Source organism: Anopheles moucheti, chromosome 3 (genome assembly GCF_943734755.1).
Source record: "Anopheles moucheti chromosome 3, idAnoMoucSN_F20_07, whole genome shotgun sequence".
Taxonomy (NCBI): Eukaryota; Metazoa; Arthropoda; class Insecta; order Diptera; family Culicidae; genus Anopheles; species Anopheles moucheti.
Window position 1 is genome coordinate 29490334 of NC_069141.1, and position 52167 is coordinate 29542500.

Sequence of the window (52167 nt, forward strand, 5' to 3'; positions counted from 1 at the left end):
ATTCCATCGACTCCATTTGTGAAGTTCACTTGTTAGCTCTAGTGTGCAGGAAATTCCAACCAAAAAGCGTTCTACTCAATCGTGTGGGTTTCGGTGCGTGCTCAATACCGCGATTATAATCGACATTCCTGATTGCATCCAATTTCTTACACCTCCCATATCGGTCTTCTCTGCAGGCAAGTGGGTGCAGCAACAATTTCACAACAAAAGGCGGCGGTCAAGTTTTTCCAGAGTTTTCAGACACACGTACACATACGAGCGCGCGGACGCAATCGTTTGGCAGTGCAATTCCGGACGGGAAAATAAAACGCAAAAATGGTTGTCATCGCCAAATCGTCGGCTAAAAAGGGCGAAAAGTCTATTCTACCCCTGGTGCACCCACAACCGGATGCCACTCCGACCGCCCCGGCCGTAAGTAGAGAAACCCCCTTTTTGTCACACCACATTAGCAACTGGGAGACGCAATTTTATTTTTTGCAATTATTATTTATCTCCTTTCGGAAAAATAACAAAGTTCTGGCACACGCGCCTGCAAAGTGTGTAGACATTGGCATTGAGCATTGCTCGCTCTTTTTGTTTTCGATTGTCGTCTAGCGGAAAAAATGGTTCGCAATAGTGAAGAAGTTGTGGCGAACGTGCCGCCGTTCCGTTCCGTGTTATGCGCACGAGCATAGTTCTTCTTCCTTGTTGCCTAATCATACCACCGAATGGGGCAGACGGGTGAATCGATGAGAAATCGAGCGTGTAAACATTCCGAAACATCGGCACAGTAGTATCGCATTGCAAGCATTGACCCTGGGAAGGTAAAAGGTGCATACGCGATTACCCATTCCCAGCCATTGCGCGCGGGGAGCTGTGCGTGGTGCACATTACATTTTGGTTTGGTGTGCTATCAAACGAAATTGCCATTGGCTACTTTGCTCTCAGTCGTCACCACAAAGGAAAGTGCGATGATGAATGTTCGCTTCGGGAAAGGGTCTGTGTAACCACGGGAACGATGATTGCATGAAAATGGCTGAGCCCAGTTGAAGTATTTTGAGTATTTCTTTATTTGGATAGCAACGTGTCATCTTGGTAGATAACATCGCATTTAACTTGGGAAGCAAAAGTTTCTATTTGTGAAGGAAAACCGTTCAAGTAATACCTTGTTTTAATTAATAATTATCATCTAGGTGTTCTAAGAATAAAATCAATTGAGGAGAAAGCCAAACGGCACGCAGCAAAAAAGAGCGCATTGAAAACATTTTCCATTTCCACGACGCAATTGCGACGTGATATTATTGCTTTCAACTTATTAGAGAGAGACTCAGTACCGAAGCACCAAGTGGCCGGCGTGTACACCGGCATGTGAAGGTTGCGTGTCCCTCGCGAAGGTGTTTGTGATATCGTTTTTTGTTGGTATTGTTTTTGGGGTTCACTTTCCACACTATGCATGTTTTTTTATGCTCTTAACTCGACACCCGGCCACCTACGATTATCATTATATCGCGTGTACACGCTTCTGGCGAGCTTGATGTGTTGCACTTGAAGCAGCCCTGTGTCTGCTCATCATAATGGTGATGCGTGCACATGTTTAGAAACAAAAGCACAAACACACACCCCCGGAAGCAGGTGGGAAATAAAATATCATTAATTATTATCCATCTTCAAGCTATAACTACCCCGGCACTAGCGATTATTGTAGTGCAGTACCGGAAGCGTACGGTGTCCATTTTACGGTAATCGAGTCTGCAAGGTGAATATTTTGCTTTTTGTGCACGTCGGGTATTGCTATCGTTCGAACGTTATCCACATGGACAAGAAACTATTCATCAAACAATCATAAGTTTATTACGTTAATAAATGCATTGTAACTCCCAATCGGCTTAGGAAAAGAGAACGTGAGGAAACTGTTGCGATTTGGACGGTCGCAGAACGTTAACAGAGTTATCTTTGTTTTAACTCCGGGCATATCTATTTATCCAGCAATTGTATGTTTCATTCCCCCCTAGGATGATAACAGTATTATCACCATTATTTATATTTTCTTTCCATTGGGGGTGAATGCATCATCGCACTTTGGTGGCAGCAAATAATAGTGTTTCTGTTCACACAACTCGCAGAGAACCGGCTACGTTGTCTTGTAAATCTTTGTTTGGAATAGGGTGGCACACATTTCACTTTAGTGGTGGTGAGCATTACGTCTTATCATTTGATTATTATCATTATCATTATTTCATCAAATATTTGTAAAATATTTGGAATCTAAGGTACTATGCCTTTTTGTGAATCAACTGTGAAGAATGATTTCATTTTGATATTCATTGATAAAAGATCAAATCAAAATCAATGATTTGATGATTCAATGTGTTCCAGGGCTGTCTTTATTCGTTGGTTCGTTCAAATCAAATATCTTGAACGTCTTATACTATACATTGGCCGAATAATACCATGACTTAATCTGAATACTTATCGTTGCACTTTAATAGACCTTTAACATTTCCCAAGCTGTATTTATTTTCTAGATATAATCTAATGAAGATGATGCACCATATTTTTTTTAGAAACGTACATTTATACGCCCCTCAGAAACACATCATGACTTCCAAACGCCAGTAGCGAATGCGCGCGGATTGCTCCATTCATGGGCATGTGCTGAACATTTACATTGTGCATACTGCGTACATGACAGACAAATTAATATGTTATATACATATTAAGTACGTTGGAGAAAATATAAATAAATAGTAATCTTATTATAATGAGGGAGCGATTATGATAACATTTTCGGAATTATCTGACGATGATCTTTCGCCGGATCTTCGCATCAGTTATGCTAAATTGAAGACTAACCAGATACAAAGACGCTGTTCCAAATTCAATAATTAGTTTTTATTTTCGTATATCATTTCGTACTTCTTGACTCCGAGTTAGGGCATCTCAATTAGTGGACCGAGCTGAATCATTGCTGAAGATTTCAGGGTTAGTATGTCCCATTACTAACGTCCTTCGTGTCCGGCACATTAGTGGCGTCAGGATGGACAAAGTTTGGGTCGTAGTAGATTCAGTAAGTCGAGTTGCTGCAAAGTTTGCTGCTTGAACCTCGCTGCACCCACGGATCGGAGTCACTAATGGCCGCTTGCACCTACTGGAATCTTGGCACCTATCGAACCTACTGAACCTACTTGGACCCGACTCCGATCCAAACTCGCTGCACCCACTAGTCAGAGTCACTTATGGCCGCTTGCAGCTATCGAACCTACTTGTACCTACGGGTCGAGCCGTACCTACTCGGGTCGCTTACGAATGGCTTCGACCCGGTAGGTTCGAGTCGAGCTGCGCTTCACTAGTTTCAATGCAATTTTGCGACAATTGCTACGCATCCGGGAGTAGTCTATGCGGCCTAAAAATATTAACCCTTTTCCAGTATTGATCTCTCCTCTACTCTATGTTCTGCTTCTGATTTGTATTTTGGAAAGCACATTTTATAAATACTTATGACTGCATGCTGTTAAAAATAAAAGCAATGTAATTGAAAACAAATTTGACGATAATTTTATAAAAAGCGTATAACGTTCATTTTAAATGTAGCGCACGGATAATCGAAGCACCCGATTCTGACAGCATTTTGACAAACGGGACTGTATTTGACAACAGTACCGTCACCAGAAAGTTTTTTATTCATTCGCCTTCTTCCGCACGAAGCGAAAAATTGTACAGTGGATGAAAACATTCCATCGACTCCATTTGTGAAGTTCACTTGTTAGCTCTAGTGTGCAGGAAATTCCAACCAAAAAGCGTTCTACTCAATCGTGTGGGTTTCGGTGCGTGCTCAATACCGCGATTATAATCGACATTCCTGATTGCATCCAATTTCTTACACCTCCCATATCGGTCTTCTCTGCAGGCAAGTGGGTGCAGCAACAATTTCACAACAAAAGGCGGCGGTCAAGTTTTTCCAGAGTTTTCAGACACACGTACACATACGAGCGCGCGGACGCAATCGTTTGGCAGTGCAATTCCGGACGGGAAAATAAAACGCAAAAATGGTTGTCATCGCCAAATCGTCGGCTAAAAAGGGCGAAAAGTCTATTCTACCCCTGGTGCACCCACAACCGGATGCCACTCCGACCGCCCCGGCCGTAAGTAGAGAAACCCCCTTTTTGTCACACCACATTAGCAACTGGGAGACGCAATTTTATTTTTTGCAATTATTATTTATCTCCTTTCGGAAAAATAACAAAGTTCTGGCACACGCGCCTGCAAAGTGTGTAGACATTGGCATTGAGCATTGCTCGCTCTTTTTGTTTTCGATTGTCGTCTAGCGGAAAAAATGGTTCGCAATAGTGAAGAAGTTGTGGCGAACGTGCCGCCGTTCCGTTCCGTGTTATGCGCACGAGCATAGTTCTTCTTCCTTGTTGCCTAATCATACCACCGAATGGGGCAGACGGGTGAATCGATGAGAAATCGAGCGTGTAAACATTCCGAAACATCGGCACAGTAGTATCGCATTGCAAGCATTGACCCTGGGAAGGTAAAAGGTGCATACGCGATTACCCATTCCCAGCCATTGCGCGCGGGGAGCTGTGCGTGGTGCACATTACATTTTGGTTTGGTGTGCTATCAAACGAAATTGCCATTGGCTACTTTGCTCTCAGTCGTCACCACAAAGGAAAGTGCGATGATGAATGTTCGCTTCGGGAAAGGGTCTGTGTAACCACGGGAACGATGATTGCATGAAAATGGCTGAGCCCAGTTGAAGTATTTTGAGTATTTCTTTATTTGGATAGCAACGTGTCATCTTGGTAGATAACATCGCATTTAACTTGGGAAGCAAAAGTTTCTATTTGTGAAGGAAAACCGTTCAAGTAATACCTTGTTTTAATTAATAATTATCATCTAGGTGTTCTAAGAATAAAATCAATTGAGGAGAAAGCCAAACGGCACGCAGCAAAAAAGAGCGCATTGAAAACATTTTCCATTTCCACGACGCAATTGCGACGTGATATTATTGCTTTCAACTTATTAGAGAGAGACTCAGTACCGAAGCACCAAGTGGCCGGCGTGTACACCGGCATGTGAAGGTTGCGTGTCCCTCGCGAAGGTGTTTGTGATATCGTTTTTTGTTGGTATTGTTTTTGGGGTTCACTTTCCACACTATGCATGTTTTTTTATGCTCTTAACTCGACACCCGGCCACCTACGATTATCATTATATCGCGTGTACACGCTTCTGGCGAGCTTGATGTGTTGCACTTGAAGCAGCCCTGTGTCTGCTCATCATAATGGTGATGCGTGCACATGTTTAGAAACAAAAGCACAAACACACACCCCCGGAAGCAGGTGGGAAATAAAATATCATTAATTATTATCCATCTTCAAGCTATAACTACCCCGGCACTAGCGATTATTGTAGTGCAGTACCGGAAGCGTACGGTGTCCATTTTACGGTAATCGAGTCTGCAAGGTGAATATTTTGCTTTTTGTGCACGTCGGGTATTGCTATCGTTCGAACGTTATCCACATGGACAAGAAACTATTCATCAAACAATCATAAGTTTATTACGTTAATAAATGCATTGTAACTCCCAATCGGCTTAGGAAAAGAGAACGTGAGGAAACTGTTGCGATTTGGACGGTCGCAGAACGTTAACAGAGTTATCTTTGTTTTAACTCCGGGCATATCTATTTATCCAGCAATTGTATGTTTCATTCCCCCCTAGGATGATAACAGTATTATCACCATTATTTATATTTTCTTTCCATTGGGGGTGAATGCATCATCGCACTTTGGTGGCAGCAAATAATAGTGTTTCTGTTCACACAACTCGCAGAGAACCGGCTACGTTGTCTTGTAAATCTTTGTTTGGAATAGGGTGGCACACATTTCACTTTAGTGGTGGTGAGCATTACGTCTTATCATTTGATTATTATCATTATCATTATTTCATCAAATATTTGTAAAATATTTGGAATCTAAGGTACTATGCCTTTTTGTGAATCAACTGTGAAGAATGATTTCATTTTGATATTCATTGATAAAAGATCAAATCAAAATCAATGATTTGATGATTCAATGTGTTCCAGGGCTGTCTTTATTCGTTGGTTCGTTCAAATCAAATATCTTGAACGTCTTATACTATACATTGGCCGAATAATACCATGACTTAATCTGAATACTTATCGTTGCACTTTAATAGACCTTTAACATTTCCCAAGCTGTATTTATTTTCTAGATATAATCTAATGAAGATGATGCACCATATTTTTTTTAGAAACGTACATTTATACGCCCCTCAGAAACACATCATGACTTCCAAACGCCAGTAGCGAATGCGCGCGGATTGCTCCATTCATGGGCATGTGCTGAACATTTACATTGTGCATACTGCGTACATGACAGACAAATTAATATGTTATATACATATTAAGTACGTTGGAGAAAATATAAATAAATAGTAATCTTATTATAATGAGGGAGCGATTATGATAACATTTTCGGAATTATCTGACGATGATCTTTCGCCGGATCTTCGCATCAGTTATGCTAAATTGAAGACTAACCAGATACAAAGACGCTGTTCCAAATTCAATAATTAGTTTTTATTTTCGTATATCATTTCGTACTTCTTGACTCCGAGTTAGGGCATCTCAATTAGTGGACCGAGCTGAATCATTGCTGAAGATTTCAGGGTTAGTATGTCCCATTACTAACGTCCTTCGTGTCCGGCACATTAGTGGCGTCAGGATGGACAAAGCAGGGGTTGATGTCTTTGCTTTCCCGCCATTGACCCCCTTTGGCGTATGGCGCAATATGATGCAACCCACCGGCCACATTTGAATTCTACCGTAGCGGAATGTTTGGGTTATATTTTCTCTTCTGATTTGAACTGATCAGCATCTTCTGCTTAACCTGCTTTTAGCGCAGCAGCAGGTTTCGTCGCAGTAACGGTGACGCTATCCATGTAGATGTAGCTCGTCAACGTGGGCGTTATGGTGACGAGCTTTGTAACGCGCTGATCGAAGGCTATCACTGATTTGGTACGGACGGCTGCTGACGTGGCACCATTGGCAATACCAGCAGTAGTGACCTTGGTAACCGTATGCTCTTTCGTTAGCGTAACCGGATCCAAGGTTTTGGTCACTGTGACGGAAACCGTATCCTGCACCGGTGGTCTTTTCGGTGGTAGAAGATCCTCCGGCAGGACGAAATTACTTCGTACGCGTTGTTCGGCCGGTTGCTGCCGACCGGAAACTGGTGGCAAATAATCGTTGCTCGGAGCTGGCACTGGAAGGTATTCGTTGTTTAACGGCGGTGGTGCACAGGACGCTGTGACGGTGGTCGTTTCGGTGAGTGTACGGGTCGCACGGATCGTTTCCGTGTGGGTAAGATAAGTGGCAGACGTTTCCGTTTGCGTGCGGAATTGTGTGTTCACCTGCGTTGATGTGAGCGTACGGTAGGCAGTTTCCGTAAGATAGGAAACATCCGTCACCGGTGGCGCGTAGCTCGTAGAGATGTACGTACTGTAGTAGGTGGTTGGGAACAGCTCCGTCACCGTACAGGTGGATGTCTTTGTGACTGTATCCGTGCGATACTCGACCACAGGATAACGCTCGGTAACGTACTCTATCCTCACGACGGGACTGGTGATCGTTTCGATTCTAGTGATCGTGCTAGTAACGGAAGAAGTTTTCGTTACGGCAGGCAACGAAATTCTCTCGGTGTGTGTGGTCGTGTGGTAGTTGGTTTGGGTTTCTACTGCCCGATGTATCTCGGTGGAGGTAGTCGGTACAATTAACGTCGTGGTGACGGTTGTTGGTTGCTTGATATACGTAACGATCGTTTCCGTCACGTTTATCCGGACGGGTACGGTAAGAATCGTGGCCGAAGCGGTACACGCGGGCACTGGTTGCTCGAGCAGCGGACAGCTTGGTGTGGTGTAATCATATCCATCGAAGGAAGGTGTTGGAGTCGGCGTTGGGTATGTGTATCCATCGAAAGATGCACCAGAAACAAACGGCAGAAAGTTGGGAGGAATCGAGAAAAACACAAACGCGCACAGAAGCACTCGTAGCGACACTTGATGATGGTCCCTTCTCGAATCGATTATCACGCCGTCTAACATGATTAGTTATTGCCGATCCTATTTTTAACGACACTAGAGTTGGCGTCAAATTGGATTTCCTTCTCCTATCGTGGGGGTCACCACATTTATGCAGGAAGCATTAATCGATTTTCCTTTCAAATCACACATGCACAGCTTCACTTGTTTCACTGTTTAACTGTTTATTTCATGATGTAAAAGAATGAAATATTCGCTTCAGGATGGCATCCAATCATTCACACGCTCCGATACAAACTCGTTCACAACCTTTGACCAACTAATCGGACACCCGTTTGATTGCGGTCGTTTTATTGAATTGGTTGGCACGTTCAAGAAAGTGGTGCCACGCTTCTCCCCCATCGCTGGTCCCCCGGTTGGGGACCCTCACAAATCTAGCGAAGAAGATTCGCAACGATGGCAAACATCCAGTGAAGTGTTTGGAATCCGCCTTCATCCCACGCCAACCGGTCGGTATTGGCCTTACCATATAAAGCGGACGCGGACCCCGTCAGTGGCGTCGTCTTCGTCGTCCGTGGTTTGAATTAGGAACATCGGTGCGACATGGCATGGCAGACGGACCATCTGTCCGTCGGTTTGCCCCACCAACACTGTCAACTGAAACTATATCGAAACATCTAAACCACTGCGTCGGCCACGGAATGTGTCGTGCTTTTCTGGTGTTTACAAGCACACCAAACAGCTCCGCAGCTTGTGCGGATTTTAGCTTAAAGCAACATCCAAATGAGTAAACATTTCGTGGGTGTGCGGCGCGCTGTACACATAATTCTGAAGAAGCAGCTTTTACGAAGCATCGTCCAGCTCGGATATGCGTGTGTCTTACTTCCTATACGATTGCGTATTATTAAGCGCTAACCGATCGTGCGCACGAGAGAAGAAAAGGTATGATAGCGCTTATTTGGGAACGCGTCAAGATCAAGTTCATTCGGAGCAAGTTCGCTCGATTAGGGGAGCTACCTGGGGCTCTCTTTCCGATACAGCATATATCTCACGTATGTCAACGTCCCCCCGCCTGTATCTAACCGCCAGTGGTGACATAAGAGCTTTTTCCAGTTGCTAGCGGTGGCGTGGGTGACGGAGCTTAATCTTGCGAATCTGGATGCGTTCTTTTGGTTAGATTGAATTTTTATTTGTAGCAAATACTTCGTTCTGTTTACTTATGCCGTATAAAATGAATGTAAATTTTTCGTCGTTAGGCGCAATTCTGAGCATTCTACAGACTTTTGACCGTGAGAGTTGATATTTCCTCAAATGCATCGCTTTCATATATAAGCTCTATGTAACTGGCATTAGATCATCACAAGAAACAGTTTGCGAAGGTGTAGTGGAAAGAGACTGACCATGCATATGTAATTTAAATTTCGAACTAAAACCTCATCTACGTAACACGATGTATGATAAAAGGCGACAGCGCAAGCATTTGTAATAAGTATTTGTTGTGTGAGGTGGGGGGCCTGGGCACACACCACAGCAATTAGCATATAAAGCATAAAGAGCGTTAATAGTTCGCGTTAAACAAAACGCCAAACGCCATGATCTTTTCGGTAACTTAATAACCTTACAGGAGGATGGCAACAACTCGACCGCTTCGAACATCATTCTGCTGCGCCGTGGTCGTCAGCTGAAACCGGCTACCGCGGCGATCCTGCTGCTGGTGGCACTGTTGGGTTTTTCCATCGGTACAATCGGCGGTCTGTTCTATTACCGCCAGTACGCGCAGGCCCGTAACCATATGCGCTACCATGGCTTCTGCAAGATCCCGTACGATGCGAGCAACTTCGAATCACTGTACCGCTCGATGAATGCTGACCGTGACATGGAGATTCTGCGCCAGTTCAACATGTTCCAGATGCCGAAAGCACTGAACCAGGATGCCGCCACAGATGATTCGCAGTCGACCGAGAATGGACCGAACGGAAGTGACAGCAACGATGAGTTCTTCCGCGAAGAGTTCGAGCTGGGACTGTCGGACGACGAGAACTACTCGAAGATCGATGTGCCGGTGTTCCGTGGCCAGCGTCCGGCCCGGTTCCTGCACGATTTCACCTTTAACCAGTCGGGTATCATCGATAGTGCGGCTCGCCGTTGCTTCATCATGCCGCTCGATCGTGAAACGGTACTGCCACCGCAGTCGTTGCGCGATTTGGTCATGAAGATGCAGCTCGGCTACTACAACATCGATACGAGCGTGCTGAAGAAAACAATGCGTGTCGTCATGCCGGAGCTGACCGATTTTACCGATGTTTCGCCCCGCGTCACCAAAGAGTGCGTTGACATGAAGATCTACCAGCTGGAGAAGATCGTCAGCGGAGGTAAGCATTTTGTCGGCAATTTGGTTAGTAAAGGTGTGACATTCCTTCTGTTTTCTGGTTTTAGTTTACAAGCGTTCGACCGACATCCAGGAGCGCGCTAAGTTTGCCGAGTTCGGTGGAAACCACATTTCGCTCATCGACATCGCAAATCTCGATGAGCTGAACTAGAATAGCAGCAGCAGTAGCAGCAGCAACGGGTACACATGGTAGTGCCGAACACAGAATGATAGGAACTAACGGGTGATTTGATGTTGTGGGTGGAGAGTTCCGGCACGGTTTGCTAAAAACTGGCCTCTGTTCCTGGAGGGTTTTTGTTTTTCTTCAAGGTTTTATTATTAAGTAAATGGCTGATTAAGTCAAGTATTAGGGCAACCGGTTTCGGCTGCAATGGTGGGTAATGCTACGTTTTCGAATGTACGGTGTGTTTTAGGGCAGACAGGCAGGAGGAGGAGGGAAAGAAAAGAGGATGAGAACAGGAATATGTTAAAAAAAAACAATATAGTTAATAACTCTATGATGAAACAACCATTTTCTCTCACTGTCCCATTTGTATCCACCAGAGCGATTGCGTGAATGGTCTTGTTCCAAACGTTTAATTAACCACCTTTGATAGGAATAATATAAATTGTTCAGAATTTGCACACGCTTTGGTGCACACATTATTCCCCTTTTTGGATTTATCCCCAATAAACTCCCAAAAAAATTGTTTGGGATGTTTGTTGGGGAGTTTGTTTCCCTCCTGTAGACTATTGTTTTTTTTTTTGATTTTGCGGGATTTATTTTGTTGTTGCTTCAACATAGAATTATTTTTCATTCCTTTCTTACTCTGGTTATTGTCACATACACGTTTAAATCGTTTTGCATTTCTGTTTCTTACCATTCTTTTGCAAACATTCTTCTTCGTTAGACTAAGTTGTTTTGGTAGTAATTTAACGTTTTCACTTTCTTTTCAACGTATGTTCGTAAACAAAAATTCAAACCTGTTAACTAACCCTCCTTCTAATACTACAATAACGTTATAAATCCGCCTCCCTACCCGGCTCCATTCCCGTCCGTGTTGTAGTTCGTTACCACGCAGACCGGTAGACAATTTTATACATTTTATATAACCCCCCCATTGCACAAAATGTGATTAACTCGTTTTGATGTCCGCTCTTTCCCGGTTCCCTTAATCGCAAGAGTAGTTCGCTTTCGGATCAACCAGTATCAAACGACAGACACATTCCTTGCCATCTGTACCATCTGAAATAATCGCATAAACAACCTGTGCTGTAGTGTGTGCATGTGTCTGTGTAGTGTGGTAAATTCCGGTAATAGAGAGAATATGTTGAGCATTTTTGTTTTGTAACTGCAGACAAATATTACAAGTTTTTCTTACCATTCTAAACACCACACAAACCCTTTCTACAAGAGCGTGAATAAGTAAGACAAAGACATATAGAAGAGAGTATTTTATTTTGCAACAGTAAACAAAACAAAAAGACAGACGGATAAGAGAAGGCAGAATACAACAATGAGCAAGAAATCATTATGTTTATTGGAATTGTAAAGAATAAAACACTATTAGTAAATAGAAGTGTGTAGTGTATACGGGTTGCGCCTTGCTAAAAATGAGAAAGTGGTAGTATATGTCTATAACTTGATTTTCTCCACATCCAGAGTGCTCTTCCAGCGCATCCGCTGAGATATCGCAATGAACTTGTTGAGCTAGTCGTGAGAGGCGCCCATTATCTGATTTCATGTTGATCCCACCGTGTTAATAGAACATCCAAAGCGTAGAATTTGATCTTCTGTGGGGTTGCATCCCCATCTGATTGAACTTAATAATCTAGGCGACTTCTCAGACCTATATAGGAGGACTTCCACACCTAGCCTTTGAGGGGGAATCTCTGTTGCTTTTATCTGCAATATGTGCGATGCTGAAGACCAAGCGCAGGATCTTCTGCTGGATCAAGGCATAAGCTGCAATTCAGAGAGTTCTTATCGCTCTTATTGCTTTCCTGGAATAACTGGACACGCTTCTTCTTCTGTTCTGTGGGTGGTGAACAAATGCGCGGCATTCTGATGAGCAAAGGAGTCAGATGACATACCTGACAAAATCGGATTTTGGAGAAATAGAAGCTCAACAATCATTGATCATTGTAGTAGAAATCCGTTGTTTGCTTTATTCATATTTGTATGTATATACCGTACGTAGGTGTACGTATGGGGTTGTTGTGTATAATGATCTAGCAGCATTAAATGTGACCCCATTCGATAGGATCTGACCATTGCTGGAGGTGTTGGTAAAAGTGGTTCAATTTGCGCTAGCTAAAAACAACGATCTTTAACGATCCCTTCTTCTCTTTCTTTGCAGTCGATCGAGAATCGTATTGGGAGATTGGATCTCGGAGGGTTCCACTAGTACCAAGAAAGTTTCTCGATTCGGCTTGCTTTGTTTTTACACACGACAACCGGTCTTTGCTTACAATCTACGTTCAGTCTTATGGGGGTTTCTTTTTGCCGGTTAGCACCTTCGAAACGTTTCCAGTATCGTGTCACCGTTTTAATCGTCCTTCCCATCCCATTGCTCGATGCGATTCTATTTTGAGTGATTTAAGATCCCTTTGTTGTGTTTTGTATTGTTTCTCGACAAAAACAAAATGCGAAAATGCGTAACCTAAATGTGTGAAACCATGTTTTGGCTGGCAGCAGCTATTGAAGACAGTGTGTTTGTTGGCAGTTTTGAGGTTTTTTTTCTTGTTGTAGTAGAACTCTGCTGCATTACACTTAAAATGTATGCGGTGGAGGCGGCTATGCAATTAATGTCAACAAAAACCATCTCTTTTGAACTAATGTTATCCATGTTGATTGTTTTTAGTTTTTGCATTTCCTACTATATACACATTTCGCTAGAAAGAATATTATCGCTAATCAAGAGGTACTTTGGACTGATTATCCGCCGGGTGTGTGGATAAATCGTTTTTTTCTTCTTCTGTTTGTTTCTTGCTATTTACATTTACATTGCCTTTGGTTCGTGGTAGACCTTCGTCTTGATGTATGTTTTGTTATGGGTTCCTGCTTTTGGGGCCTTATATTCACGTTTTTCCCTCGTTAGGTTATGTTTTGCCTCAAGTGGTGTTTTTTTTTTGCACGCACGGCTGGTTGATAAAGACTAAATTGATGAATAAACTTTATAATCACATTTTCTCCTACCATTTGCTTTCCTGTTCCATTCCATCCAACTCTCAATTTGTCTAGAAAGTGAATTAATGAAAGCAAAACCACTTGACGCATTTGCTTATATGCTTACTAGCAATATATTCGATATTTGCTACCTCTACTGCTGATGGTAGCTTCTTACTTTCGCGTACTCTTTCTTTTTCTCTCTTTCTTAATTGCGATTATGTAGTTATGTGAGTTGTTAGAAAAATTTGGCTATCATTACTAGCACGTACCTAGAATCTTATTATCCTTTCAGTGTTAGTTTATTTGCTTTTTTGCCCTCTACGTATAAAACTATCCTCTCTTCTTGTTAGTTGTTGCTTTCCTTTTTTTGCTTTTGTTTTTTACACACATGCGTTCCAACATGGTTTTATTTTCCCTTCTGCTGGAAAGCTAGTTTGAAAATAGTTTTATTTTGCCTTGACCATATCGTAAGGGGTTTGTTTGATGACACCCTTGGCAGAAACGGAGGTCACTATTTTTCTGTTTATTTGCTTTCAATTTTAAAGTTTATTTACACCATCCCAGTGACGGGATGGGGAATGGAACTTTTCGCTACAAAACTTAAAGTGCCAATAATTTCACTATTGTAATTTAGTTTCTGTTAGCAAATTAAATGGTTCACTGTCTCGTTTTGTTTGCTCTTGGATTTGCGATGTATGTTGGGTATTTAATTCCATAGCCTTATCGTCTTTATCCTCAATAATCCTCAATTTTGGTTAGTACGGAGGATGGTTGGTATTTTGTGGTTGAATGTTTTCCCCTTTCTTCCACCTGTTCTGTACGGAAATTTTTTTTGCTTTGTTTTTTGACTATTTGACTGTTTAATTGTCTTATTTCGACGGCTCACCTTCTTGGACGGTATTGTTTAGTTTGTACTGGTATTGAGATTATGCTCACTAGTCGGTCGGGTTTTCCAATCGTTTGAATTGTCTGTGCTGGATGTGCTTTGCTTTCCGCCTTAATCTCGGCTATCCGACGTTAAAAACAAATTAACTACCCCTCACTATTGGCTACTATTACTACTATATCACTATTACCACTAAAACGATTCTCTGAGGTAACCTCTACATTTCCCAGTTGTTAGCAATTGTTAATAATTCCCATTGGCAGATTATAGGTTCACCTTATTGCGAAGTGATCGGTAACCGTGTTTTTTTTATCGATCAGATATTTTTTTTCTTCATTATTTAAAATTATCGTTTAATGCAATTTCTTTTACGTGTATAGGAACATCGTGCCTCATTATTAAATCGCCCCAACGCTCGCCACTTTAAAGCTTTTTTTATAAAAGGATAATTTTGGTTTTCTTTTCTCATTATTGTAGTTATGTCTTTCGGTCCGGACTGACTGTGTCCCGTTTGTCGCTTTGCGTGTCCGGTTTCGTGATATTGAGCGGTTTCCGCCTGCTCTGGTCTGGTTCGATCGCATGCTATAAAATGGTCGTGCTAGTGCTGCGTGTGTTTACAATCATGGTACCACCGCTCATACCGAGCACCGAACCGGTAGGTGACTGGGGAGAACTGGTACCACCACCTACATCACCACCACCAGCCCCGCTAGTGATGCCCATCGCCCCCAGGGAGGTGGTACAGTGCAGTGCGGTTGTAGGTGCGACGGTTCTACCCGTTACGATCGTCGTACCACCGATCGTTACCGTTTTGCTCTTGCCAAAGCCAAACATAGGCACGTAACGCAGCAGACTATTGTTGCTCTTGGTAACCTCCGTGTCACGCTGCAGCAGTGGTTCGATCGGGTTGTACACGTTCAGATGGTTTGCCGACGTGGTCTGCCGTTGCTGGGTGGAACCGACCGAGAGCTGCTGTCTCGCCGACGGTTCGTCCTCCATATCATCCAACGGGGGCATCGGATTGACGGTGGTGAAATCGGTCGCCACGTTCAGATCGTTCAGGTTGATTGCGCGCTGCCTGCGCTGGGCACCGCCAGTCGACATGATGCTGACATTATTGTACCCATTGTTCAGATCGTTCATCGGTTGCGTCCCGACGAGCAGATCGGCCGTCGGTTGTGCGTCATCCTTGTACTTACGAAGCGCTGGCAACAGCTCGAACTGGTCACTATCCGTGTCCACCATCTCCACCGAGGCGAGCGGCACATCCAGACAGGGGTTAAGCAGTCGCGGATAGTTTGAGATGAACTCCGACACCTCCGAGGCGTTGGGACGCTTCTTGTAGTCCTGGTTCCAGCACGCCTTCATGAGACCCTCGAGCTGGGGCTTCACGCCGGCCGGAATCGTAAGCATGTTGCCATTCTTCAGATGGTCCAGCACCTGATTGTTGGTAAGACCCTGGAACGGAAACGAACCAAACGTGATGATCTCGTACAGCAGCACACCGTACGACCACACGTCCGAGGCCGGTGTAAAGAAACCCAATGCTAACGCTTCCGGCGCCATCCACCTGACCGGTAACATTCCCTTCCGGTTGAACCGATAGTAGTCGTTCTCGAACGTTGGTCGTGCCATGCCAAAGTCACCGAGCTTGACGACACGCTGCGCATTCACCATGCAGTTCCGACAGGCTACATCCCGATGGACGTACTTCTGCTCTGCCAGATACGACAGGGCCCGCGACACATCCAGCGCGATCATCGTGAGCCGCTTGTTCGAGATGTCCGAGTCGTCCGACTGCTTGCTGTTTACCAGATGTCGACGAGCTAGCAGATACGTCTTCAGATCACCGTACAGCATAAACTCCATGATCGTATAGACCGGTTCCGATTGCAGACAGACACCCAGCAATCGGACGATGTTGTTGTGGTCAAAGCGCTTCATCGCTTCTGCCTCCGATAGGAAATCAACCTTATCCTCCGTGGTGGATCCCACCTTGAGCGTCTTCACGGCAACCGCCGTCCAGCCTTCGTCTTCAATCTGTGCCTCACCGCCGTACACCGTGCCGAACGCTCCCTCGCCCAACCGTCGATTGATCACGACACGATCCTTCGGAATTTCCCACTTGTCCAGCGTATTGAACGGTATGGCCGACGGCGATAGCAGATCGATGCCGAGCTTCTGCAGGTACTTGGCGGACGTCTTCATCTTCCGATCGTACCGTTCCTTCCAGAACAGGAATGACGCCACCGAGAGGATCAAGATGCTAATTATCGACACCAGTGAGATGACGATCAGCGTCACATCGTCACAGTCGATACCGAAGATGCGCACGAAGCTTTCGAACGCACACACGATTGCGCCATCATCTGGGGCACGGCCATCCCGCGTCATCCACACGATGGCGGACTCGTTCAGCATTAGGTCGCCCCCGATCAGCTGATATTCGGCGGATATGTTCGGCGTAAAGTGGCCGACAATGTTGGCCGTCCCATTCACGAACTGCAACACGTTGATTGTCGTGTACCGTGAGCCAGCCTCGTTGAAGCGGATTCTACCCGATACACCCTGGAAATCGGTCGCCCGGATCAGCTGCATCAGCCGCTTCGTGGTGTGTTCCGAGTGTAGATGGCTGAACAAGGATGGATCTTCGCGCATAAGTCGATCGAAGGCGAGGGCATACACCCAGACAGCATCGTACGCGTAACCGGCGTAATCTGAAGCGCTGTAGCCCATGTTGGACAGATTCTTGAGATACTTTTGCTTCCACTCGCGTACCGTAGAACCGTCCACATCCAGGCGACTGTCATCGTCGGCGTAAGATGCATGTGATAGCGAGAAATGCCCGTTCATGGCACGCAGTAGTTCAGTGTTGGTGCATCCCCGGGTATTATTGCTTGGTGACGCAACGCCATTATCGCCGGGCCCGCCGTGCACCTCTGAGCTCAGGTTCCACACGTTGGACAGCCAGATGGGCAGAAACCAGATGTAACCATTTTCGGCTGTCATCTGTGAACAATAGACGGATAGAAGGGCATTAGCTGAGAATGTGTGAATAGCAAAATTTGTTGAAAAAGGTTCAAAATTAGAGACTGAGAGACCCTCTCTGCCTGGAGGCTCTGTTCTGTTGCTGGGTTCGATCCACCTTGAACTACGCCATCGTTGTCTGGTCTCTCCCAGGCTCGCCTCTGGTAATTAGCCAGACTGGAGAGTGCGAAGCGAAGAATCACCCGAGTGCCTGTTCGCCGCTTCCTTACCGGTTCGCTGTTGACTTCTTGGATTAGATTCCATTGAAGCTCGCCTTTACCATCCATCCATCTCTACCCCCCTTACATATCCCACCCCGCCATACGCAATACTTTATTAGATCGTTATTGGACGTCAACAGCTCATATCACCTGTTGGATTGCAATTTCCCTGTGTCCCACTTTCGTTCACGTCTACCCGAGCCCTCCGCGTCCTTTCATCCTCATTTGCGTTTTGTTTAATCTGTTAACTTCCTTTTGTTTATTTCTTTTCTTCCCCACATCCCTATGTTAGTAAGACAAATTTGGAAAACCCTTGTGGCAGACAAATTAAAGTGTGTATTAATTAAAAAATTAATAAACTTTAATACATGTTTTGATATCCATGTAAAATAAACTAGTCGAAAAATTAACTACATTAAAAACATAGCGAGCAAATGCTGACCATAAACTCGTTAAAAGGGAGAAAGCAAACCGCAAGTTTTTTTTCCATTTAACAGTTGCTTTCTTCAGTCGATATTGGCATGTATTCCATTAATGTTCCCCGGTGCTGTAGGGAATTGCACGTACGCACTTCGAACGTACTAGTGTTGCACATAAAATTTGTGAGACAAACAAGGTGTTGCATTAAAACGGGCTAGAACAAAAAGGCATCACGACTCCACCACCACCGGGTACCAAACGCAAACAAACAATTAGCACGTGCACGATGCTGCCATAAAGTGGCAAAAGGAGGAAAACAGTGCCAAACAGTGGTCTGAATATGACCAAGCAGTGCAATAAAGTTTGTTTATGCATTCTCGCACCGTCGTGCCGTCTGGTCGACTTTAATCAAGCAAACGCTAGCGCAAATCAAACAAGAGTTAGCACGGGGAAGTCCATAGGCATATACATATTTACCCATTGTCATAGGCCGTTTTTGTTGGTCAATCTACCTTGCAAGAGGGTTGTCCCTGTCTGTCTCTCTTTCTCTGGATCTTATCGGACATCTTGTGAAGAATTTGATGATCGCTTGTAATAATTGACGTACGTCTGGAGATGCTTTCATATTGTCCAACGCCCAAGGGAAGAGGAGTTTACTCAACTTATTCTTCATGTTGCTGTATTAAATTCCTCAACGCGCCACAAGAAGCAACGGGACGTGCAACAATGTGTGCAACGGATCATGTTCCGGAATTACACGACCAACGTGTCCCATTCACATAACTGCCATTTACACCCGAAACGATCTCTTTCTTAAACTGCCATCGACGTCAACGTGCCGCTTGACCGCTTCGTAACGCCCTGAACGTAACGCGATGTGTTGGTTCAAGCTCGAGTAGCAAGAAACATGACTCCGGGTATGGAATTGGAAGCTATCCAATTCCAACAGTGCTACTATCCGAGCTATCCCGGTGAGTTTCCCAGTATGCGCATGAGACGGCGCCAGCTGTAACCGTCTCTCGCACGGCGACATTGTTGCCATTACCGGCAACCACTGCCCCATCCGGAAGGGCTTTCTTCCGCTGAGCGCATAAAATCGATAGCGGAATCCGATTACTTGGCCTGGGCAACGTGCTACTGTTTAATTTCTTTTCGTCACATTGCCACACGTTCTTGGGCTCCATCAGTGACAACACACCACCATCACCATGTCTGGTGTCTGCTGTACCGTGATAAAATGTGTCTCGAATGAACAATCGACAACAGGCAACGGCTTGTAGTAAATACTTCATAAAAAAAACCCCAGAAGACACTGGACACCGGTGTCCAGTCCACCAACCAAACAAAAATAATGCACCCGAAAATACTGCATCAACTCACCTCACTGCGGTTGTGCTTGATTTCCGGTTGTGAGAGCGAAATAGGATAATGAGGACATCACACCAACGCGCCCAGTCATCAACACTTTATGTGTCCCTTCTGCCCACCTTAGCCCTGCCTTAGCGTTTTGATGGTATGCAGATTTTTTGTTTTCACTTCTCAACTTCGCGTTACCAGAGACCACCGACTTTGTTTGTGAAGCATTTTGCTGATGATGGTGCAAATTTGAGGCTGAATGCAAAAATTATCAACAACCAAACAAAAAAGAAAAAGAAATGAAATCTGAATCGTGCCATTCGAAGCGCCACTCCTCGGCATGTAAACAACTTCGCAAGATGATCCAACAGGTTTCAGGCCGGCCGGTATTTTTTTTTCTTCTGCCTGAGAAATTCTGACTTCTTGCCGATGGAAATTATATAATCAGAGTGGTGGATCAATGGGGACAGTTCCATTCGTACACTGTCAGGGATAATTGTGATTAATTGCACAAAAAAGATGGCCTTTTTTGCGAGAACGTACTGTAACTTGAGATTTACCAAATGGCTTAGCTAGTAAGAACCGGACACTTAAACGATCAGGTCCCAGTTATCGAGTACCTCGTGTATTGGGGATAAAACGACCGTCTTTACGATGCAGAACGTACGATTTCTGAACAGAACGTTTGGGCAAGCTCTTTCCCTCACAAACCGTACAACCCGCGCACAAAAAGGGTCAGCACCGTATGAATATTCAACCGTAAACAATCAACCTCAATCTATTCGAACGGATTCGGAGTCAACCACAGTCGGTCGGCTGGGTGTCAAAGGGACGCGACTCGAGCATTTGAATATTAAAGGGAACACCTTCAACCCACATCTTCAACCTTCACTGTTACTAACAACTTTTACTTTTCTTTACATCCATTTCGAGGAAGTTGTTCACGTTGTTGCATCTTTCAAGCGCAAGGATCTCGCCGAACCACTTACCTCCATTTTGTACGCCTCGCACATTATCACCTGGGCCACTTTATCGTCTACATCGGCGATGATGATTTTAGCATTCTTCGATTTCAAATCCAACAAATACTGCAAAAAAACAAACAAACATGAACATCATGTGAACGATATGGTATCGGGTGTAGAACTGTTGCTTCAGGGACAGCGGCATATTTTCTTCTTACTCGCTTCATTTCGTTATCCGTACGGTCCGTGCGTGGAAACTTCTTGTTCGATATCAGATCTATGGAGTTTTCCTTCAGCAGTGTTTCCATGTAGGAGATGTACTCGGTCGCCTTCTGACCGTCCTCCGTCAGTGCGGCGACCCGGTGCCAGTTGAGGCGTGGTAGTAGCTGCGCGTAAACGTGCTCGTACTGGCGGTTCTCGCCGATCGTTCGGAAGAAGTACGGATACTTTTCGCGATCGGACAAAAACGCTCCCTCTGCTGAGTAGGAAATGACCGCCATACGGAAATGTTTCGATACACCTGTGGTACACAAACAAAAAACGAAAAGATGCTCAACACAGAAATCTTCTAGTTCTTCTTTTTTGTCGGGGTAATGCCACATAGGAAATCCAGCTTCCTGGGCCTTTCTTAGCTGCTCCGTGGTTGTGATTAACTGGCCGGCTACTAAGGCCATCGTGCTCAGTACAGAGATCGATTGCTGAGGTTTCGATTGACGCTCACCAAGAAAATGACTTCTGTGATAGTTGAATATACGTCTATAGTTCATGATCCAAGGATTGATACTCAATGTCTAGTATGTTACCATTTTTAGTAGGTACAGTCATTTCCCGAGTTACAAGAATTGCACAAAATTTTGACAGTTCGTGTAATTTTGAAAGTGAAATTCAATTTCAAGGGAAGGTGAGTGAAAATAGCGTGCCGCGGCATTCGAATCTCGGCGATCGATATTTGTGCTAAGCACAACAAAGGGTATCCAGACCCGTGAAATTGCGATTTTCTTCACAGAAACTTACCGGCAATTGGTTCGACCGTTTCACTACAGGCAGGACCCAAGATACCGATCATCCGTCTCTGCCGCATGTAGTAGCTGATGAACGATTTCATAACCGTGTCCGCACGGCACTGGCCGTCGTTCTGCTGTACCGTCAGCCGGTAGTTTGCGAGTATGGTGCCGTTCTGGTTGATGTCCTCTTGAGCCATTAATGCAGCCGGTGCGATACCCAGATACGTTAGGCCCATCCCCGAAAGCGGAAAGATACCGCCGACTAAAACCTCTTCCCTCGATGCCTTCGGTTTCCACCTTGCCCAAACCGACGGCTGTGTCAGCATCCAATCGCACGCTATTTGATCGTAGTACCTGGTCACTTCCAGCTGATCGGCATCAGCTTCCTCGCGTGCCCGCAAGATCCGGTCTTCGTACTTATCGTACAGGTCGAATATTTGCTGCATGTACTCCTCCTTGAAGTAGACCATCAGGAGCGAGTTGAAGGCATATTCCGCCTCCTCGAAGTTTTTGCCGTAGTACTTGACCAGCGGCGTCATCTCGTACTTGCACCCGGTGTCATTGCTCGCAATCATATCTTCGCACCGTGGCATCATGACCGGGGCGTACTCCTCCGTTCGGCTGCTGATCACCTCCGACGGTGTCCAGTGAAACACGAGAAACTTCTTTGCATTCTTCCGATCCGTCCTGTACACATCCATCAGCTGACGTATGCCGAGCCGCAGCTTATCGCCCAACCAGATCACCTTCAGCTGGAAGTCCATCTCCAGGATGTGCTTCACGATAAAATGCGTGTCGTCGTAGTGTGGAGCCAGCACCAGGGCACACTTGCGACCCTCGGTACAGTGGCTGGGAATGAACATGCCGTACTCGTCACAATCGTTGCCACACTTGCGCTCAGAGTACTTGTAAATCAAACTGAGCACGGTCTCCGGGACGTCAAACTTCTTGATGAGATCGTAGTACCGCTGATCGTTCCGATCCTCCTGGAACATTGTATAGATGAGCTGTTTGGGAAAGACATCCTCCTTACGGATGAGCGCTTTCGGAATGAAGAGACCGAATCGGCCCGGGTGCGTAATAGCACCCCCTTCCCGTATGTCCTCCGGGATATAGTGGTAGTCCGACAGTAGCCAGACCTCTAGATCGATCGTGGGTGTTGGCCATTCCCTTCCAGGGCTGCAAAGACAGTGAAAAGTGTCAAGAAGATCACCCATTAGTAGAAGCCATAACAGACGTCCTATCACACCTATTTGCTGGGCATAATTGTGTACGCAACACTGGCACACAACATTGTGCCAAAAATAGAGAACAAAATGGAGGTATTTTCATTCCGCGGACGAGCGAAATAATGCAAATCAAAACAACTAGAATCAAAACAAGCTCGTTCTGTAATTCTCTCCCGAGTGTGTCTTTCTTTCATCGTAACTGTGCTGGTAGGCAAGGTAACGCAGACCGTGCCGAATAGGTCGCGACAGAGCCGTGTCACACGGGAAGGAAGGTAAAAAGTTGTATGAACAGGTTGTTCTGTACGTCCTCACAAACCTGTCAACGCGCGCTCGAGGCCTATTGACACAGATGAACTTGTCTGAGGAAAATTCTAACATGGAGGATGGCACAATCTGTTGTGGATTTGAGCTCTTCGAGACCTTCGTTCGGGGAATGCTGAAGGGCAGAACAATGACAAATTTTACGATTGTTGGAATCTTTTTTGTTTCTATCATTTTCATATCAATCTCGATGCTACGTCTGTGCCTGATGCTACCCACAGTCAACTGAAGAGTACTGACCAGTCAGCATGACGTAAAGTTACGATCGTTACGATCTGAGACAGAAATTATCTGAACGTCTGGTAAGGTTGCACCCTCCGATGGCACCCCTACCTCACCATGGCAATCAATCAATATCTTATTTTTTCGTGTAAGGTTACCGTGGATGGTATTGAATTTCTGTTGACAGTCAAATTTGTCAATAACCGCGGATCGTACCTGACACTGGATCTGTTTGTTCGTTCCGTTTCTCTGATACCACACACCGGCTGCATGATCCAATTATGAAAAGCGATCACACGGATGTAGACACATCTAACTGCTACGTCTAGTTACCAAGAGAGCAAACACTCACGACCCTCATCAGGGTTTCTGAAGCGAGATACTTTTTATCAACGGTCCAATACTGCATGTCCGTGACATTTTGAAGACTGGCCTTTTTTTTTTGGGTGGTTTTGTAACACTGCCGTCGAAACAACCGATTTGCTTTGAACCATTCGAAAACAACACTTTTGTGGAAGCGTGGAAGGACGCCTTTCAAAGGAGGTTCAAGTCACTCCCGAATATTTCGCATATTATTTATTTTTTGTACTTCAATTCATCTTGTTTGCCATTCTGCGAAATTCTAGGGACATTAGAGGGTTCTGGCTAGATCCCAAATTCTCAGAAGAAAGGTTCCATCTAACACAGTGATCGTTATCAAATATGTGTGTCTTCTCGTGTGTTCCTATATGCTGTTTTTCGTGTTGGCAATGTATTTTCTTCTACTCCATATTGCTACAAAACTATACGCCACTTGTCGAAAATTAATCAAACACAAGGAATCTGCGGCGTGTGCATGTGTGTCGCTAATTATATCTTACCCAGCAAACCGATAATAAAGTAACACTTTAGATTTGGCCATAATTAAAATCTAACCATTCGTTTGCCGCCGAATTAGAGCACGGCAGGTTTTTCATGAGCATCCTCACTGTTATCCTCCAGCCGATCGGCTTATTATAGACCAGCCCGAACGCCGCAAAGTGACGCTGTATCTAATTATTGTAATTAATAGACAGGCCGTGACCAGCATTTTGCAACGCCTGCCGTCCGGTAGTTGCGGCAAGTGTCGCCTGGACGGTCCCGTCCAAACTTCCGAGCTGAGAAATCGGACACTAATCCGGCTGTCATTAGGGTTTGGAGCTCATATACGCGCCGTGATGCCGGTGAAAACTCGCACGCAGATCATCGATAATGGAAGGTGGTTTGCGAGTTTTTTGCTGTTTTCCCGTTTTCTTTTATAAGCCTGTGAAAAGCTTGGAACGGATTGATGGTTATGGTTCGGTGCGTACGTCGTCTGGGGGGGTGCGTCTTGGGCAAACAGGTTGATTAAGCTCAACGGTAGTAACATCTTTAGTGCATTAAGTTGTGGCTTTGATTTGATCCCTTCCTGGTGGTTCTTTACAGTAAAACGACACCGTCATTTGAGCATGGCTTTAACGAATCACGATTAACTCCTAAGCTACTGGTAATGTTTTAATTTAAAGCGCGATAACCTAAAACGTTATAACACTTTTCATTAAACTGTTTTTTGTTATGTTTTTTACAAGACAGATTAGTTTCATCACTCATCTCTTGGGCCTTGTTCCACAAAAGAAAACTCGTTTCAAGCTCAGTGTCGGTACTTTTAAGCTTCGCTCTTTATCGCCTCACTCGTCCCACTCATTAATCGGCCGTGATTCGGTTGCATCGTGGTGCATTTTGCGTACAAGGTTCGCACAAAAAACCTTTATCCCATCCATCATGTCAGCCTTGTCTGGAGTTTAATGGCGGTACTGTCTGTGGTTGCAGACACACAGCAGCACCAGCAGCAGCAGCAGCAACAAAAAGAAGCCAACCTTCCATATTTCAAATATCCCTCCACAAGCCCAAGTTAATACAGGCATACAGAAGTGTAGCAAAAAATACTATACTACCTGCAAACAGCAAACGCAAATACGCCACAAACAACGCTGGCAGACGTTGTTCGCACACGTTCCCGAAAAAACAAACGGAACCCGTGAATTGTTGTCTAGCCATAAGGAACGAACCTTCCGTTTCTTGCCGTAGTAACGCACTACTCAAACCCAACCAGACATGGGATTTGTGGTGAAATGATATTATACACATATAAATATGCTTCTTGTATACGTTTTTTGTTGTTGTTTTGCTGTACCAATGTGGGGCTTTTGTTTTTAGATTGCCTTCGCTGTTAATTGTTGTCCGCCGGTTCTATTTTTTACCGTCATCAACACCACCGCCAACACGGTCCGTCCTCCTCACTACATCCGTCTTTTTGACAAAACTACCGAAATTAAATATATACGATTTGCCATCAGGAAATTTATGACCATTTCCACCCAATTCCTCGTTAGCCCTCCCCTCCACACTGTGTCGCGACCGGTAAGCCACGATTCACCGTGCTGAGGTCAACAAGCGAATATTGTGTTCCAAGCAAAGATACAGAGACAGAAAAAAACTGTGTTCAAGTATACCCTCCTAAAATTCCCTCCTAATGGGTTGAACCGAAGTTAATGTTAAGGGAATGTTCCACCTTTTTATACCCACAACCAAATGTCACTGAACCTGCCCAGACCACCGCCGTGTTGGACACATAAAGTACCGGAATAAAGCATCATAAGCGAACGATCAACCAGACCCCCCAATTACCAGTCTGGTGCGCCATTCTGCAACTTAAGAAGTGATTTAATTTGTTTGAACACTTATGGCATGATGTGATTAAAGCAATTTTTCTAAAATAAGATTTAATTCCGATGATAGAAAATCCCATGCTAAGGACTGAAACAAATTAAGTAGAGCATGCTGTGGAATATTGGAGGATAAAGTACAGAGGACTTAGCTAGCGTTATGGTTGACATCTGTCAAAAAAATTACTAATCACCATCCGACATTTATAAGGTTCTACCCAGACAGTATAGCCCATTGAGGTATTTTACTTTTAAATAAATTTAAAATAGTATGAACAAACTGTTCCAGCGCTGGTCATGTACAGGAGCTATGTTTAACATTTATGCCATAAGTACATCCTAATCAGCGTACACCTACCTCGATAAATGCTCCATGGTGAAGAACTGCCGCATACGTTCCGTTTCCGTCAAAGGAAGATTATCCCGAATTTCGATCAACCTTACATTCCGATATCCAAGAACCTCGCGCAGATGGATCGCGTAAATGCGTGACAAAATCTGATGCGTGAAGCGGTGCGACACCTGCAGCGAGATTGAGTTGTTCAGATTGGAGGACGCAAACCGTGGCGTTAGGTTTTCTGTAACGAAAGATGGACAGCAGTGAGATATATGGCCCAAACGCCCGTACGACTTATATACTAGGGAACGTTATGGTGGTGGGTAGAATCCGGAATTTGCGAGAGTGTAAAATACGCACGCATGTCTACGGGTTTGGGGGATAAAATTAGATCAGGTGACCTTGCATTGGGATGTCGCGGGAACGATTCGTAAGTTTACAGCTATCGTGTTGGTTAGTTTTCGCATTGGAAGATCGATCGTAAGTGCATTGGCGGTGATCGTGTCACTTTCAAATACTACCAAGTTCAAGTTCCTGCTTGTTTCTTCCGCGAAAAAGATGCGCGTGCGAAAGGGTCACACGCGAATGTTTATATGATGGTTTGCACAGTTTTGTTTTGGCGTTACGGTTTCCGGTCTTCTCCACAGCGATGTGTTAATTATGATTAATGTGATAATTTAATTACAAACATACTAAGGGGTAGAAGACATATTTTCTTTAAAAGGTAACAATAAAATAAACAAAAATATCTGCAAAATATTTACCGTAACAGTGTAGACAAAATAAACCAAAATTTAAATGAAAAGGTCTAGCTTGACGCATAATATAATACCTCATTAAAAATTTGAACAAATGTTCCAACAAGTTGTAACAGTATGTTCTATGTTGTTCTAATACTTAGAATGATGTACCCAATATAATGTTCCATGTACGGAAGATAGGTTTGACAACCCTGTGTTCGGACACGGTAAAATGTAAATTAAAACCCATAAAAATGACTTTTTTCTCTCTGCTTTGTGCTGAGAAACAGCATGTCGTCACATGAAGGGAAATAGCTACGCAAAATAGATGATACTCTGTGTTAAATTATTTATTTCTTCCGGTTTGGAATGTTTCTATTTCCGGAGCGAGCTTCTTCTGTTCTTTGACTTTTCTTCCTCGTCTAAACGTCTAAAACAAACCAAAATTCCAACATTTTTTTTGTGTTGTGCTCGCGGAGATTTTCCCGCGAGCCCTTTGCGTTGCCCAGAGCACACAAAACTAATCCGGAAAGCGCACTGGAAAAAGAACTGACATGCAAAAGGAATCACAACGGCACACACACACACACAACGTTCGTTGGCGTTTTCCGCCCTTATTTTGAATATTCGCCCTCGACCGCAAAACACGCGGCTCCGGGTCCATAAAATGCGAACGAAACCTATCGGCTAGGATTTATGTTTCCAAATATTGGGTTTTGAGAGTAATGGTCCCAGTGGGTTTCGTCGCGGGTAGTTGCGCAAGCGGTGAAAAAGATCAAAAACAGAGTACAGACAGCGAGAGGACGGTATCAGTCATGCGTCCGATGGCAAAAAAAAAAAATAGATCGCGACATCTTAAGCGCGAAATGGTGTAAACAGCAAACCCCCAAAGGGATAACGGTCATTTCTTCCACCGTTCGTGCCCGTTTCCGCTGCGCGTGCCGCGTGTGCATGTGTTGTTTTTGTTTCCCATTTTATCTCTTGTTGCGAACGCAGTAGGCTAGCCCCAAACTTTTGACCGAAAAACACAACGCAACCATTCGCGACGGCAATAGAGCCAAGGATGCTGAGAGAGAAATGGCCACATACACATACAAAAACAACCATGGTCATTTCTTCCCTACTGCAAACAGATTCATCGTCTGGCCCAAGCACGCAAGATCATCATCATCCACATCTGTGGGAATTATTTGTCAGGAAATTCGGTCCCAGCGTGTTCGGTTAGATACGACGCGATACAGAAAGCAAAAGTCACAGCCGGTACGCGAATAGAATCGTGCCGTGGTTGTATGCTGTGGTTGGTCCGAAGGGGGTGGTTGGACGAAAATAAATGGCGAGTCCGTAAGTGGTACTAGCGTTTTAAGACTATTGGCCGCATTGGACTGCTGTTGTCTTCTTCTGCGAGCTAGAAAAACAACCATTTACGCGCTGTCACCAATGTGGTTTTTGGGGTGGGTGACCGTGCACCATCCGGTGGCAAGCTGTAGTAAGAATGTGATATTGTTGTAGAATAATTTGATAAGCACGCACGCTAGGGCAAATCGCGGTCTCCAAGCTAGAAACCCATCCACACCACACACAGTCTGTTCGAATGTAGAGGCGATTGAGGTTCCATTGCTTTGACGTTGCAGACCCATCTTGGGGACGCTAATACTATCGTACACCGAACTCCCCCTCGGGCGGTCAGTTTAGTCTGAGACTGAGGTAAGCAGCATAATTACCGTATACCGAACCGTTCGTCTCGAATCCCACCCCATCTCCTGTTCAGAGGCCTTTTCAACACCCAAACTTTGGCCACGGTCAAACGATTAGGCTGTCAACTGGAGCGTTTCCATCGAACACTCCCTCCGTGCTGCACCGTGAGCCGTAGACGATTCTACCCATTATTGCGTGCGGAGATCATCCAGCCATGCCATTCCGCTAATCCGCAATTGGAAAACGACGAAGGTGAGCGTCTCGAGAAGCACCATTCTCCTGCCGGTGGCTAAATTTCGGCAAAAGTCCGAGGCGAGGTACACGCTCGGCTGGGGTTGTAAAAACGGAACGCGCTGTTGGGAGAATCTGCCCGCAGGGGTCCGTTTTGTGGACTTGAGCTACCCAGAAAAGGTACCGTGGGATAGGGTGCAGTGGGTTATAAAAAAATAAACAGCACTTGAAATACTAAATGTGAATGGCGTATGTCTAGTACTTTAGCCATTTTATAACAGATGGCGCTGATGGTCGAATGGTGTGTTTGGAAAACAATATTGAAAACATTTATGGGGTTTATTTAATTACAAAACAATGGTTAAAATAGTTGTAAAAAGGTTGCTTTTGCCAAACAAAATAGTAAAATATCGTTCAAAAATAAACAAAACTAGAGTATCCTCAGAGAAAAAGCTTATTAAAACAAACAATATTGAGCAAACATTATATTATTGCATTAATTAAGTTGTAAATTAATATGTTATGTGCCTTTGTTCAGAAACTTTATGCTTTAAATTTTTTTTAGATTTTTCCGTCTTGCTTAATAGTTTTTATTTCAACCACAGTTTTTTTTTCTCTTTTTTAAGTAATTTTCAAATAACTTAAAGTAGAAGAATAAGATATTATTTTCCTACATCTTGGGTTTTTTTTTCAACCAAATTCGATTCCGTACCAATAGAGATAATGTTTTTATTGCTCTGCAAAGGTGCTAAATACTTCAACTTCACCTAAACGTTTACAGTAGTTCATAAAAAGCAATGTTACGAATTAAAGCGACATTTTCAGGACCTGACAAACGGTGCCCGTCCGTTACGGGTGTAACTGAGCGTCTACGGCTAGAGGAGCAAGGATCAAAGACAAATGACTCACGGCCCATTGACCACACCGTATAGACACATTTACGGACGGTAGTGGATTATTTAACACATTTTAGAAAGGACTGTCTGGCGGTCTGGGCTGACGATGCACGAAAAGGAAGACACAGGCGCACGAAGCGATGAAACAATAACGCAAAGAAACGAAAGCAAGCTGCAAAACGATAGTGGGCAAGTTGATAGCGAGCCGGCTAAACCCATCAGCTGGTTTAGCCAACAACAGCAACAACGCAACGGTCAATGGTCATCGGCGCTAGATAGCTCCTTTCGTGCTGAATTTCATCACATCCAAACCTCCTGTCGCTCAACAAACGTCATCGACAGCTCATTTCGTCGCTTTCAACATTTTTCCAAACTAGAGCATCTCGTAAAAGTATAAAATACGATGCTTCGGCGAAGAAAACGAGCGCGTGGGGTGGAAAGCTGATAAAAAATATAATTCCACACCGCACCCGGTCTGCTGTCCTCGGCCGCTCGGTGCGAAGTATAAAAGACGTCGGAATTTGCGTAGTCTGTCTATTTATTTATGCCGTCTAGCTGTCGTTTGAGCGATTAACATAATTTTTTTTATGATCACTGCTAATTTTACCGCTGTCCCTTTTGGTGCTGCGTCCAACCGGCGGCCAGTGCCTCGGTAATCGGTCTAATTTGAATGGTGTTCCGTCCCGCTGGTGGTCTCGCTAGGGTGTTGCGATAAGGGGTACGGGCTGTAAGTGGGTGTACAGCAAGCTGGCAAACCGAAATTCATCGAAGCACAAGCAAATATGTAAACCACTGTTTCGAAGCTTCATGAACAAACCCCACTGGTCCTAGACTGGTTTTATTGTGATGCACGGTGCAAGAATATCATGGCCGTGGTTTGTTTTTAATTTAATTTTACATAGCTTGCCGAACGAAGCAAAAAAAAAAAACACGAATTCATTCAATAAACGAAAAAACTAAAATAGCTTCACGCAAAAAAACATCCCACACAGAATCACACTTTCTCACGAGGTGAATAGGCTAGAATGACGTGAACCAACCTTGTAGCGGCGTTCTCCTCCTAAGAGAAAGTGGATGATCTTAATTTCCCCTCCACCGAAAGAAATCATGATCGTTCCCAGCGTCCGGCCAGGTGTTCGAATTAAAGAAGATTTGCCTTTGGCTTTTCTTTTTTTTCAAATTAACATCTCGATACAGCGACACTCAATAGATGTATCCCAAAATTCGCCTTCTTATCCGCTGATCGAATCACATTTATATGACCACTTTCGCGCATCGTTCAGCGGAGGCAGAAGCCGAACACCGCTGAACAGCAAAGCCCATCGTCAGCAAATTAGCATATCTATGGAATGGGACAATTTTGTCAACCGACCAAGCAAACAAACAAAACAAACTCCTCGCTCCTCAAAATAAACGGCCAGGGGGCCAACCCGTGCCACCGGAACGGGAACGGGAGACAAACAATAATAATCATTAAAATGCCAACGCCCCAAAAATGCAGCCCGGCTCGGCCCGGCCTATCGTTTTGCTGTGGGCTTTTGCTTTCCCGATTGATACCATATTTTATTATTATTGCACACTGTCGGTTTTGTAAACCACTCGCAAAATTGGATGACTGTTAGCATGTGAAACCAGCGAAAGCAAATAAGCTTGCATATTACGAGCGTCAGTGTGTCCTTTGCGCTGTAATTGGCTTTTGGCGATCGATATCGAACCGCGTTGTGTTAGGATGAATTAGAATTAATTTTCGATTACAATGTTTTATGCAATGTTTGTGGAGCTCAAGCAAACCCAAATCGAAGGCGATAAATGTATAAAAAGGAGCGTAAATATGTTAAAAGATGCGTAATGATTTGGTTGTATAGTTGCTAGTACTCATTCAAGCATAGCTTACGACGCATATGGCAACTATCAGAAAAAGGTCTAATTAATTGATTCCGGAAACAGATAATATAACATCCGTTGCCTTATTGGTTCTGTGCGATTTCTTCTGGAAGTTGGTTGACCAAGTGCGTACTAAATTCGAAGTCGATACAACCATCCCACAATGTTCTCTCGAAGTTCTTGCTTTAGTTCATGCTTTTCCATGAACTATTTTATAGTTTTAGTATTTCACTTCTACCGTCGTACGAGTTTTGTGGTAAGCTGCGCTGCGATTATGATATCATGTGCTTGCATTGAACTAAACCTGCTGGGTGTTGTGGTGTCTTCTAAGGACGTTGAAATGTAATGTGCTGCGCTTGTAGTGATAGGCGCTTGCGTTGTTCTATCATCTCGAAAACCTTGTAGGCTTTAGGATTTATTTTTGTGTTAAAATTTTATCAGACATCCCTCATGTCCATGAGGCTTCATCGTTAACGAATGCACGGTCGGATTAACAGTAGCATTTCCAGTTTTCATAGTCGGAACTGCTTCAAAATTCCATCCAATATATTCCTCCTTGGATAGGAATAACTATCTCCGAAGATCGAAGTTGTTAAAGCGTCACCGTCATGGTCCTGAAGATTCCGACAAACATCGCTCTTAGACAGCTAACTGAAATGAATTTCTATTTCCGCTTCAATCCTTCTACTAGTAATATTGATTACGACTATTTCCACGTCAACCCCTTCTATTCACCTAAAATTAGACGGTCCTGACCTGACAACGGTTTACTTTAAGGGTGTTACCCAAAATAAAAGTGCCCGCTAGTTTAAGGTTGAGATTAGAAGCGTTCCTTCTGGAGTGGAATCTCTTCCCATAGTAAGTTGTCGCGTGACTCCACTTCAAGAGACGCTTCGCTGCCAATATCGCTTTAGGGTGTCCACACAGCCCGGCGGTGGAGATGGGGCGTCTTTAATAGCGGGTAGGCAGTGTTGTTAATTGTTCATGTTAACCAATTCGCACCGACTGTGTTTGTTTGGTTTTTGTACATTTATAGGGCGAGGTATTTACAACGCATATTTGTTTTCTTTCCGTGTGTTGGGAGTTTGTTTTGCTTACTTAAATGATTGTTGTTACATTAAATAAAGTGACTGTACAGCCGTGATAAAAGCACACGAAGTAGAAGGTTGCGTTCTTCAGAGTAATGATTTCTTTGAATTCCTTTTGTAGAGAAGTTTATGAGATGATATGTGTTTTATACTTCATGTAGCCTAATATATTAGAGAGGCACATAGGTACAGTTGAGGTAAGAACTTAAATTCATCGCCCGTTAAAACATATTTAATTTTTCGCTTGAAGGAATCGCTTAAACCTACTGCAAAAACATGCTTTCATGGAGCATAATAACGAACAAGGTTTAATCGCTATTCGAACTCCAACACCTACCGCGGTTTCAAGCACCCAGCAAAGCTACCTCGGCCACAATGCTTCCATGCTGCAAGCACTTGCAAAATATCGCTTTATCATTTCAACAAAGGAACAAAAAAGAATCCTGTTTTCGTCCTCGCTTTACATTGTAGCTTGTCATATTTTAATCGTCCACTGCGTGGCCCCATTCCAAACGATCGCATCTTGCTCCTCAATCACGTACAGCACATTTATATTCCAATTTAAGTTTTTAAAACAAAACATTCATGGCGCATCCTTCCTGCAGCCTGCACCCGTTTCCCCTTTGCGAAAGATTACCCACCCCGAAAACGGAAACCCCATTAACTGCGGTATTATAATTCATTTTTATTGAGTGTCTCCGCACACACTGGTAAGTTTCGTGCTCGGGCTCCGTTAAGGTTCTGCCGCCCTCAGAGGCTATTGGCGCCGGTGGTATAAGTTCGCTTAACAACAATTACAATTTGCCGCCCAATACGCCGGGTTGCCTTTATCGTCTGCGGGGCGCCCTCGTAAGCTGCCGCTGGTTTGCCACAATCCTTTGACGTCTGTTTTCCGATTTTATTGCTCCACGGACGAGCGAGATTACGCGTTCCCTACATGGAAACCATTACATCGTAAATCGCTGTTCAATTTATGTTCAAGACATAGTCAACGGCATAATGCAATCGGAGTGACAAATCACAGATTGTTCTTCCGTATGCGCAAAACATGTACCCATAAGGGGTTACGCTTTGTCTGGCAACACGCCAAAAACCTATGAGCTCGTACAGTATGTTGTCGTTTTTTTGTGCCATAACAAAAGAGTTTCCGCGTGTCGAGCATTTCTTGTTATGAGAGTGAAAGTGAGAGTCATGTGTTGTCCTACCAGAGTAGGATAGAGCACGGTAGAATATTCTTACAGAATCTGTTTCATATCCGCCGATTTCTGCCATCATCCCTTACACCCTTACAGCCAACAGTTATACAGGCCAGTTCCACTGTGTGAGTGCTGTGTGAGATGTAATTTCCATGCAGATGTTGAAACATTTCCCTCACATGGACAGTACGTCGATCTCTCTGTTTTTGGTGTCCTTTTGCGTGTCCTTGCCGGTTTGGCCATATGAAAAATATGCGATGCGTAATTCCAAAAGCAATACACACAGACCGAAAGGAACTCACTGGTACGGAAACATTTCTATGCATTAGAGCGAATATTTCCTTTCCTTAAGCTTCTCATCTCGTTTCGGTTTCGTTTGTGCCAGTTGTGCCCATAAACTGTGCTTAAAAGAGCAAACTCGCGCCGAATTCGAATTATAGAAACATAAACAGTACGATCTAATTACGTCGCTTTAGATCCATATGAGGGGAATCAGCATCCCTGCCGGGCGACCTAATTGGCGCCCGGTCCCATGCACAAGCGCAAAGAAATGTAATTGAAAAGGAGCCCCACGACGAACGCTCATAAATTATTTCATTGCGATCGTAAAATATGCTGCGCGTATTCGCTGCCCCATGCATGCCGGGGCCCCAGCAACTGTTTGTTGCGTATGCAAGACCTCCCGGATAAACGCACACAAACACGCATGAGGCCGGTTTGTATTTTAACGGTCAGATCATGCCGGCACGCTGACTACAGTGGAAGTTGTTTCAAAGCGTTGCTTTAGTTTTGTTTGCACCCTAATGCTTATGACGCTGTCGTAGCAAAGGAACCTTTCCAAACTCGAACCCCGGAAGTGCTCAAAAGGCACTTGAAAAGGTAATGCGAGAGTTGGCTTTTTTTTTCGAGGGGTTACGAGGGAAAATTTCTGCTCTGCCAATGTCGAGCGCAGATTTGGACCGGTGGCGACGCAATAGATAGACGACCGAGACTCAAGCGAGTCCTCCTGAATCAACGTGATAAGGATTGGGTTTCGGTGGTGGACGGTGCGGTGACCTTGAGATGAGCAGAAACGGGAAAATGGGATAAAATCGGGTAATGGGAAACGAACCGCCATTATTCAACGTGCTCATCGAGCGCTGCAGACCCACCTGAGAGTAGAAGGAAAAGAGCGAAAGGAAGCAACAAAAACGAAAACGGTATCCGTGTTCAGCTTATTCACTTTTTCGTCTTTACCGATAGCTACACAAATTCCACATGTATTTGGCCATCAATATTTAGACAGCAAGAGGGATAAACGTCTTCTTAGAACGGCATACTGTGAAGCCACCAAAAATTGCAGGGTTACTTGATTTTTCTTTAGATACGCAAATCTTCATACATGAGAATACTGAGGATATCCTCAGTGAGAAAAATAATGACGTAATAAAAGCGAATGAGACTGAGCAACAAATCATAACTGGTTGAGATGCATAACGCCCTGGAGCATGCAATATTTGAATTTACCAGCAGCATATAATTACAGATTTTGAAATAAAAGCACCGAAGCTTATCTAATGTCAGATATTTGACCAAACATATTACATGTTTCCATGGGAATAGAACAAACACGTATCCTTGATGCCAAAATGTAGTCAAAATACCAACATTCCATATGGAAATTCTATAATCAAGCAGCAGTAGAATGATCAGTGGTCTAATTTTTTTAACCCAATCAAGTTCCATGTTTTGGATCTCGGTTACACCAGGGACTAATCGGTTCTTCTAAAGATTGAAGTCATCCACTAGATTAATTATTACTCGATATTAGTTTATCTTCAGCTTTGGCTATTCCATTGGAAATTATTATTATGTTTGATGCAAAAGTCAAATTCTTCCCAAAACTCTTTACTGTTGTATTTTTTTCATTTTTGTTGCTTGTCCAATTGTCAATACCAGCTCGGTAACGACTGTTTCATTTCAATTGTCCTAACTTTCATAACATTGCTGACAAAAATGATTAATGCATCCTTGCAAATGGTACCACTCACTTCCACCTCAAAAACCCCTGTAAATTAATGGACGCTCCAGTAGCCGAGCAGCAAAGCTGGTCCCTTTTGGTCCCTTTTGGCCTTTTTTCGTCCTTTCCCGTATGCGAAAGCACCGGAAAAAGTGCCACCAGAGGGTGGTAGGCGGCAGAGGACGAAACTCTCGACGGAAGGCTATACCGCTGGAACGTGAAAGCACTACCGAAAATGCGTAACTGGTGATGCGCAATGGAGCAAAATCAACCAAAAACCAGCGCTCCACCAGTCGCAGTGGCGAACGACCGAAACGGAAACGCATGGTGGAAAGCAAACGAGCGCTTTTCCGACCGCCGGGAACAACCCAAAAAACAAAACGAAAAGAAAACCATCTCCGTTGCGATGTCCGTCGCCTCACAGAGCTGACAGTCACAACTAACGCACAGGCCTGCATCCAGCATAACGGTTATATGAAGCTTTACTTTTGCGTCAATTTTCATTCCACCGGCACAAACAAAAACACACACACACACAATACAAAAACGGAAACGCAAGACGACAAATGAAATGAGACGGTTTTTTGGTTGAAGTGCGTCTTTTCGCGCCTTCCGGCCGGCGGGCGGTACAGAAACACGGGCAAGCAGCAAAAGGCGAGCGATGTTGATTTTGCTTTTTAAAATGCTGTAAGCGAACCAGAATGGATGGCTGCAAACAGTAAACAGGAACTGGACCAAATTCGGGCCGAGTTTTGTTTGGGTATTTGTGTGTAGGTTTTTCTCCTGCTCCGACTGCTGACCTTTAACGTCCGGAATGGGAACACAGAGCCCGGGGAAAGTGACATTGCTTTGAAGAAAACTTTCAAGCGTATAAGGATTCTTTTTGTTTCAGTTCCTTGCTGCTCAAACATTCCATCGCATTCGATGCCCTAAAAAGGTAGCCTTAAGGTAAATCCCAAAACACTGCACACGTAACGCTCGACCAGCGAATGGCAACGGTGGTCCACCGATCGATGAAGGTATGTACGCAACAAACAGCAGGGCTTCTGGGTGCCGCGTGCCGAAATTTCGATACTGCGTAATAACGTGCGTTGGCAGTCCGGGAGGGCCAAGACAAGCGACTAAGTTAAACCCACCCAAGGACAGAGTATGACCGAACCGAACGACCAAAAAAGTGAAGTATCAAGGGAAGTACTTTCTTTCTTTGATTTTCTTTCGCCCAGCTTTACTTCAGCAGAACGCCTTACGGTCGAGTCGGTTTGTCAGTCGCCACCACCACGAAGGTACAGTGTATCATGTTTGACGAATGCTTCTCGTTGTTTCTTATGACACAGTAACGTGGCCTTCCGTTGGTACGGTTAAGGAGCAACGATTTATTTAAATGTGAAAAATGATTTTCCCACCGGGTAGAAAGGTGTGCTGTCGGCAAAGCTATCGCACCAAATGGCGTCCACAAATTGTCTCCTCTTTGTCCCTGCGTTTCGTCCTTTGCTTCCGGGTCCGGTGCCCACAATGGCACGCCTCGTCTGTTCGGGTTAGATTTTTATCAACCAGCAGTAAATTGTTTAAGGATGCAAAAGTTGGCTCAAAATCCAACCACATCCCATTCGCCTACGGGTCCGAAAAACCTTCCCAGGGGTTTCTCCCAATATGGTGAAAATGAATGCCCTGTTGGGGTTGCTGAAGCGGTGGGTAGAATTTGGGTGTTTGGCATGATGCTGTACACACCCGCACACACAAATTTATGCACATCACATTCAAACAAGCCCCGGAAAGGAGCATCGTAGCGATAGACACAGCACACGAAAGGGTACAGTTTGTTGTCGCTTGAAGACACTCCACGACGTTCCGGAGTAAGCTTTGATAAAGCTTTTTTTATCGCTGCTGACACATTTCATCTTTTCCGTCCCGGGCAGCGGTATGTTGCTTTGGAAAATCCAACAAAAAGTTCCACCCAGTACTGGTGACTCGGCCATCAAGATAGACACATTTCTGCGTGTGGATGATTTTTGTTGTTGTTCACTGTCTGTGTTATCAATTTTCCATGGGTCCTTTTTTCACTGAGACAGTTTTATTTAACCTCACCATACGCGAACGGGAGAAAATAATGAACAACGGCCGCATACTTAATCGATCCGTTGCCACCGTCCGGGCTCGATAAAAACGACAGCCATTTTTAAGTATGCAATATTAGCATTCCATGCTCGCAAGGATCGCATTACGTTAAACGTTCCAGATTAGCGGGCTCACTTAAGGTGGAAAATGGCGACACAGCCGAACGCAGGCCATGGTGACAAGGGTTCCGGTTGGATATTTAGTGATATTAAAATTCGTCCCACAAGTGATGACTACGCCTGTAAAAAAAAGCTGCAAATTGGAGGATTTTTGATGAGAAATGATAATATGCCTGCCGGGGGGAATACTAATAATTTGCTTTGACTGAAGGCAAAAGCTTAGACTTATTTCTGGAACATCTACTTGAAAAAAATTAAAGAAAGTTATTTGCCAAATAAAGTAAAATCAATCTACGAGAACAGTTAAATTAAGTTTGAAAACGAAGCGTACAGGAAGTGGCTTTTTTCGACACATAAAACGGAGTATATTCAAAAATAAACAACGTAATATGTTGTATAAACTCCTAGATGTTAATATAATTCCCGTGAAACAAAAAAAGCCATTGTAGTTATCCAACTTCACACAGTTATTTGATACCTCATTACAATTCTAAAGCATTACCTACCAGATGAAAACTAATTATCAATCAATTCTAATTAGATTAATAGCAATCGGCCTCGAGCATCTAACGTCTCCAACGTTCCCAAAGCCCGAGCGCCCGGTTTTAATAAATCATCGCATTCACAATCAGTGCTTCATTATGCTGAAGCGGCCCACTCCCATCCAGCCCTTGTATACGTTTCGATGGAACAACTTTAATGCCGAACGATGGAGTACTGCTGCTTACCAAACGGTTCTATCGAGATAAGGACGAAAAGCTCTCGGTGTGCCGTTCCCTGCATTTTCAAAATGGTACAAATCAAATGGAACCTCGCCGAAAAACTCGCAGAGCGCACTCAACTCAACCGGGTATCTGTGAGCCATCGTGCGGGCCACAGGACCCGGTATCGTTTTACAAACCACCGTTCCCCCTTCATCATCTCTGCGCGAGTTCGATTCGAGTGTTCGAGAGAAAAAAAAGCAATCTTTGCGTCTTTGATCGAGGTACCCGATATACCTGCACCTGGTAAGTGTTTGCGCGTTTTTGTGAGAAAAATTTATTTACCTCGTAAACGTCCGAATGATGAATTGCGGGAAATATCACCAATCGGAACAGGTCGGTGCCACAAAATGGCACCTTTACTTCCAAACAAACATTTTCCCATCTCCCTGCAAGAGACACGAGATCGGGTGGGGTTTTTCCCGGCGGATCAAATCACGAGTAACCAATTCTTCCAGCAAAATCGTAAAATTGAATTAAAATCACTATACATCTCAGCCCAACCGAACGCCCAATCGTACGGTTACGAGCGTCGTTTTTCTAAGTGGACTTGATGGCCGAAACTAGTCGAAAGGTAAATGGAAAGTGTATAAAACACAGCGAACAAATTAGACGATGAAGCTGTCAAAACATATTAGCCCGGTACGCGTATCGGTGTGGAAGAAAAATTATCTTTGCGTGTGGGAAAGAGAAAAGCGTTGGGTCCAGGTCCAGTTAAATTAACACTCAATTCGGCTGGAACTGGTTACTACGGACTGTTCGAAAGCTATCAACAACAGCACCCGGAAACATATCTGCTGCCGCGGTCCCCCCCGTTCGTGTGACGGAGTGCTCCGACGGCTCGGATGGACGGATGGAATGATAGCAGCTCATAAAATAGTCATTTTTCACACCGATTTCATCGTTACACCGGTGGCCCCAAACGCGTACCGTGGCGCCGAAAGTCAAGTCGTCAAGCGTCAAAACTCTCGTGTCATCTGTCAGTCCTGCCACTCGGCCCTCCGCATGGCATGGCACTCGAACCACCGGACCAGTAATTGTTGATTGATGACCGTTGAGGCATTGCTGCGTTCAGGCACGACGCTTCTTCACGGTAGCGAACAGGCCAAAACGATAAAAAAGCAACGAAACTTCTCACCACATAATCAGCTAGATACGCATGTTCAATGGCTACATCATGTCAAACACCATTACCGGACGGGTGAGTGACTTGTTCGAAGGTGGTGCAAATTTTTGGCGAACGATAAAGTCATGCATGACATGCTTGTGCATCATGCGGTTACTTCGGTTTGTAGGGTTCTATTGGTAAGAATACAATGTCTGGTAATATAAGATAATTGCTTACATTTATTTAGGTTGTTACTCTTGCTCAAAACTGTAGTAAGAATGGAGAATGTAAAAAGCATGCATAGTAACAAGAATCCATCAGTTCAATATTCTTTTGCAAAATTGATACCATTTAGTTAATGAACCATTCCAATATCCAATAATGTTGTTTGGACAATGCTCCTCATGAAACTGATCAGATACCGATTGAACTAAATACGTTTATAAAACATAACTAAAGGTTCGTTAAAGGTTGTAGTTGCGATCGGTTCGAATATGCTTCTTCTTTATCGGCACAACAACCTCAAGAGTGGACTAGGGCTGTGACTTTTATTTACACGGAGCTATCTGACTACTCAGTCTTGCGTACGGGGGATTGGTCCCAGCGCCGCTACCATCACGCCACCCGGCCTCCCTGGGGTTCGAATATTAGATCCTTTAATACGCGTCTAATTGTTTAACAATTTTCAAAAAGATCACTCGATCTGGTCATACCATTAAATTTCATACGTCTTCAGTTTGTTTATTTATATTTCAGCCTGTAATTATTGATGTTTTTAGAGGTCTGATAACAAATTATCGTCGATAGTAGCAAGGCATTCATAGTAACAAATTTACATTCAAAACTGTCAAAACTGTAAACCAAAAAATTGTTAATGAATTATTTTAAAATGTTTAATAATGGTATCGAATATGTAAAAATCATATCATACAGGTTTAATGTAATTTACTCGTGAAAGTATATTCAACAATCCTACAAGGTTCGCTTCGGTCCTTTAAGAAAAGAACAGAGTTCCATTCCATTCAAAAAAAAAATAAAATTACTAGATGGTGGCGAAAAATTATAAAGAGCATGAAGAGATTCTAAAGCCGATTTTAGTTTAATGTAGGAAAATGACTCAATCAATAGAAACCAATGCACCAATTGTACTCCAAAAGGTGTAACGAATACACGTTGCCCTTCTATTCTCACCTATAAACATCCCCTACTTTAATATTCGCACGTCGGATGTTTATGTTAATGTCAAACGAAGAATTGTGCTGCATCACAATGAACGGTATTTAGGAGTGGAAATTAATAAAGAACTGTCACCCACAATGACACACAGCATTCTGCGGAAAGCTGTCCTATCATTCGCTACGCTCGAAACGTAAAGTAAATAAAGTGTGGTATAGCCCGCCGAGGAGGAAGTTCGACAGCGCGTGACTTCGGCAACAGGAAAACCATTAGAATTGGCACACCACAACCGCACCACGTGTGGTCACGTCGGTATTGTCAGCGTGTACGGTACGCCGTTAAATTCGTCCCGTTCATAAATCATCATTGCGAAGGTGGACGGTACAATAAAGGCCACGACCCGAGACGCCATCAGTCGTGGGCCCATTCGGAACGTGTCGCTCGGTTTCCGTTCGGAAACAGGTCCTTCCGTGGTGCGAAGACAGTTGGCCGTGAAAGTATCGTTATGGAAGTAATGATAGGTCGTTTATAATTTACTGGCGATTGGTACATAAACACTAGAGGACTAGAAACAATAATTAGTAATGGAAACGCATTAAACAGTCGCAACTTCCTGTTATCAATAGAGGCCAGACTCATCTAATGCTCGTATTGTGTGTGTTGTTTTCATTTCCATTATCGCGCATCTTCCCACTCCCTTGACCGTATCCGTGTTGAATGTAGCCCGATGGTCACGTCATAACAATCCGGGATCCGGCTCCGGGAAGCATGGCGGCAACCAGATTGCCGGAGAAACCGGATATCATTTGTAAACGCCGATGAAAACCATACGCATTGCCGGGGCCTCGTCCCGATGACGCCAATGCAAACTATTTCCGCAAACTGCAATGAAGTGCATCTGGCACACCAGCAGAGAGACAAGCACAGCTTCCACGTGCGGACAAGCCAACTATAATTATCGTTTGGACGTTATTGTTAAGATAAACCGCTTGCAGCTGTCTGGAAATAGTTGCAAATGTGTTTTTTTTCTCTTCGGCGAACTGTGATCATATCGTTATGTGCCAGGCTGGGTGGGTAGTTTTCATCCCATCGCTGATAGTGCGGCACATTTACGATTGACGCATATTGCGTACGAATGAGGAGGAATTTCCGTAGTGCTGTTATCATGCTGTCCCTCAATGTAGTGAAATGCAAAGTCAACAAGCACGATGATAAGAGATGAGGAAAATACGTGCAACCTTCAGCGCTCGCTGCGCTTAGAAAGTGTGTCATCACGCTCCTTTAACTTCTTTGCGTCAAAATATGTTTGAAAACTCTGTCAGTATTTCATCCCACGGGAAGAGTCAGTTTTTCTCGGAACAGTTAGACGTATCATCAATATACACATTCCCGTTTCGATTCACTGCAGCGCATAATAATTGACGGATAGATGGTACGGCAAAGAGTTTCCATCCGTCAGCATTGGGGATACAGTTGAAATTTATTGCTTTTCGCTGCTTGCGGATGTGGCGCTCTGCTTGTAGCCAAAATATCGACGAAAATCCACCACAAAACAGTCAAAAAAAAAAAACAGGAGACAGAAGGAAGGTCTTCCTAACGGCCAAACCACCAACACCACCATCGAGAAATGTGCCTTGTGTCGTAAAGGGGCGAAAAAAACTCAAAAATATCGATCGACTCGCGTGTAGTTACGCAGTTCGCCCCACCGCCGTTTGACTTTTACGCACAGCTGAATTGGCGGCCAAAATTTAATCTTTATCCACTTCGGCCTACTTTTCAGCGGGAGGCGCAACATTCCAAACCACTTATAGCGTTTTTTTTTTTTCTGTTGGAGAGGGGGGATAACGTTTTTTATGCCTTTTGTGTGTGCGTTTTTTTATAAGAGAATTTCCCGAGAATCGCTGTCCGATACGGTGTTGATTAGGTTGGGGTAGCGTTTTGTGCGGCAAGAAGAAGTTTGATCAAAAAGCCTACAAGGGATATAAAGTTCGGGTCGAATCAGTCAACCAATACGTCAAGCTCATCGATCGGTTATGCAAAACGTTCCCTATTGCCGAAAGGTAGTTGGGGGAAATTGAAACGATGCAAGATTCCAACGTCAAACCGTCACATTGGGGTATGTCAAACTCGCTAATTAGCCACCAACATGTTCAATCGACGAGTGTGTGTTATTTTTCATCAATTTTATGAGCTGATCGTTTGGAGCTGTAAACTCTCTCCATTTTCAGCTTCAATCGTTGATCACACCTTGAACCTGCTGCTTTCTTCCGAGCGTTTCAGCTGATCCTTATCGTTTAGTTCCTCAAGAAAACAATCCCTATTTGATAATGGTTTGCCAACTAGACGGAGGAATGTGCGGCAACCGCTAATTTATATGCATACGAATGGGAATTCCAATCGATTGCCGGGGAATCACAGGGTGACAAACACCTGTGAAGGGGATCTATTTTCGAAAGTAGACTCTCCACCCAACCACCATAAAACTCAATCTTCAAAAATAGGGGAAAGGAAACAAAAATTACACCCAACATCGTTACCGCCGTCACGTCATTCGGTCGACTCTCCCATACACACACATTCGTTAACAAAACCATTGATCGTTGATTGTGGTGGTTTGTTGGGAGAGCACTGAAAGCGGTAGCAGGATATCCACCCCGTCGGTTAAAGAAACAGGTGATTTTAGGGAAGCAAATGAATTATGCAAACGATGTCAACGACATTTTATTTTTACATAAATACATGCTTCGACGGGGTGGCCTTTCCCTTTACCGGGCAGCAAAGGGGTAGAGAGCCGTTTCTGGTGTATGATATTTCACCAAAAAACAAAAAAAAAACAATGCAATAAATTATCCCTTCCCATCCTTTTAGCCATGCTATGGGCCATGGGCACATTACTCTCTCTCCAGCGCAGGGGTAAAAGAAAACAAAATAATTATGAAGAAACTGGAATTAATTCCAGCACAGTTTGAAATCGATCTTCAACTAGGGGGGTCTATGTTTTTTTATGATAGGTAGCGATCGGGATGGAAATTAATCAACAAAGAATAAACATGTACACTGAGGCAAGATGAAATGAAAACAAAATGACCCCCAATTATGCGGACATTCTTTGACAATCATTCACACATTTACCTTTTGCCGATGCCGGGAAACATTCGTACTCGTACTGTTCGCTGTATTTGATCACGCTGTCCAGCTGTATCTCACCGAACACGGTCTGCTGTATCGTACTGGCGTACAGCAGCAACAACATCAATGTCTGTAAACGCACCGCCAACGCCATCTTTGGTGGGAATATTTTGAGATGTTTTAAGAGAGCTTTCATCTGTTGCGTTTTGCGGCAGCAATTGCTCGCCGGTTCAAATTCCGGCTTTGAACGCGTAATAACACTGGCCACTAATTTCGCTTCGTTTCGTTCGTGTAGAGCATTCTGCAACGGGAATGGAAATGGTAAAATATTTATTAGAAATTAGAAGTACAACAAATAACCTTAGCTAGAGGGTAGATTGGTAATGATGATTGGATAAATGAAACCATGAAATCATTGCCCAAGGAAGGGCAATCGATCTATTCTCCTTCCCAGAGGCAAAGTAGAAAAGTTCCAAGATGTTGCACAACATTACGACCCGCATCAACGTTAATACCCACCACCATCGTTCCAATACCTGTTCACCTTTAAACCACAATGCTTTTATCATCATAAAACACACGCACATACACACACACTACCTCTGACGTGCCTGCCTGGAATAGAATCACATAAAAATCGTTCAACCTCTTGATAATAAGATGATGCTTTATCTGTTTCTTTTCGAGTGCTTTCCAGTTCGATATCGATCGATCCACAATTACGATGGCATGTAATATGCATCCGCTTGGATATAACACTCCGCACACGCACACACACATACACACATACACACTCACACAAAACCATGGAATCGATACCGGAGGTAGGCATTAGAGATTAAGTTTCCAAGTGGTTTATAAAACACAAAAAGTTCATCAAACAACGACGCACTAAGCGCACGATGACGTCTACGCCGCAGAACGGTTCATCTAATTAGAATGTGAATGATTTATAAAGCTTTTAAAACGATCACATGAGCATATTAGCGTCCACCGCAGCAGCTCGCGTGCTTATTCATATTTACGGAAGTGTGTCTCATATATCGCAACCGAGGCGCGCCGTGTGTCTTCTACTCTCTCGAGCATCCCCGTCCACTGGTTTCTACAAAGTAGAAATTTTAATTGGCATGTCGACATTAGCCTTGCCGGGGAGCATTTGTCGCGTTTGGCCGCTTAGGGCTCGCTAAACAGACGCGCACGACCGCACGACGTTCTTCCTGCGACACCCGAGTTTCTATTTAGGGAAACCCGGCTTGGTTCGGATTGCGTACCGTCTGCTGCAACATGATGGTGGGTCACATTTTATCAAGGGCCGGCCCCCCGGCTGCTTTATGTTGCACACCAAACGAAAGCACTTGCAAACTTTGCCACTCGTTGCACAGCGCTAGGCGCAGGGGTTTGTTCACCTCGGATGGAGACGCGCGCACATACACGCGCTCGCCATGTGCGCACGTGTGCTAATGCTGGGGTGGGAGGATTTTGACAATGATTGGACGCGTCGGTGTGTGCCGGAAAGCCAAAACCGCTAACCAGGCTCAGCAGATTAGCGCTGGAGCGTGCGCTGTATCTTGAATTTCTTTTCGTTTTGTTTTCGCCTGCTGTCGTGTGTGTGCGTGTGCCGTACATGTCAAACGCAAGATGACAGCTAGTTCGCACGCCCCTATGGAAAATGATAATGGTATTTATAAGGGAGTGGGATGATGAGGTGAAACGAGAAGAAGAAAAAAAATCCCACTACCGAGAATATTCCATTGACGGTGTACAATCGCATCAAAAGGGGTGTAAACAAAGCCGAAGGAAAAACACGTGTTCGATGGAGACGCCAGGTCAGCCATGCCGGTGCGAGGGAAATACTTTCGCTCAGTATTTATAGTCCTTAACACGAACGAAAGAAATAGAGTTCCAATAAAAACGCTATTTCTTATGAATGGCGCAATTGGCAGCTATTCCAGGAACTCCAAAGGCTCGCGCCAATAAATAGAAACGAACTACGCCTGGGAGCTATCTAATTAAGCGGAGTGAAATGTGTTTCCCGATTTTTTGCTTGGTTGTTGTTGTGTTGTCACCTACGGACGGTGATTTTGCGTGTGATTGTATGTCAAAGGTTTCGCTCGGATCGCTCTTAATTAACCAACCGAATCAAAACCGGCTTGTTTTTGCGTCCGTGATGCGTTTGGATTGATGTTTGCCTTTGATGCGTACGTCCAAGTGGGTTTTCTTGTTAGTCGGTAGGTAGGAACAGTGCTGTGAAACACAAATAGAATGGAACTGTCACGTCTATTTCGATAGAAAAAGATTTTCTCTTTATTACTGAGCTTGTTTCGTTGAAAAGTAGCCGTTGTAGATTGTTTCGTAACGTTCACGGAGATTGTTACATTGTTGTACCAAGTAGGAAAAATAATCAATTTCGACATCATTTATCTTATTTCCTATTTCTTCCATTGCTTGAAGGTATTTCTTAGAACGACTTAACAGACGCATCAACAGCTAATTAGTGCCTCAAAGCAAGCCTAGTTTACAGCTCGCATTTTCACTGTGGCAATAAACTATTTTCCCATTCAAGCTTAGGTATCCACTGTTTAAAGCTTTTAAACAGCATGATCATCACAAATGCTCCGCTCTTAACGCTTAACGAAGTATTTCTTCTTTGTCCAACAGAGGTTTAGATAGACAGAGAGTAAATTATGGAATACTGAAGCCACATTTTCCGCAAGGCTGACTTCGGGAATTCCATCGCCGTGCCGAGCGCAAGCGATCAGTGATAATTAGCCATCATTAATGAATGTCATTTGAGCTGGCTGCTTCTTCGCGAGAATGACAGTGGATTAACGTTTGCCGCTTGGGCAAAACTTAAGCACCATGGGAGCCCGAGGGAAGCTAGTAATTAGAGGTAAATGGATTGGAATTGCAAATCGCGTCGTAGGTGCCGACTCCCGAGCTCGGAAGGTGAATTGTCCATACGTGAATGCGGGCCATAGCCCAGTGGCGGGCGGTGTATGCTATGAGCAGTGTATTTAATTTCACAAAAAATCAACTGTCGGCCAATTTGTAACGCGAAGAAAAGGCAACGGAAGAGTGAGCTATAAAGCGCGTATAAATCTATCCGGAAGAGGATTGTGATATATGGCGATTAGCTGTAATAGCTTTCCATTTGCTGGTATCGTTTGGCGAGTTCAAAACATTGTTAAATGATTTTCGGTGAGAAAGCGAGACAGAGGGAAAAATATGGCGCCAGCCTACCACAGCCGGAAGTGGAAGGTTTTATTGTGTTTTACGATGCACCCCATCAGTGCGCCCTCTTCACCTCAACCTCATCGCACCGCCGCCCGTGCGATGAAATGCTTTATTTTTGGCGACCTATAACCTTCCACTCACGCACACACACACGAACCAACCCAGGTGTGCGTGAATAGAATTTTACGATTTCCAGTCACGACCAAAGGGTCCCAAAAGGGATCCCGGGACGCTTGTGTGCATTAATAAACAATATTCCCAATGCGAAGGACATGCGTTTGTTTTGTTTCCCTTTTTTTCCCTGTGCTCTGGGCGGCACGTTTTGATGGTTTCCCCCTTCCAGGACCTTTACGTTGTTTGGGTTTCCGCTGTTGTTTTTTGTTTTTGTGCGCCTTGGTGCTAATGTGGTCCAAACAGTGATGTGTCTCGGACGTCACACTTGAGAAGGCGTTCACAAAACTCCGCAAGAAAATAATTGCTGCAAAGCGCACGATAACCATCTGCCTGACCTTTTGTCGACGCATCGGCAGTTGCTGATAGGTAGGTGTTATTTTTCTACACCAACACTCACTTCAAAGTTGCCGATGATTTTAATCAATTCTGGGAAAATCTGACCCCAACATCTATCGCCAGGCGTAAACAGAGTGTTCCTCAACTCGGAAGGGAAAACTACATCGTGCACCGGAAAGCTCATCGTGGGTGGGTGTGCGAAGTTCATACTCGAAGCTGACTCTGCTGTCAATAGCGTGATCAGGCTGCAAATAGCAATCTGATTCCGCGCGCGTTTGTTGTTTAGTGCTTGTGTATTGTTTTTGTCAGTGGATTCCAAATACAGCCGGATGCGCGTATTACGCGTCGTTGAATTGCGTTGCATGATGACTCGCACCCCATTGGGTTGGACTATTGCAAGATGTTTAGCGAATTGATTGGCTAGCTATATCACATCGCCGATAAGATAAAGCAGTCATCTCGCTAGTTTGCACCGTATCAACTTGCCGAGAGTGCAAACTTTGGGCGAATTTAAAGTATCTCAATAATTTTCCTTGCAGAACACAGAACGAACAGCTTCAATTAACATAACCTTGACCTCACCCGGGGGGGGGGGGGGGGGGGGGGGGGGGGGGGGGATGCCGTTAAATGTTTGCAAAATGCGACCAAACCGAATGAATGAACTGGGGTGGGACTTTCGGCAATTTCGGCGCGTTCGGTTTTTTGTCATACCGATCATACCACCACCACCACCACCGATACCGATTGACATTCCGACCTCTTTAACTCAATCAGCCATCATAAACGTACGCATGCCGGAAAACGGGCCGGACCCACCGGCATGCGAACGATTGTTCCATTTATTAGACGATGGTTTTGTCCTTTCCCTCCACCAACCAGGGCAAGAACCTTTACTGCGCTCGAGTGAAAATCGAACGGCCAACCGTGGCCACGGTCTGGGTAGGTAGGAAGATCGCTTCACGTGTGTGTCCACACACCTCCAACAACGAACCAACACCTAAGGTGAATGATTATTTCTGTTTAGCCGGCAGGCGTTCAATTTATTGCTAGTATGTACGTACCCAATTGGACGAGCGCGACACGCAGACCAAAAACAAAAGCACCCGCGAATCGGACACCATTCAACAATGGCTCACCCTGCGGAATGCGTGCACGTCCCGGTTGCAGAGCAGAATAAATTTTAATCAAACTGAAATAACCATCATTATGCGACGAAAACACACCAAACGGGGCCGATACAGGCAAACATCTGAAGCCGAAAGGTCAATTAGGGCGCGCTAAAAGGTGGCAAGTGGCCACATCTGTATGCCCCCCATGTGATGGGGTTTCGTTTGTTTTTATTTTTTTGATTTTGGAAATCTATTTATCGAATGAAGTAGCTTGAACTATTTCGGCTTTTTCTGCGCAGTTTAACGTTTCTTCTGCCGTGTGTCTGCTTGTGCGAACTGGCACATGGTACTGGCATAAACCTTCAACATTTACCATACAGAAACAGGGTTCCTCCACACTACTTGACCAGCAGGGGGCTTTCAAGTAACTCGAGTGATCAGAGTTGGTGATCGTTTCATTTTATTGAAAAACAAAAACCGGATAGGTGTAATAAAAGAAGGGAAAAAACGCAATTCAGCCGCGTGTTGCGTGCGCAACGTGCAATAAAATTCAAATGTTGTTACTGTTGCGTACGGTCAGCGCAGATCAGGTGGTGTGGATGTTTCTTCTGCGAGCGTGTGAAGCATGTCTGCGCAGAAAACGGACAAGTCGCCTCGCTATCGAATTAGATCGACACAGGGCGATTGTTTTAGTGGTTAAATTCGACGCTATAGCCTTCTTCCGGACGCTTCACAAACCGGCAGGCTCCGGTTTCCAGTTCGATGATCGCTGAGGAGGTTAGGAAGTTGTTGCACAGACTGATTGACTGATTAATCAAAACATGCCTCTCTCATTCCCTTGTCTTTTTCGCGCTTGTCCGGTTGTGCTCACTTCACATACATCGAGCTTTACCTACTTTACTTTACCAAACAAACAACCCTCGGAAGTTGCGCTAAACTCAGCACTTTGCGGTACACTTTCTAAGGTCATTGTACAGCGGTACGCAAGCGATTCCCCATGCTGGAGTTACTCGGAGTTTAGCGCCTATCGTGAAGGGCTATTATTTGCCGAGCTGTATTTAATAAAGCAACCTTTAATATGAATAATTTAACCATCCACGTACACAAGCGCGTGGTACAAAGCTCGAAGCAGAGAGTTCTTTGAGCAGAGCCGATTTAATTTGTTTGCAAAATGAAGCAAAACGAAATCGAAAACAACAACCGTTTAAGTGACAAAAACAAACCAAAAAAAAAATCAGAACCGGCAAAAGAGCTTTAATGAAGTAACATTTAACGTGGCCTGCTTGGCCGTCCCCGTATCATTACGTGTTATTAATAAAATGCTGGTTTGTTGTAAACAAAAACATTACCACAACAAGTAAAAGTTTCTTGTTGGCCACGATGCGCGGTATGATCGCGATCAATGGGCGAAGGGAAAACTTAATTTTTCACCATCGCCGCACGGTAACGAAGTGTTGAAGGACCTTTCGGTTTTGCTTTTATGGACAGCAGCAATGGATTATTTATATTGGCTTATAACCGTTGTAATGGAAGTTGGTTAAATAGCGTAGTCGGTAAAACCGTTACCTTAAACCATTTACAGGTTTTGTGGTTCATATCTCTCCATGACACTAATTTTTCAAGCGTCGTAAAACGTTTACTGAGACTCCAGGAGAAACCGGTCTCACTAACAAAATGTGGCAATCTCCCCAAAACAATCAAGAGGGACGAAATGAGAAGAGGCAAACGTAGCTATGATAAATTAAAAAAATGTCTCTATTTCAGGGTCTATTTTTGTATCTTGGGTAAGTTCATGGTTTTAACATTTTTCAAAAAACTGATCATTCATTCATTGCAACATGATCATAACAACTAGAAAACGTCAAAAAAACTATTTCAAAGTATGATTAAACCCCTCAATTCGCACAACTAGGAATCATCGTTCGTTGAAGTCTTATAATTCACATCTTACGTGAAGCTTAGTACAACTGCTTAGCAAAAACAAAGGTAAACATTCAAAACGAAGGTGCAAAACACTGAAACAACTTGTCAGTGTTCATCGTTGTCGACTTCTTTCGGGGCATAATGATGCGTTTGACAGTGTGGTGAAGGGAGAAGCCTTTTTAAGAATAAATTTAATTCCCTTCCTTCCTTTTCTCTTCATCCCGGCCTCCGCTACACTCCAGGCCAATTGATAATTGGTAGCCTTTTAACGAACTCTCGTTTGTTCCACGCTCATCACTCACACACACACACACACACACACACACACACACACACACGTGCGTGTGTGTGTTTGCCTTTGGGGGTTCTATTCTTGCCCACCAAAACACGGAATCGGTGAACCGGTGTTCATCTACATAATTTTAATTCAGCCCTTCTCTTCCGTGTCAAACGTTGAATACGCAAGAAGATCTCCCTATTTCCCCCTGTCCAAATTCTGGGACCCAAGAGAGAGCCGGTGTTATTATTCCTATCTATTTGAATACGTTGCCTACTTGTACTATAACTGTAGCAAACGAAAGAAAAAACGCAGCACTGGGAAAGAAACTCGTTCTACATAAAATCAACGTGGAATTTGTAATCTCGCTACTTCATTTTTGTGCCTTGACACACAACCGTACACACACACACACACCGAGGCAGGCTTTCTTCCCATACATTTTACGCTCTTCACAATCAGTATTATCGTGCCGGCATAATATTGCCGACTCAAACCGACTCAATTACCGAACGGGAGCATTTCTTGCACGGAACGCACGACAGCATGTCGCGAGCCGCATACCACCTCCCATTCCCGGGGGCCACCGGGCTCCACCATTTGCTTCATTGATACACAAACACACACACACACATATAGCCTCCCATCCACTTCGCTGAATGTCTCATTTTAATATAAAATTGCC

General features: G+C 44.2%; 3 protein-coding genes across 3 annotated transcripts; 1 reads left to right on the top strand and 2 right to left on the bottom strand.

Moving 5' to 3' along the window:
* Nucleotides 1–3679: 3679 nt before the first annotated feature.
* On the top strand, nt 3680–12001 carry LOC128302487 (uncharacterized). The gene is made up of 4 exons (XM_053039321.1): nt 3680–3803; nt 3887–4121; nt 9666–10413; nt 10478–12001. Exons 2-4 carry the CDS (start codon nt 4026–4028, stop codon nt 10579–10581), a joined length of 948 nt encoding a protein of 315 aa, XP_052895281.1. The 5' UTR covers nt 3680–3803; nt 3887–4025; the 3' UTR covers nt 10582–12001.
* LOC128302485 (integumentary mucin C.1-like) lies at nt 6567–8179 on the bottom strand. The gene has a single exon (XM_053039320.1). It carries the CDS (start codon nt 8102–8104, stop codon nt 6887–6889), a length of 1218 nt encoding a protein of 405 aa, XP_052895280.1. The 5' UTR covers nt 8105–8179; the 3' UTR covers nt 6567–6886.
* Nucleotides 12002–14093: 2092 nt separating the features above from the next.
* Nucleotides 14094–44690, bottom strand: LOC128303424 (uncharacterized). The gene is made up of 6 exons (XM_053040366.1): nt 44433–44690; nt 26314–26533; nt 21471–22639; nt 20675–20976; nt 20481–20579; nt 14094–17476 (listed from the first exon to the last, which is right to left on the bottom strand). The coding sequence occupies exons 1-6, from the start codon at nt 44623–44625 to the stop codon at nt 15050–15052; spliced, it is 4410 nt and encodes a 1469-aa protein (XP_052896326.1). The 5' UTR covers nt 44626–44690; the 3' UTR covers nt 14094–15049.
* Between the last annotated feature and the right edge of the window lie 7477 nt (nt 44691–52167).

What these genes read in the sequence shown, in the direction of transcription:
- LOC128302485 (XM_053039320.1), bottom strand. Translation starts at nt 8,104, where the DNA reads ATGTTAGACGGCGTGATAATCGATTCGAGAAGGGACCATCATCAAGTG.
- LOC128302487 (XM_053039321.1), top strand. Translation starts at nt 4,026, where the DNA reads ATGGTTGTCATCGCCAAATCGTCGGCTAAAAAGGGCGAAAAGTCTATT. An exon ending in CCACTCCGACCGCCCCGGCC is followed by an intron (nt 4,122 to 9,665) that starts GTAAGTAGAGAA and finishes ATAACCTTACAG; the next exon opens with GAGGATGGCAACAACTCGAC. An exon ending in GGAGAAGATCGTCAGCGGAG is followed by an intron (nt 10,414 to 10,477) that starts GTAAGCATTTTG and finishes TTCTGGTTTTAG; the next exon opens with TTTACAAGCGTTCGACCGAC.
- LOC128303424 (XM_053040366.1), bottom strand. Translation starts at nt 44,625, where the DNA reads ATGAAAGCTCTCTTAAAACATCTCAAAATATTCCCACCAAAGATGGCG. An exon ending in ACCATGGAGCATTTATCGAG is followed by an intron (nt 22,640 to 26,313) that starts GTAGGTGTACGC and finishes CTGTCTTTGCAG; the next exon opens with CCCTGGAAGGGAATGGCCAA. An exon ending in AACGGTCGAACCAATTGCCG is followed by an intron (nt 20,977 to 21,470) that starts GTAAGTTTCTGT and finishes TGTGTACCACAG; the next exon opens with GTGTATCGAAACATTTCCGT.